At 32.5% G+C, this 60,948-nt stretch overlaps 3 protein-coding genes across 4 annotated transcripts; 2 read left to right on the forward strand and 1 right to left on the reverse strand.

Annotated features, from left to right (window-relative positions):
- The first annotated feature begins 490 nt into the window (after positions 1 to 490).
- Positions 491 to 6,806, forward strand: LOC108335923 (lysine-specific demethylase JMJ13). Of its 2 annotated transcripts, none has more exons than XM_017572140.2 (11): positions 491 to 934; positions 2,074 to 2,416; positions 3,039 to 3,195; positions 3,288 to 3,507; positions 3,623 to 3,676; positions 3,756 to 3,835; positions 3,946 to 4,223; positions 4,349 to 4,744; positions 5,017 to 5,429; positions 5,550 to 5,819; positions 5,928 to 6,055. In XM_017572140.2, the coding sequence occupies exons 1-11, from the start codon at positions 932 to 934 to the stop codon at positions 5,961 to 5,963; spliced, it is 2,250 nt and encodes a 749-aa protein (XP_017427629.1). In that variant the 5' UTR covers positions 491 to 931; the 3' UTR covers positions 5,964 to 6,055. The 2 variants fall into 2 exon arrangements, with proteins under 2 accessions (XP_017427629.1, XP_017427628.1); XM_017572139.2 differs by having other exon boundaries at positions 492 to 934; positions 5,975 to 6,806.
- A 23,973-nt stretch (positions 6,807 to 30,779) lies between these two features.
- Positions 30,780 to 32,172, reverse strand: LOC128194391 (uncharacterized). The gene is made up of 2 exons (XM_052869978.1): positions 31,020 to 32,172; positions 30,780 to 30,814 (listed from the first exon to the last, which is right to left on the reverse strand). Exons 1-2 carry the CDS (start codon positions 32,170 to 32,172, stop codon positions 30,780 to 30,782), a joined length of 1,188 nt encoding a protein of 395 aa, XP_052725938.1.
- Positions 32,173 to 55,084: 22,912 nt separating this feature from the next.
- Positions 55,085 to 60,368, forward strand: LOC108335955 (probable transcription factor KAN2). The gene is made up of 6 exons (XM_017572194.2): positions 55,085 to 56,129; positions 56,323 to 56,399; positions 57,416 to 57,461; positions 57,587 to 57,746; positions 58,853 to 58,913; positions 59,765 to 60,368. Exons 1-6 carry the CDS (start codon positions 55,478 to 55,480, stop codon positions 59,891 to 59,893), a joined length of 1,125 nt encoding a protein of 374 aa, XP_017427683.1. The 5' UTR covers positions 55,085 to 55,477; the 3' UTR covers positions 59,894 to 60,368.
- The last annotated feature ends 580 nt before the right edge of the window (positions 60,369 to 60,948 follow it).

A 60,948-nucleotide genomic window follows, 5' to 3' on the forward strand; every position in this document is an offset into this window, starting at 1 on the left:
TGCAAGGAAACGACGAAGAAAATCAACGGTTCGATGTCAAAGTTCGATATACAATTGACTTCAATCTTATCTCACGTGATCATTCCTTCTTCCTGCCTCTTTCTTTTTATCTGACCGCTGCAGGAACGAGACCTCATCGATAATACCGTCCTAACACAATTACCAAATTACCCTTCTCGACAGTGTAGTAATCACCGGCTCTTCAATTCTGTACCCGCCAATAAATAAATCCCACTTAACAGTAACGGCGATTCCGTCAATACACGGAACGGGAAACATTCAATCGCGTTTACACCGAAACGCGTCTTCGAATTTGGACGGCACGTTTTGTTTTCGTTGAACCACCTAATAACAACCACACCACCACTTCCCAAACTTTTTTTAATTTAATTATTATTTAATAATAAAATGAATAATTAAAGTATATTTTTTATGCGGTTTCCTGAACTAATAAAGAGATAATTGCTTTAGAGTATAAAACTATAAATTATCCCTTCCTTACCCTTTTTCGGTTTTCTAAGCATTCGCTCCCTCTCTTTCATCATCCACTATTTCTCTCCGTTTTCTGGTCCAGCCGGAAAACTTCTCCCGTTCGCCGGAAAACCGCTTTTGTTTTCGGCGTCCCTTTTTTGGCGTTTCCAGAGGAAGCTGATTTCGGTCTTCTTATTCTCGCGTCGGCATTCTCTCTCAATTTGCTTTTGTTGCTTCTACGAGGCGTTGGATCTCTCTGTCACGCGGTTTTAGCGTTCTATTCGACGTTCTTCGAGAATGTGGCGAGCCTGGTTGTTCTTCGAGGCTCGCGCTTAATCTGCATCATTCTGGATCGTTGTTTAGGGTTTAGATTCGGATTTTTATCGTGATTGCTTTTTCTGGCTGTTCTGTGCACAAGTTAACGAAGACGGAGGCCTACAGGGAGCGACTTCGTAATGAAATGGTAGGCTAATCGTGTTTTATTCAGAATTTTTTTTTGTATTGGCTTTTTATTTGGTTTTTGATTCGCTGATACTTGGAACTCTCCTGATAATGTATATTCTTCTGCTCTTCGTTCAGATCTCGGACATTGTTACGATATTTTACAATTTAGATGTGATTCCTTTTGTTTTGTTTGCTTGAATAATGAATTTTTCGAATCACGCCTTGTCATATTTTTATTTTCCCGTCGTTCTTGTTTTTCATGTTTAGGCTTCAGAGTGTGATATACAATTGATGTTCTTGAGGGATGCTTAAGGTGCATTTTGTAAGTGTGGGTGTTTTTTCTCTAATAAGTAAAACATGGTTCTTCTTTGAAGATCATTGGTAGAATAGAAAAAAGAGCATCACGGTTCTTCTCTTTTTCTTTGTTCACCAGTTTCTGGAATAGTATTTTAGAAGATTAAGTTTAACAGAGGAGATTAATAATTTTCTTGGCTTATATTTTTCTTTCCCTTTTCGTGTTGAAATTTATGTGATTAGAGCTACTTTTTTTTTTTAATTGGTTTATCCTAAGGTGGAAATAGTGATGTTGAGAGGAGTAAACTATTCAAATTTCAGCGCATGCATTTGTTGAAAATTTCTGTAAGAATGTTTTTGTTGACTCTTTGCTTTGCGTGGTTCTAAATTGGGATAAGGTATTTTTGCTCAAATTTTCCCTTCTTAGCGGATACTTTTCAGAATGAGGTGATTTATGTTTGACTCAGAATGACCCTGTTCGATAATGTTCCCGACTTTGGTTGCCTCATAACGAACGACCCCTCTTCTAGTTATTGAGTCCCTAATGGTAATATACCGTAGAAATTCGAAATAATTTCGGCCCTGGGATTGTTCTAGTTTGCTTGAGTTTAAACTTTAGTCGTTCACTCCTTCGTTTCAAGCTGGATTGACACTCTTTTGGTTCATTTGAAGATTTACGGGGCAATGCTTTGCATGACCTTTTGTCACTTTAGTTCAACGATCCAGTTATGCTTACATAACATATATTTCAGTCTGTTAATTTCTTATTACTATCCATCTATTTTCACATCATTGTGACTTAATTTTTGTTTTCATGTGTGCATTTTACTGTTAAAAACCTGAATGTGATTTGTTTTTATACAGGTGGAAAGAAGAGTGACTTTATCTAAGGAAGTTAGGAATGGGTTAGAATTTTTGAAGCGTAAAAGGCTTCAGCGTGCACAATCTGTCACTGCTACCCAAACAAATATTGCTAACATGATGAACAGAAGTGGAGGAGATGCTTTAAGAGACTCAGCATCATGTGGCATGAGATTGCATGGCAATGCTGATGTCTTTTCCAAACGAAAGGTGGATAAGTTTGATACAAATGACCTGGACTGGACTGAAACAATTCCAGAGTGTCCTGTGTATTCTCCAACAAAGGAGGAATTTGAGGATCCTTTGGTTTATTTGCAAAAGATAGCTCCAGAAGCTTCTAAATATGGTATTGAGTTTTCGTCTCTTGAATATTTTATTTCTTCTAGTGTGTATTGACTTTAGTATTTTGGATTAATATTATATATTAGTGAGCAGTATGTAGCTTTGACAAACTCACGACATGGCAGGGCTTTCCAGTGCTTGCCCTTTAAATCCTGCTTTTGTTTTTGTTGAGAGGGTATTGATCATTAGTGATGTAAAAGATAAATTCATTGAGTGAGGAGGATACAAAATGTAAGATTAACTGAAGGATGATCATTCTTTCTGTACCTCAAACTTTAAAAGGATTCTAAACAAAATGGAATGTAGAAGTCTGACTAAGGTCATGGTGTGGAGACATCAATTAAATGATTTTTCTCTCAATCTTTTGTCATCATATATCTAGCGTCATACTCACTAGTTTTATTCATTTCCTGAAGTATCCTATATTTGTATTTTTTTGAAACTTTTGGTTTAAATGAGAGGATTGTCATTGATTATTTCGAATTTGATTGTAAAAGTTATTGGTTCAGGATGATGAAATGAAGTAGCCTCCTATTATATTGTATATTGGGGAGGGGATAGATGAAACCAATTGAGTAGTAGAACTGACCTAGCTGTTTCTTTTTGAATCTTGTAACAAATTCCAGGTATATGCAAGATTATCTCTCCTTTGAGCGCTTCAGTACCTGCTGGGGTTGTATTAATGAAGGAGAAAGCAGGTTTCAAGTTTACAACTAGAGTGCAGCCTCTTCGCCTTGCTGAATGGGATTCTGAAGACAAAGTCACGTTTTTTATGAGTGGAAGGTCGGTTTCTCTACTTATTATGTTAATATTTGCATTATGTAATTTATAATTGCGTTATTGCCTTTTTGATTAATAAATTGTAATTTAAACAGAAATTATACATTTCGTGATTTTGAGAAAATGGCAAACAAAGTATTTGCTAGAAGATATTGCAGTGCTGGATGCCTTCCTGCCACATACTTGGAAAAAGAGTTTTGGAATGAAATTGGTTGTGGGAAGATGGAAAGTGTTGAATATGCATGTGATGTTGATGGCAGTGCCTTTTCATCTTCTCCCATTGACCAGCTTGGGAACAGCAAATGGAATTTGAAGGTGTTAATTTTATTGGTGTATCTCTATTTGTTTAGATATCCTTTTCTTTCTTTATAGGAGAGTAGAATATGTGACAAAGATAACTTATTCAACAATTCCTTCTGTATGATCTCAGAAACTATCAAGGTTGCCCAAATCAAGTTTACGGCTCTTGGAAACATTAATTCCGGTATGATAGTTTCGTTTAACGGTTTAGTCATCTTTGTAATATACATTTTACATGACTTCATATTGGATTTTCATTTCAGGGAGTAACCGAGCCCATGTTGTACATTGGAATGCTGTTCAGCATGTTTGCGTGGCATGTGGAAGATCATTATTTGTACAGGTAAATGTTGCTTATTTTCAGAATAAGTTCATAATAACATTATCACAACTGAAGGCTTTCTTCTTTAGTTGATTATTTAATGATATTAATATATTACATTGTTATGACAGCATTAATTATCATCACTGTGGCGCATCCAAAACATGGTACGGTATTCCAGGTCATGCAGCTTTGGAATTTGAAAGGGTGGTGAGAGAACATGTGTACACTAATGATATTTTGTCAAGTGATGGGGAAGATGGTGCATTTGATGTTCTTCTGGGGAAAACAACTCTATTTCCACCAAATATTTTGTTAGAGCATGAAGTTCCTGTCTACAAGGCCGTTCAAAAGCCTGGGGAGTTTATAATAACTTTCCCTAGAGCATATCATGCTGGCTTCAGTCATGGTTAGATTTGCTCATTTCTATTTTGTAGTTCCAGGAATTCTATCGCACCTTCTACTCCCACTATTCACTGCTTGTGAAATAAATAAATTAAAAACTGATCCGTGTAATATTGGTTACAATTGTAGGTTTCAATTGTGGAGAAGCAGTGAATTTTGCAATTGGTGATTGGTTTCCGTTAGGGGCTATTGCTAGCAGAAGATATGCACTTCTTAACAGGGTTCCTTTACTGCCCCATGAAGAACTTCTATGCAAAGAAGCAATGCTTCTCCGTACATGCTTGGAACTTGAAGATTCGGATTTTCCCTCTTCAGACTCTCTTTCTCATAATAGCATTAAGATTTCATTTGTTAACTTGATGCGATTCCAGCATTGCGCGCGATGGTTTCTAACGAAATCAAGGGCTTGTATAAGCGTCTCTTCTCATTCCCATGGCACAATTCTCTGTAGCCTTTGCAAACGTGACTGTTACGTAGCTTATGTTGATTGCAACTGTCATATGCATCCTGTATGCCTACGTCACGGTAAGCTTTGCTCATTATCATTTACTATGTTATGTATGTTTGGTTTATTGGATCCCATGCTTTGCTTAATATCATTTACCATATATGGTAATCTCATGGATTTCAAATTGTTTCTTTAATATCCTATGGGATTATAATAGGAAAAAAAAATATTATCTTGTTTCTGGACTAAAGAATAAATTATGGACACAATGAATTCTTTACTTGATTATTACATGCATTTTCTATGGTACAATATTCTCATTTTGTGTTTTTAATTTTTGAGAATTCAGATGTTGATTCTCTTGACTTCACCTGTGGGAGCAAACACACACTTTATTTGAGGGAGGATATTATGGATATGGAAGCCGCAGCCAAGATGTTTGAGCAGGAAGATGGGATATCACATGAGATAAGGAAGCAAACCAATAGTGGTCAAAACATGTATGCATATCCTTTGTCAAATATGTTTCAGAGAGCCGAGGCAAATGGATACATTCCTTATTGTGAGCTAAAACTTGATTCTGTTGTTGAATTTTATACAACTCCAGAGCACTCAACAAATAATCAAGAATACAGTACACAGAATCAATCTGTCTTTGTACATTGCTCTGAAAATCAAATACCATTGGTGTCTGACGTTTCCTTTTCTTCAGCCACATCCACTCTTTCTGAATCCCTTGAGAGCTTCTCTACTCCCAAAAATGTAAGTCATCTGAATATAGTTTTTGAATATTGACCTTGCATATTATTCCATTGAGATTATTGAATGGTTATTATTGATTCTGGAACTAAACTTTCCGTTAATTATTTATTCTGCTAACAGGCTGAAGGGCATACAAATATCAATTTAGGAGGAGGTATTGTTGATTTTGAGGATTTTGGTGAAAGAATACCCAACAGTGCATGTGAATCTTCGTTATCCCCTGCTGTGTGCCATGAAAGCTCGATTAAACCACAGAGTGTTGATACAAAGCCCATCGCGGACGAGAGTGATTCTGATTCAGAGATGTTTAGGGTAAAGCGCCCTTCTTCTCTGAAAGCAGAGAGGAGAAATATGAATGATGTCACGTCTTCAAAGCAGACTGAGCAGCAGGTATTTTTCAAATATTTAGTTTATTTATTCATTTATATCATTGCTATTTTATCACTCAGCGCTCAGCTTACGTTCCCAGTGTTTCATCTTTCCTAAATGGATTATCAGATTATGCTATATGAATGGACCATGATGATATTGTAATCTATGAGCAGGGACTAAAACGGCTGAAGAAAGTCCTTCCTGAAGGAAGGAGTGATCAACCAATGGATTTCAGAACTCAGGAGTTAAGTTACAAACATGTTAGCCATAAAAGTCGTGTTCAAGTCTCCTCCAGGGACAGATTTGCAAGGGGTAATGGCATTCCCATTTCGATAAGATATAAGAAGTTAGGGAACGAGGAAATAAGTATGCAACGAGATCACCACCAACACCGGAAAGATAGGTTCTTGCAGCAACAGACATTTAGGGAACCGCCTTCCATTGAGATTGAGCCAAAGCGCCTTAAAGTCCGAGGCCCTTCGTTTTTAGGCTTAGAGAGCAGATTGAATTGATGTTTCAAGTTGGCTCGAAAGGATTGTGAAACGCGATCTAGAGTCTGAATTTGCTAACTTCATTTAGCTTATGGGCTTTCTAACAATACACTAAATCCAAATGATTGATTAAGGGAGGAAGCAGCGGCAAGATATTAACGTATTAGGATATGAAATTACATTCTTTGTGCAGGCCAACATTTGGAATCTGCACGGGTGGTGATCCTTTGGGTTCTCACGCCGAGGTGTTTTTCCAACTTTGGTTGGTGAACCTGACTTGCAAAGTTAGGACTTAGAAATCGGGTTAGCGACATTTATTTCCATGTAAATTTGTATTTTTCTTCTCACCTGTTGTTTAGGTCTTGTTAGGAACGTGGTCTCCATTGTTTTCTCATTAAATTCTATCAGCTGCTTCTTCCCCTTCTGATGTTAATCCATTCTTTTTGTAGCAATAGGTCCTTTGTACCTAGAACTACTTGAATAAAGTTCAAGGAAATTTCTCATTTTCTCTCAATACTACCTTGCAAATTTGTTGTGCTGATCAAATTTGGTATCGTCTTTTGTAACTAATGATCACCTGAGAAAGAAATCATTTGATGTAATTTACCATTCTTTAGCACATTACTAATTATCAGGAAACATTTAGTGGATTATATAACTGCTAATTTTTCCTAGCCCAGTTGTCAAGATCAACCGCTGATGAAAAAGTTTCATATTGAATGATGATTGTACTTTTTGGTTTAATAACACGCCATTGGAGTAAGTTGTCGTGGGTAGGTAGCTCTATTATGGCAGAGGTCACATGTTTCTGAGACTATTCACATAAAATAAGATAACATTTTTATATGTAACATCTTTTTTTCTTTCTTTTGTTTAGTACTTTACATATTTAACCTTCGAACCTGTAACAATTGTTTAACCGGAAAATTTGTTTAATTGATCTATATAAACAGTGATAACTTCTTCCAAAAATACTAATTTTGTGAAAAATCAAACTTATTTTTGTGAGAAAACGATTACCATATTTTCTGAAAAGGGTATTTATTTTATTTGTATCCAGCTGTTCCATAGCCACCGGTGCACAACTGTAATAAAAATGTTTAAGTAATATATTTGTTTTAAGGCATTTGAATGTTTTCTTCGTTTTATTTTCGTATTTTGTTCGAGTAATGTTTATTCAAATGTGAACAATGTTATCTTGTTATCAAGGAATGTTTTAAGAAAAACTAAATCAAAGCATTAAGACAAATATGTATAAAACAAATAATAATTACTTTTAAGCTATTAAAATATTTAGCAAACTATGTTTTATATCCTTTAACTTTATGTTCTCAGATTACTATTTTGTAAGATCCAAAGATTTCCTTTAATTCGGTATATTGCTCAGCTGGTTTCATTTGATGATAAATCAGTAACTCTTAGGCATTTAATTTATTTTTGAATATACAAGTTTTATATACGCATAAATAATATCCAAACTTTAAATCATGATGTATTAAAAACCAAATCCAAATTCCAATATACTGCGACTCTTTTTAGTTCCATTATTTAAATCTCTTATATTTTGTATTTAGATGCCCTTTTAAGAATCTTCATGAGACAGGAGTATCCAAGAAGGTAATGGTTTGTATGAGATTTTTTTTTTTTTTGGAGAGAATTTGATTGAGAATTAGTTGCTACATTTCTTTCCATTTATTCATATAATTTGTATTAGCTTATCAGTTTTTTTTAACACATCAGGCTATAGTTATTAGTTAACATATGCAGCTGTATTTATTCGGTAAGAGTTTTTACTGCAGAAATAGAAACATTGATATCTAACGTAGCATGTACATTAACCACTTACTTTAGATATATAGTCCCAGTCCCTCGAACATTAACTTAATTTTTTCCTTTTTGCTTTTTATACATATATGTCCTAAATCTTTTAAAAGAAATAAATAAAATGTAAAATTTTCTTAGTCGATCTAAAGCTACTGATAACACAACATCATTTACTTGCTTATCAAATTCAGTGATAATAGTTATCACTTATAACTCCTCATTATAAGTTATTACAAATCATCACACAAAATTATTCTAGGTATCACTACAATCTACGTCAAAACTCTCTGGCAATCAAAGAAATTACCATAACCACAATTGTGACTCAAAGAAAATCTTATAGTATAAGAATTTTATATGGGAGAAAATAACGATAATATATTATAACTTAATACCTTTCGAAATTTTGGTATTAAGTACATATCCACTAAAAAGTAAAATTTAACTCATTCGAAGTGCTTTGAATACACCAATTGTAGTTTTATAAATGAAGATAGTTAATAAAGTCTATAAACATGAGGATGAGAACAGCCTAAAACTTAATGTCATGTTCACGTTCACACAACTATATCATACCAAATAAGTAATTTATATATACATTGAATGTTACGTTTGAACATAACTAGTTTGAACATAACCAGAACGACTACTTCCACGCTCAAGCGTTAAGTCTAAAAAAACATATAAACATAATAATAGCTAACAACCTATTTATGGATTCTAGTGCTTTTCATACTATTTCAATCATCACACTAACTCTAAATTAAATTTATTCAATTTGGTTCCTCAACACCAACCACAATCAAAATTATCAAAATTTTACATACTTGATAAAAACATATTATTAAACTCTAATACAAAATATCAATTAAATAAACAATTATAACTTTAAATCATCTACACAAATATTCAACTTTATAAATTAACTTCAAATAAGATAGTCTGTTAAGGAAGAAAAGTATTATAATATCTCTTGAACTCCTATACACAAGAATATTCCAGAGAACTTATAAAACGCAAACCTAAAAATTAAAACCTAATCATTAGTTTGAAAGAAAGTTTATAGTTCTCAACCGATCAAAGATATGAAGTACAAAAGTTCACACATGAAAAGGAAATAGATAAAAAAAGGATATAGAAATAGGATAATAAGGAAAATTCATCACAACGGGCACACTTTTCTTAGGGTAATTATATAACATCAATAGACACTTCATTAATATCTATATATCTTTTTTCACACCAAATTGTCTATTTATTTACATTTTTCTAGTTATGTTTAAATATAAACTAGCATGACTGTATTCACAGGTCATTTTATTTATTTTCCTCTCTCCATTTTTGTTGAATTCATAATTATTGGAATTATTTTGTTTAACTTTAAAGGAAAAATCAAGCAAGACAAAAATACCTTTTCATATTTTGTTTTTACATGGCCGGAAATTTTGACCAACTTTTTTCTTTTTTGTTCACACTAAATTTCAGATCCAAAAGAAAATAATACATGGACCCAGTTTAACTTTATTCAGCCGCTTCTTTCTGCACCACCATATATTTCTTCCTGCACCTTATATAAGAAATTTTCGATTTTACGCTTTATAAATTATGCAATCCAAAATAAAAAATGATTTTCAACTTGTATAATATAAAATTGAAAAATATTTCTGAATCATAAAATCAGAAAGCTGAACATGACTTCTAAATTATACCTAGAAGTTATTTTTTTCTTTAAAAATGAATTTTTAGATCGTATAATAAAAGAAGTTAAAATTTATTTGAGAAAAAAAGCTGAATTATATAATTTTAAAATAAAAAAATGACTTTCAAATTACGTAAGAGAAAATTCTACTTTTGTCTGGATTATGTAACTTGGAAGGTAAAAATGAATTTTAGATTATATAATTTAAAAGTTTTTATTTTATTTCCTAAAGTAACTTTCAAATTGTATAATCTGAAAATATAAAAATAAAATTTTATTTAAATGGAGGTATAGGAAAAAACTTATGGTGGTGCAAGAAGAAACTACAGTAGTTTACGTTCAACAGAAAAAAACCGGGCTTCTTGATAGACATGACACGAACTCGTGTTGGCCCAAAATAGAAGTACTCAGAAAACTTAACATTGTTTGTTCACACTTTATACTTCTTCTCTTTTTGTATGGATTCGATTTAATTTTGTTTATATTTTTTTTTCATTTATTCTCGCATTTAGCAATTTTTTATCAGGTTGAATTATAAAGGCAGGCAGAAAGCATCTTTTCGTCGTCAAAGATAAAGGAAAAAACATCTTTGAAAGATGTCCACTTTAGTGTGATAACTACTTTAAAATTTGTTCACATCAATTGAATATGTACATATAATATATATTGTCTTTTTACCATTTTATTTATAAAATTTATTTTCATAAAGTTATTGGTTTGTATGAACTAGATTTTGTACAGTGACTTTAAGAAGAAAAACTGTAAAAGATTAAATAAAATAAACTTATAAGTTGAAATAAAATGTAAAATAATCATATCATATAGTTTTTTTTTAAATTAGTTTACACATTACTTTGATAATTTTTATTTTTATTTTTTCACAAATCCTTATAAAAGAACTTGTATAAACAAACATATTGACATATCTTTTCCTTTTTCTATATTTAACACTTGAGTTCCATAATTACGCATAATTAGCCCTTCTAGGTATTTTTTACACCTTAATTAACTCTTCTCTCCAATCCAATAATTTTTAGAAGTTTTACTAAATGGATCTCACATTATAATATATTATATATGGAAGGCCCACAATCTATGTTTAGTTTATTATAATGAAACTAAAAAATTATCATTAAAATAAAAGGTAACAAATTAAAAATTATTGATATTTAAGTTGTTTTTTGAGTTTTTATAAAGTTAAGAGTTTCTTTTAATGAAATAAATTAGAGTGTAATAAAAATATAGCTTAAATGAGGTATTTTCGAGCCATATTCTCAAATAAAATAGAATTTATATTTAATCTTTTCTTTACTTAAAAGACGAATTGTTGCTTGAGGATAAAATTCATGACTTATATAAGTAGTTATTTGGTTGGAAACTTATATTCAACATTTATCTCACTTGAGTGAGTTATGCAAATGACAATAACTCTCAACATACCAAAATATTGTAAGCATTATTTTTTTCATATACACATAATTTACACTTGCTAAAGCGTGTTTCTTATCATCAAAGACAACATTTTTTTATACCAATAGCATCTTATTATACATGCATTTTCTTACTTTCCAAATCTCACTGAATTTACAACTCTAGTCTTAGATAATATGCTCACATTAAATGCATAATATTGCTATAATTCAAAATATTTATAATCTCAACTTCACATAAATATAAAAAATTCAATTCAAATATATTCCATTAGCAATACATCTGTAAAACCGTAAAGTGTTCAAAAAACCATAATATATAATCTAAACTCATCTATATGTATTGAAATCATGCTTGCTTTACTAACATCATCATCAGTTGCTTTACTAACATCATCCGTCTTGTACACTAAAGAACTAGAATTAAAAAGAAAATGGTGAAAACAAAATCTCATAAAATTTGGTTTGCCAATTTTTGTGAATTAATTTTAATCATGGGTAATTATTGATGAATATTGACAATCAGTTTTTATCCATCAAATAATAAATGTTATATAAATAGTTTCTTATATATTAAATGATAAATTTGTATTACAAGAAATTATTTATATGCTTATAATTTAGTTTCTATTTATTGATTTTGATTTTGAAAAATAGTGATGATTGATATTAATTGTACTATTAACAATTAAAAAATATTACATCAATCATTTTATCATCTTTCAAAATTACAATATCAAAACTATATCACAAGTGAAGAGTTTTTTTTGAAGATAGAAATCATAAATATGCTTTTATTTTCAAAATTACTAATTAAAAAAATATTTAAATTACATGTGTTATAAATAATGATAATTTAAAATTAATGTAAATTAGTTTTGGACAAGCGTTGCAAAAGACAAAAAAAAAAAAAAAACAAGGAAGAAGGAAAAGCTGAAATGTTAGCGAATTCGGATAGGCTTTAATATTTATATAACTAAAGGAAAAAAAATAAAATAAATATAAGTGGTAAACACAAATTTGAGCTTGTGCACAAATTATCTAAGGTAGTGTTTGGATCAACAAATTTACTATTAACAAGCAGATGATCCTCTCTTTGGATTAGCAGATTTGGTATGATTTGGGAGGGTGGAATTGCAAGCTCAGAAATGGGATTATGATTTCTCACATAATATGAAGATTTGCACATATATTTATTGTAGATGGCTACTGAAATGATAAATCTATTTTTTTTTTATCTATGTTACAAAGTTAGACATGCATATATGAATAATATTATTTTAATTGTACCATTAACAATTCAAATTCCCAGCATATATTAATAATATTATTACTTTTTTTTATAATTTAATATGTAATTAAATTTATTTGTAATAAATTACATTACTCTTTTTTTATTAATTTTAACTAAATACATTTTATTTTCTACTCATTTTGATTATAAGATTAAAGTGTAATCTTACATTTTAATATTAAAACTATTTTTTATTTATTACCGTCAAATAATTCACAATTTTTTATAAATTTTTTCTTTAAATCTATTTATTCCCTCTCCAAATCTTTTCTTCAATCCAAAAACACTCTTTCTTAGAATCTCACATAAAATTTGTCTGCCAACAAATTTCTGTTAATTAATTTTAATTAATTATTGATAAATATTAACAAAGTAATTACCGATTGAATTTTTGATAAAACTTATCGATGAGTATTTCATCCATAAAATTTTAGTCATTGACATTTATCAACAAATTTTTTAAGTTTATCAAACAATTTTGTCCGTCAGTAAATACTTTTGCATAAAATTAGACCCAAACTTTTATGTATTTGATAGTATAAGGAATCTATAATATATAAACCGGTTAAAAGAGTGTAAGTAAGATAATAATTCATTTGTGTTTCGGTAGGAATTCGTGTGGGACTGAGAGCTTAACTTTTCTGACGTGGTTTTGCTGTTTTTCAATGCTTGAGTTGCGTGTGTCGTTCGATTGGATTCTGGATGTCGTTCGGTTGGACTCTAGATGTCGTTCGGTTGTACTTTTGATGGGGAAGATACTTGCAAAAGGCACTCTGACGCTTAAGGTAGGAGCATTTTTATGAACTGTTTATCACAGTTTAATATTTAAGTCCTGATCGGACGTAAGTAGAACGTAGTGAAGTCTTAGTTGAACGTACCTGGCCTTTGACCCGGTCAGTGTATTTATAAGTGTTTCATAGATCAAATAAAAACAACCTTACTTGGAGATCCGGTTAGTTACTCATAAACGACCTTATCAATATCTTAACTGCTTATCAACATCTTCAGATCTTCAATCAAATATTCTTGATTATTTTATTCTCCTTTGATTATTTTATCTTCTGCTGGAATACTAGCCCAATAGTATCTTAAGTGTTGGCCCAATTATGGTCCAACACTATTTAACACGGTTGACTTTAGTTGATGCGGTTGATGATGGTCTAGTTGACCATTGTTGTGGTGGTGACCGAACGACTTGTGATGTTAACCGTTCGGTATACACTATATCTGATACATGCCCCCCAAGTCCGAGTTAAGCGTTCGACTTTAGCCATGATTAACTATAGGACTTATGAGTTTGAGGGAAGCTGTTTTTAGTCGTTGCTTGTTGTTGCCGAAACGGTGGACTTTATAACTTTCCTTTTGAACTTTTCAATAGGTCGAGCGACCTATGATGAGAGTTCTTTTTAGAACTTTTTCCCATGTTGACTAGCGACTTTGATATTATCTTGTTTTTCTTTTTTGAAGAAAAATAACGATCGAATTTGAAGTGTTGAAAGAATGTAAATAATTAGACTAACCCATTTTATAAGGTTGAATGGCCAAGCAGGTGAGAGTGCTTTATTGAAAACGCTCAGTTGAGAATGATTGTTCCTCAGCTCTTGGTGTTCGACCTAAGAGTTCCTGGAAAACTTCCTAGTGAGAAGGCTTTACTTCTTGGCTTTGACCTAGGAGTTCACTAGGGAACTTCTTAGGGGGAGGGCTTTACCTTCCTGTCTTTTGTGACTTTGACCTAGGAGTTCTTCCTAGGGAACGAGCTTTACCGTTCGACTTTGCACTAAGAGTTCCTGGAGAACTTCCTAGTGTGAGGGCTTTACCTCTCGGCTTTGTGATTTTGACCTAGGAGTTCTTCCTAAGGAAAGGGCTTTACCGTTCGGCTTTGCACTAGGAGTTCCTGGAGAACTTCCTAGTGAGAGGGCTTTACCTCTCGGCTTTAGACTAGGAGTTTTTCGGATAATGTCCCTGGGTTTTGTTTACGAGAGTGACAGTTCGTTGAGAACTTTTATCACCACTCGGTTTGGACCAGGAGTTTTTCGGATAACGTCCCTGGGTTTTTGTTTACGAGAGTGATAGTTTGTTTATAACTTTTATCACCGCTCGGTTTAGACCAGGAGTTTTTCGGATAACGTCCCTGGGTTTGTTTACGAGACTTACTGCTCGGTTTTAGACCAGAAGTTTTTCGGATAACGTCCCTGGGTTTTGTTTACGAGAGTGACAGTTCGTTGAAAACTTTTATCACCGCTCGGTTTGGACCAGGAGTTTTTCGGATAACGTCCCTAGGTTTTGTTGACGAGACTTTACTGCTCGGTTTTAGACCAGGAGTTTTTCGGGTAACGTTCCTGAGTTTTGTTGACAAGACTTTATTGCTCGATTTTAGACTAAGTGTTTTTCTGATAACGTTCCTGGGTTTTGTATCTACGGTCATTGCTCTAGTAAATTGGACGATGATTCAAGGCCTCCTGTTGCCTCTGGGCATTTCACGGAAGAAGCAACTTTCTATCCGCCACTCACTTTTGCTGGAATTAAAATATACCATGACCTGTAATAGAATAATGAAGGTGGCTTTCGACAACAAATAAGTAAGAGCCAAGTGTTGGAGTTAATAAACATTAACCAATAGTGTTAGAAGACATTAGTCTAGGTCTTAGACTTTAAATAGAATAATAATAACGTCATATATTTTTATCTTGTCACAAAGTGGTTCCACAAAATAAAGATGTTGTTTGCCACTGTTCAATTATTGGCTTACGTAAAAATAATTTCTTGTAACCAATGTTTTTATTAGGGAGAGCAGTATATATTATATTATTAATCATATATATATATATATATATATAATATCTATATAAAATAATTATTATAATATCTACTATCAATTAGATATTTGGATTTTACCGTGGTTTATCATAAAACTCAAACACTGCTGTAAAATAATATAAGGGCAAATTTTTTATTATTTTATTTTCATATTCATATTTTAAAAATACTTGTCTTGTTGATGAAGTTTCACGTAGAGATGCCATGTAGTGTAGCTTTTGCTTTGCTGAAAGTTCCTGATGTCGATTTGAAGTAGCAATGTCGAGACCGAGCGCTCGTCTGGATTCTTGATAACAGTTGAAAAACTATTACTTTTATACTTAAAATTGACTTCAATTACAACCTTTATGACTTAGAAATTAGCTTGAACTCATGATTTTGTTGAATTATTGAAAATAACAGAGTTGGGCAGGTTTTATGCTTGATTTCCTTGTTTTTGCAGGTTTTGAGATGAATTTGATGAAATAAGTGAAATAGGAAAGAGATGGAGACAGAAAAGGACACAAAAAGTGCAAAAGAAGAGAATCAACAAGTATCGCTCAACGTCAATTACTGCCGAGCGACACTTTTCAGTACCCGTTAGCACCGTTGAGGGGAAAACTGGCGCTGAGGGGAAGAAGTGAAATGCGCTACTACCGCTGAACGACACTTTTCTAGGCTTGGGCCTACTTTTCTGTATTTTTTAGAATAATATATAAGCTTTAGGACGTCCTAGGGTTTGTATCTTTGGCTGGAACGAAGCAAAAACACACTCTTTCACCCCTTGGAGGAGGATTTTGTATGCTAAGGCTCCTTTCTCAACTTTCTAGGGTTCTATCCTTCACTTTTCCATTGTATTTCATCTAGTTTCACCATGAATATGGTGAACTAAACTTATTTTGTTGTTGGGAAATCAATGTAAATCCTTAGAAACTCTCTTGTATGGAATTTGTTCTTCAAGATTCTTTTTATGATACATGTTTTCTTTTCATTAATAGTTAGGGTTTTTCCTCTGTGCTCAAAGCATGCATTGTTTAACTCATTCGATGTCATGATAATTGGTTTTGTCGATATGGACATATACGGGGAAATCTAGATCTGGGGAATCTCTCCCATCAGTATATTACCAAGCTAGACATATGAGTATGATAGTTGGTTGCCTTTAAGCTTCTGTTCACTATAATGCATGATTAATTGCTAGAGAGACAATACATTGTAAACTAATGATTATGATTAAGCTTTCTTCGCCGAGAATTGGTATGAATTTGGATGTTCAAAGCATGATTCTTTACGGATTTTGATTTCTATGCGTGATTTGATGAATTAATTGATATTTGAACCGATTAAAATGCTTGATTTTGGTTTGGAAGTATGAAAATTGCTTGTGGGTGGAGTTAGGAAGTGTTAAAAATCAATTTTTCAAAATCTGCAAAATCGCCGCTCAGCGGAAATTTCCCATGAGTGCGACTCTGCCAGACTTGGTTTTTGGCTTCTTTTCCTTGTTGGCTTGGTGCACTGGTTGCGCTCAGGGGTTTTTGTGACCCTCAGCGGTGGTTTAGCATGGATTTGGGTTGTTGTTTATGGTTTACTAATGATTAACAACATGTTTTGTGATTTTGTAATTTATGTTTGATGTAAGGATGCCATCCTCTTCAGGCAAAAGGTTGAAGACCACAACCTCCAAGAGGAAAGACAAGGAACCTAAATAACCTCATTCTAGTAGGTTCCTCTCTCGTAAACATGAGAAGCATTTTAAGATTGTTCAAGATAGGAGACTCCTGATGGAGAGGAAAGCTGGAATGGTACCTAACTTTGCTCCTCAGTTTGGAGAACAACTGATGGGAAGAAACTGGAGGAGATTGGCCACATACCCTACACCAGTCAACATAGCAGTGGTAAAGGAATTTTACACCAACGCAAGAAAGTTGGGTGATTATTCGGTTGAGGAGTACCTAAGCTATGTTAGAGGCCACACTATTAAGTATGATCCTAACTCTATCAACAGCTTTTTGGGTACTGAATGGGTTGGAGAGCAGTGCCAGTTTGCTCTTTGTATGGAGGAAGACACTGATTTTAATGATGTAGAGAGTGTTCTATGTGTACCTGGAGGACACTTCCAAAGGAACATAAATGGTGTAGTGGTGAATATCAGGAGGACTGATTTGACTCCTCTTGCTAAGTATTGGATGACATTCTCCCATGCCAACATTCAGCCGTGTTCGCATGTTTCAGACATCACTCTCAGCAGGGCACTTCTCCTATACTGTGTGCTTAGAAATATGAGCATTAACATTGGCCAAGTGATTGCCAATGAAATATAAATGTGTGCCAACACAATGAACAACAAGGCACCTTTAGGGCATCCTTCCTTGATTACACACCTGTGCAAGATAGCTGGGGTGGATACTTCTGCTCCACCATTAGAGAGGCCGAGGAAATACATTGATAAGGCCTATTATAGGCAGTATTGTGGAGGAAAGGAGGCAGCTCAGACAGTTCCACCACAACGTTCTCGTAGAGAAAGAAGACCAGCACAAAGTCAGGCATCTGTAGAGACTTATGAGGTAGAGCCATTCCAGATGAGAGGCGTATACATGTCTCTCATAGGTGCACAGATGCAGTCCATCCATAGAGGATAGGTGGCGACTGCTGACATGATTATTGGCTATATGATACACCTCCAGCACACAGGTGGACTATGGATGAATTCCATAGTGTGGTAGATTGGCCAAAGGAGCAGACCCAGGGCAACAGAGCTGGAGCAGCTGAAGCTTCAGCTATGGAGGAAGATGAAGATGATGATGACGCATTTGAGGATGCTGAAGATAATGAAGAGGAGGTAGATACAGATGACAGCACAAGCTGATGAGGAGCTGAGATAACATCTACTGATGGATGCTATCAGTACTAGAGCAGGATTTTTCTATCTTTGGTTTTGTAATATTGAACTTATTTGCTTATGTTTTTAGAATAGGGTTGATGTACTCAATTTGAAACTTGTCTGTTATGATGGTTTGCTTGTGACTATTGCATGATGAGTATTGCTTGATGATGTTTGGATCTTGATTGATGTTGAGAATGTGCACATTATATGCTTATATAGGTGGTTCACAAGCTTTGTGAACAAATGCATGATGTTGTAATTGTGATTATGATGCTAAGCAGGATGTGTATGTGGAATGTGAATGAGCTTATATGTGAGATTTTGAGCTCCAGAGTTGTTGTGATTGAATACTATTACTTTGAAAGCATGAATGACTTTTCCCAGGTTTGCTATGATTAAATCATTTGCTTGTTTGCATCATATGATCAAGGTCATTTATTGGGAACCCTTTTTGTTAGCCAAATGCATGAATTTAGCCCACTAAAAGAGAGCACTATGTGTTCTATCCTTTGAACCCTTAGCCTTGAACATGATTTGAAAATCCTCTTTGAAAAGCTTTACCTTGAGTTAAGATGAAAATATTATGTGGTATAGATAAATGTTCAAGTTCGGGGTTGTTGGAAAATAGAAAAGGAAAATAAAAAGCATTGAGCTAAAAGTTAAGCATGTGAAAAGAAAAAGAAAAAGGAAAGAAAAGAAGAAAAATAAAAGCTCAATGCAAAAGAAAGTTGGGATTAATCAAGAATGGTTGTGTTTAGATGATTCTCTTAACTCAAGGGTTTTGTGATCCAGAAAAACCAATTGTTATTGTTAGCCCAGCCACATTATAAGCCATTGAAAAGTCCTTGTGATGATGTTTGCTTGTAAGTGTTTTTTATTATGGTTCAATGAAAGGAAAAGTTGATTCATGTGACATTGTAATAGTAGAGTGAATGAGTGAATCTATACACTTGTGTGTTTGAGTGAAACACTTTATCTAGTGAGGATAGATTCCATAAACACATAAGAACATCTTTGCTTAGTCGATTGATCATTCATGATAATAGCATTTGTTGGATATTATGTGATTGACTGAACACTAAAAGCATGTGCACATCTTGATTGAAGTCTTGGGTGATGAGCTAAATTGAGTATTTACTTGTCTTGAAAAAGGATTTTTGAATGTAGTGAACCATTGTATGGATTGGTGGAAGATTGAGTTACATTTTATTTGCTTGAGGACAAACAAAGTTCTAAGTTTGGGGTTGTGATAACAGTTGAAAAACTGTTATTTTTATACTTAAAATTGACTTCAATTACAACCATTATGACTTAGAAATTAGCTTGAACTCATGATTTTGTTGAATTATTGAAAATAACAGAGTTGGACAAGTTTTATGCTTGATTTCCTTGTTTTTGCAGGTTTTGAGATGAATTTGATGAAATAAGTGAAGTAGGAAAGAGATGGAAACAGAGAAGGACACAAAAAGTGCAAAAGAAGAGAATTAACAAGTACTGCTCAGCGTCAATTATCGTTGAGCGACACTTTTCAGTACCCGTTGGCACCGCTGAGGGGAAAACTGGCGCTGAGGGAAGAAGTGAAATGCGCTACTACTGCTGAGCGGCACTTTTATGGGCTTGGGCCTATTTTTTTGTATTTTTTAGAATAATATATAAGCTTTAGGACGTCCTAGGGTTTGTATCTTTGGCTGGAACAAAGCAAAAACACACTCTTTCATCCCTTGGAGGAGGATTTTGGATGCTAAGGCTCCTTTCTCAACTTTCTAGGGTTCTATCCTTCACTTTTCCATTATATTTCATCTAGTTTCACCATGAATATGGTGAACTAAACTTATTTTGTTGTTGGGGAATCAATGTAAATCCTTAGAAACACTCTTGTATGGAATTTGTTCTTCAAGATCATTTTTATGATACATGCTTTCTTTCATTAATAGTTAGGGTTTTTCCTCTGTGCCTAAAGCATGCATTGTTTAACTCATTCGATGTCATGATCATTGATTTTGTCGATATGGACACATACGGGGAAATCTAGATCTGGGGAAGCTCTCCCATCAGTATATTACCAACCTAGACATAGGAGTATGATAGTTGGTTGCCTTTAAGCTTCTGTTCACTATAATGCATGATTAATTGCTAAAGAGACAAGACATTGTAAACTAGTGATTATGATTAGGCTTTCTTCGCCGAGACATCGGGTTTTTAGTAATTTAGAAAGTGACATTAACATTAATGAAAAGAATGATGAATTCGTAAATACAAGAGAGTGGATAGGATGAAATTGATAAACCCCAACAACATATTCATCCATATATTTCAATTCACGTGTTTGTTTCTTCTTTCCCATTGATCATCTGCATTTGAAACTTACAACAATTTGATCACAAGTGTTAATTCATCAATAAATCACATAACTGTCTAGGCTGTGAGTCCTTTGGGAGAACGATACTTGGTCTTACCAGGTTTATTACTTGATACGATTCGGTTACACTTGCCGAGGGTTAACAAGTTCTTGACTCCGTTTTCGGGGATCTAAGATTTGTTCATCAGTTCCTTGCGGTTTCAGCGGGATGCCGCTCGGCCCCATGGTGGGCGCCAAAATGTTCCGATAGGAATTTGTGTAGAACCGAGAGACTAACCTTTCTGACGTGACTTTGCTGCTTTTCAATGCTTGAGTTGTGTGTGCTGCTCGGTTGGACTCTGGATACCGTTCGATTGGACTCTAGATGTCGTTCAGTTGAACTCTTGATGGGGGCATGTACCTGCAAAAGGCACTTCGACGCTCAAGTTAGGAGCGGTTTTATGAACTGTTTATCACAGTTTAATATTTAAGTTCTGATCGGACGTAAGTAGCCTTTGGCCTTGTCAGTATATTTATTAGTGTTTCATAGATCAAATAAAAACAACCTTATCTGGAGATCCGGTTAGTTACTCATAAACGGCCTTATCAATATCTTAACCGCTTATCAACATCTTCAGATCTTCAATCAGATATTCTTGATTATTTTATTGTCCTTTGATTATTTTATCTTCTGCTGGACTATTGACCTAATACTAGCCCAATAATACCTTAAGTGTTGGCCCAATAATACCTTAAGTATTTCACTGATTGATTGACTAAATTGAATGAAAATTTCAAAAAACAACTAATTTAATTTTTACTAAAAAAAATGAAGAGATAAATAATATATTTAACTCTAAAAAAATGAATTCTATTTAATTTTATTTTAACATTTACATGTTTAAGTTCTTAAAAAAATTATGCAGCAGGAAGAGTTTTTGGGAAAGTAATTCATTCTTCTACTATTATCATCCAAACATTTAATTATTAAGTTAGATTCATATGTTTAATTTAGTATTCAAATCTCCGCACGAGCATAATAATACGTTAAAAATGTGTTTGATGTGTTTTTTTTGTTATGTCTTTAATATATATATATATATATATATATATATATATATATATATATATATATATATATATATATATACTGATTTTAATATATTAATTTATTTTAAAATATAAAAACTAATCTATTTTAAAAATATGACAAAGGGACAACACCAAAAATCTTAAGAAAAATACCTTTTTTTTAAATGAAGCTAAAAGAGAATGGGGCTCTTTCATTTCTTGTAAACGCATAAATATATGCTTGAAGATATTGTTGTGGAATCTCGTATAATATATTGTTTCAGTATTCAATAAATTATGTTCACCTCATACTTTACTTTTGAATATTCTGATACCACACACACGCCAATGTAATGGATGCCAGTAATTAACCATCTCCATTTTTTAATATCATCGACCAGTTCTATCACTCATGGAACATGTCAAAGATTTTCAGATTCAGTGTAAGGTCAAAAACAACATTTTCATTTTAGATACACCTAATAGAAAATCTGGACCGTCAATAAGTTTCTGACATTGCACATCTTTTATAGAATTCTTACAAAGATAAAGGATCATACTAACGCAAACATGATTTAGTGTGTCACAGTCAAAACACAAGGAAGAAGTTGATGAAGAAGCTCGTTTTGGTTCCAGTTTTTTAGATGCTCTCGTTTAAAAATGAGTGATATGATTAATACCACTTCCAGTCATTGATTTTGTTGATATCATTGAAATACTCAATTATTTCTGTTTCTGATTAGCAATCATGCATTATTTTGCACTAAATTTTATGCACGTCAATTACTTTAAAGTTTTTTATTCAAGAAAACATAAAGAACATCTCCGATTTGATGACCTCTTTTTTTGGAATAATTATAGCTAGTGATTTTCCTTTAACATTTCTCTAATCACCACTTATAATTTTTTTTCTCACTGATAAGGTAAAAAAGAAGACACTGACAAGGTAAAAAAGAAGAAGCACCATGGTCGTCAAACATGATTTGCAAAACACCTCACTCAACAATCTGAATAATTCTCTGCTAATAATTTTCAATTATTACACTATCGATGTGGTCTTTTGAGTCTCTCTCATGTCATACTATATACAGGTCAATTTTGGCTGTGCAGAAAACACTAATTACTCCATCTGAAAACCTATTCTTCTAATGAAAACACAAAATTTACTCATAAATTTCTTGTATTTTTTGTAAAAGACTTTTTATTTTCTCCATGAGAAATTGTGAGACCTGCATCAGTAAAGTTATCCAACCAACAAGAACTGTTGTTAAAAGGGTTTCTTTCTGAGAAATAGAACGTATATAAAGAGGAATGATTTTTCATCATTTTATTCTGGACCTGTATTAGTATGATCCATCTCAATCACACTTTTAGTTTGATTATTTCTTGAGATTCCTTTTACACAATACACCATACACGAAAAAGGTTTCACTCAACCTATGATATCATGTACTCTACCCTTTTTATTCCTTTTCCTTCCTTGCACCCTTCTTTCCACTTGCTTTCTTCTACCCTTTTGCTACATTTTTTCTTTCCCTTAAAAAAAATAACCAAACTAAATTATAATACATAGTAATAATAATAAGTGTGAGTTAAGTGATGTATAATATAGAAGTTTATGTTAGAAATACCAACATGATATATGTAAAAGTAAGATTGAGTGATGTATAAGAAAAAAAAAATTTATATAATTGTAAGAAGAGTTAGTCTAATAAATTTGTGAATTTTGAATAAAATAGTAAGAAAATTGGTACTGACATGTTGTGGGAGTTCTAGGTATCTGGCCTCCCCAAGTTGGTAACTGAGGGAAGGATGTGTATAATATTATTATTATCTGTGCATGGAAAGAAACAAATAAGGAGTCGAATCAAGAGGGAAGTTTGATGGGTGTGTAAACTTGCATGAGAAATGGACGAATTTTCCAGTTTGATTGAATAGGTAAAGGAAGTTGGTAGGGCCATCCATCTAGCTCCCACAATTATGTATAACTTTTCCAAAAGAGAATAAATGTGTGAATTTATAGAAAGTGAAGTGAAGCAAGAAAAATGTAAGATTGAGACAGGGAACAAAGCCAAAATTTATGTTAATGGGTTCTTGTCAAAATCTCGCATATTATCTTTCAGTCTCTAGTCTAACTACATATGTGGGGAACCTTATCATCCATTGCTCCTCTTTGTCAGAAAACATGCATTCAAAATGTTCCATCTTTTACTTTTCTTTATTTTTTTTCTCGTGGAAGAGTATTAGGAAAGAAACTCGGATATATCCTATATGCCTATGTGCTTATAGCTACGACGCAAATGGAAAAACAACCCTTTACTGCTTTTCAACTCTTTAATGTGTGGGGTTCAACTCAAGAAAAATTCTAATTCATGGGTTCTGCTATGTTTCCAACGCATAAATCATTTCATCACACTTTCCACAGAATATTATTCAACTCATCCATTACATCTACCATACAATATTATATCCTTATATTACTTTATCTAAAACAAAAAACACACACATTTATATATATGATGCAGATTTTATCCCAAGTGTTGCCCAATCAAAAAATCTTGTGTGTTTTCTGCGTCAAAGAAACATACGAATGCTGGGTTATCAATATATTCTCAACAATATATACTACCTGCATCTTTAACCTTTTTCTTTTCTCAGTCACCAATCACTAAACAAAACAAAAATGCATCTCCACTTCATATATTTTTCTACAATAAATGGTCGTTTAATTTCTGACAAATATTCCAGTGATTAATTAAGTGCAAGGAATGAAGATATAAAAGGAAAAAAGCAGAGATATGGGTGAGACAATTTTTCTGCCTGTAATATCCTAAGTTCCTTAAAGATTCCTTTATCACCTGTAATGAGAATCACAACTGTTACAATCGTGTCGACTAAAAATCGACACACGAAACGCGTAGGGTCATTTCTCAACAAATCATTTCTTGTCATTATATTTTCTTTTTCTTTTTCATTTCCATAATTTCAACCTTTAATGCTTTAACGCAACAAAGTGAAATTTTTACGATGCTCATTAATTAGTTGCTAGACACCAAAAGTATAACCAAACTTGCTTTAAGCAATGTTCCAAATTTTCAATCTTTTTAACCATGCTTTGCGCCATGCACAAAATCGATGCTTTTCTTTTTAGGGAAATTACGTCGATTATGTGTACCCTGCTGCAAAACGACCCCTACCTGTTATCGCAGTTCCTTTTATTCCTTCATGCTCTTTGTTTCACATCAGTCAAATTTTCTTTTTCATTCACTGTACACCACTTACATGATTTTCCCCTCTTCATCCAGAACAATATTTAAGGGAAACAAAAGTTATTTAATCACCTAGCTTATCTTACAAAAAATTCAAAACAAAATGTTTTACTTATTTTCATATTATATACATTTATTTAAAAATGTAACCTTAAATGGATCGAGTCAATCTTTGTCTTGAGCAATAAAATTTCTAGTCTCATTGATGGAAAATGGATCGATTACTTAACATGAGTTATGTTTGGATACAAAATATTAGATATTAAAAAAGTGTGGTAAAAATTTTGTAATTAAAACTATTATTTTATGTTTAACCTTTTTTTCACCTTATTTATTTTTATTTTTTCTTTCCTGAAACTTACTTGTGTAGTTTTTGAATGTGATAGAGACTCTATCGATGAATAAAATATTTTTTTTTCTTTTGTGGATGTTTTCTCATGAGAAACGATTTTGTACTAGTGGTTAGTTGTTTATACTTTTACTTTGTTCGTATTAAAATCGTAATTGTTTTTAGAGAATTTAATAATTCTCTCTTTGTTGCTAATGAGGTTTTATGATGGTCGTGGGTATTTTGTGATGATTGTTCTGATCACATTAATATTTTTGTGAATCAAGTGCGTCATTTAAATATATGTTATATATCTTAATAGTCATTTTTGGAATGTTATTCTGGAAATGTATAATTTCACATTCTTCTTTAAACCAAAATTGATTATTTTAAAATCCAAAAAATTGAATTAAATATTATAAAATTCAACTTAAATTAACATGAGAAAACAAATATCATAGATAAAAAGTCTTTTATGTGATAGTGTCTTAATACTATTTGACTTGATACTTTTCAGTTTATTTATAAAATTAATATAAATTGATAATATAAATAAAAGACCTATAGAAAGATTTATAATTTATAAATAATGTAGACATTTTTATTATATGATCCATTGGATATAGATGCAACTGATCCGACCATTAGTTGCAATACAAAAATAAAATATTGATATTAGAATTTGTTGTTGGTTATTATTTTTTGCCATTAAACATGCATAACAGTGTATGGGAGGGGGATTTGCAGTAAAATTATGAGAGACAGTGCCCATGCCCATGCTAATTGATTGACATTGACATCCTCAGTTGAGTTTGTAAAGTTTTGTGTGGTTCAAACATTGCTACGCAGTGTGTTTGACTTTTGTGACCCAATTTGCATATAGAGCAAAACATTTCTCGTTTCCATCAAAATGTGACCCATATAATAATCTCTCATGTCGGTAACACCAATAAGGAAAACCCAAATAATCAACCACAGATTTCAGTGTTTTCTAACCACCAACTCTCACATTCTTTACTCATTCTCAATAATTTTCAGCATCCATTCAATTATCACCAACTCTCACATTCTTTACTCATTCTTTTCTTTTTTCAAGTTAAATTAAAAAAAAAAAAAAACTTGTTCTTTTCATGTTTTACTGTTCCTTCAATGTTTGGCTCTGTTTGAAATTACTGATTGCATTTCTTGTCTCCGAATTATGGCATTCTGGTTTTGTTGGTGAAAGGCAAAGCACAGTGAGATGGTAGAAAGAAACAATGAGATGAATGTGACATGGCTTTAGTCTAATAGGTATATAGAGTAGAATATATAACCATGAGTAATTGATTGAGCACAATAGTTGCTAGCTGTCAAAGGAACACGATGATGCATGTTTCCTTTCTACTCTAACTCACTCAGATTTTAACGTCACTGTTGATTATGATTCACTGAAAAGGAATTCTTCACTGTAACCATTTCAAAACCTTCGACATCGATTAATTAACGCTAACATGTTTTCCGTGATTCACTCACATCACAACAACCTTCTTGCCAACTCATAAAAACTACTGTGGTTAATACGCAAACACTCTGTTCCAACTAACAATTTCAATATTACTCTGTTTTTCTGCATTACTGGGAAATTTCTGATCGTTAAGCTAAAGCTTTAGGCTTCAGTTATCTGCATATTTTTGGTGTAAACCTTGGTTGAGATTTCGTCTAGTTTTTTAATTCTTCTTTTTTGCCGGTGGTTTTATGTTCGATTTTGTTTGTTTTCATGACTAGATGTTGGATTAGTAACATATCATTGACAAATAATTAGTTAAATTTATAATCTTCAACTTTTTAAATTGAATATGATATTAAATTTATTTGAATATAATCGACTCAAGTCTATCTAGTTCAACTTTGAGGGGATAGTTATAGGTGGGTCAAACTAGGCACAATTTCTCAGCGATTGTAGACTTGTTTGTCAAATTTTGACTCATTGACTATCGTTAAATTGGTTCTTCTTTTCAAGATCTAAATTTATACAAATTTTACAAATAATAAATAAGACTTGATCAAATAGTTCTTAATGTTTTAGGTCATACATTTTCATTCATCACAAATTGAATGATTTTTTATGTCTAAAATTCAAGAATCCAATCAACTTCATTAACGCGCTAATTGAACTAATCCATTAAAATTAATTCAATTAATCATCGCCTCTTCTTTTTGCATTAAAAATCACCTCTTCTATTTTGGTATCACTTAGATTAATTGAAAACTTATGATAAAGTTATTTTCATTTAAGACTATTTTTTATTCAAAATTATTCATAAAAAGCATAAATATTTTTCGTACAAAAATACTTTCACACCAGTATTATTGAATAAGAAGAAACAGTGATTTTTCAGAACCTTAAACAGAAAAACTTTTAACCAACATACCTTAGTTCTTTATGCGTAGACTTTTCAATAGTGTAATTAGGAATGACAAAAAAAATTTCGCTCGCAGATATTGTTATGAGAAAAGAAAGGATAGGAATTGTATTTCTTATTCCATAAGAAGAGAGTACAATTTTACATGTATATAATTGTTTGAAACAATATATAAACGGAATATAAATATAAAAATAGAATATAAATATATGAAGATAAATGCACAGATATGAACGGAAAATAAATTAAATCCAATATCCCCTCAAGCTGCAGCATATATATCCTTAATGCTCAGCTTGGACAACAAAGATTGAAATTGTGCTGGATGCAAAGCTTTAGTATGAATGTCTGCAAGTTGTGCTGAAGTAGGAATGGACAGGAGCTTAATTACACCAGCTTGAACTTTATCTCTTATGAGATGACAATCAATTTCAATATGCTTTGTTCTTTCATGCATGGCTGGATTTTGTGCAATTTGTATAGCAGATTGATTGTCACAAAACAGAGAAACTGGTTGTGGTAGAGGTTGTTTCAAATCATGGAGCAAATACAGAAGCCATTGAATTTCACATGTTGTGGAAGCTAAAGCTCTATATTCTGCTTCGGTTGATGATCTAGATATAGTACCTTGCTTCTTGGATTTCCAGCTAATTAATGATGCACCATAGAACACATTAAAACCAGTCACAGACCTTCTAGTGTCAGGGCAAGCAGCCCAATCAGAATCACTAAAAGCCTTGAGAGCATGTTCTGTGTTGGAGGGAAAGAATAATCCTTGTCCTGGATTGTTCTTGATATATCTCAGGATTCTTATTGCTGCTGCATAGTGATCTTCCAAAGGATTGGAAAGAAATTGACTGAGAGTACTAACAGCGAAACATAAATCTGGTCTTGTGTTGGTTAGATATAGTAACCTGCCAAGAAGTCTTCTATAGGCCTGCACATCTGAATAGGGTTTCCCTTCTGTCTTGGAAAATTTTGTGCCTGGCTGTATAGGAGTAGAAACAGGTTGACACCCCAACAATCCTGCATCTTCTAGTAACTCTAGAGCATACTTCCTTTGTGACAAATTAATGCCCTGTTGAGATCTTGCAATTTCTAAGTCCAGAAAATACTTGAGTTGGCCTAAGTCTTTAATCTTGAACTTTGCATTCAATAGAGCCTTCACAGTTTGGATTTCCTGGATGTCATCACCTGCCAAAACTATATCATCTACATAAACAAGTAAGATGGTAATATGAGCAGAATCACTTTTGACAAAAAGTGAATAATCTGATTTTGATTGTGTGTAGCCCAAAGAAAGTAAAGTAGTTGTCAACTTGTAATTCCATTGTCTAGAGGCTTGTTTGAGTCCATATAAAGACTTCAACAACTTGCAAACTTGTCCTAGTTTTTCAGATTTATAACCAAGAGGAAGAGACATGTATACTTCTTCATCTAGATCCCCATGTAAAAAGGCATTAGTTACATCTAGTTGATGTAAATACCAATGTTTGGAAGCTGCTAAAGCTAGAACCAATCTTACTGTTGTGAGTTTGACAACAGGTGAAAAAGTCTCAAAGTAATCTAAACCTTGTTGTTGTGTGTAGCCTTTGGCTACAAGCCTTGCCTTGTATCGTTCAATACTCCCATCAGCATGCCTCTTTATTTTGTATACCCATTTACATCCGATAGGTTGCTTTCCATTAGGTAGATCAGTCAAAACCCAAGTTTTGGTATTTTCTAAAGCTGCAATTTCTTGATCCATGGCATTTCTCCAACAATCATGTTTGATGGCTTGGTTACAGGTTTTAGGTTCACTAACTTGGGAAAGATTAAGGACATATGATTTATGAAGAGATGATAATGCATCATATGATAGATATGAAGAGATAGGATATAAGGTACCAGTGGATGACTGAGTGGCGGAAGAAGTAGATGACATGTTGCAATGATAGTCCTGCAGGTAAGATGGTGTATGTTTTGGCCTAATTGATTTCCTTTGTGGAGTAGCAGTGACAGGTTCAACAGAAACAAGCTGAGAAGAGAAAATAACAGGGTCGGAAACAATAGAAGGAGGAGATGTAAGTGGTAAAGAGGGTTGATCAGTAACTTCTGAGAAAAGAGGTGATGGAGGTGAAATAATTTTGGTGACAAAATCCAAGGAATTTTGTGTATTAATAGGTGAGTGCTTGTCACTAGTAAGAAAAGGAAATATATTTTCATAAAATACTACATTCCTTGATAGAAAAATTTCCCTAGAATTGAAATCTAACAAAAGGTAGCCTTTCACTCCTGTTTTAAAACCCAGTAAAACACATTGTCTTACACGAGGTTGAAATTTTGTTCTATGAGTTTGAAGAGTTGAAGCATAGCAAAGTGAGCCAAAAACTCGTAAGTAAGTAATGTCAGGTTTAACATTGTGTAACAGCTGAGATGGAGAAAAATATGTCAAAACTTTGGAAGGTAAAATATTAATGAGTTGCACAACATAACGAACAGCAAAAGACCAGAAAATTATGGGCAAATGGGATTGAAACATTAAAGATCTAGCAACATTGAGAATGTGTTGATGTTTTCTCTCAACGACTCCATTTTGTTGAGGTGTTTCAACACATGATAATTGATGTTGTATCCCTTTTTGTCTATAAAAATATGTCATTGCAAACTCATTACCATTATCTGATCTAACAGCTTTTACATCAATGCCAAATTGTGTTTTTATATAAGAAACAAAGCCAATAAGTTGTGATCTTGTATCTGATTTACTTGTCATTAATTTAATCCATGTGTATCTAGACATATCATCCACTATAGTTAAGAAATATTTGAAACCATCAACAGAAGAAGTACTATAGGGCCCCCAAATATCAACATGAATTAAATCAAAAGGAGCTTTTGAAACAGTAGTACTTAATTGAAAAGGTAATTTTCTTTCCTTAGAATAATGACAAGCATCACAATGCGTGTATTTTGTATTGGGTAAAGTGACATACATGTTGCGTAATTTGGTATAACAAGAAAAAGAAGGATGCCCTAGTCTATAGTGCCAAATATCTATAGAGTTATGTCTTATTGTAGAACAAGCAATAGAATTCTCAGAAGTAATAGCAGCTGGTGAACCAAGGGGTGTGGGTGCAGGAACTATCATGACATACAAGCCATCTCTTTCTTCAGCTTTGCCAATCATCTGCAGGGTTGACTTGTCCTGTATTTCACAGGAAAATTCAGAAATGTTAAGTTTACAAGATAGAGATTTAGTTAACTTTGTGACCGAAATAAGGTGTGGGCTAAGTGAAACAGTGCCAGAAAAATAAGCAAATGAAGAGTTCTTGTTGGGTAGTGATACTGTAATTGGTGAGATATATGATCAGTAGCACCTGTGTCTAGAATCCATTTGGAATAGATATTACCTTGAGCCTGGGAAGAAGTGGAAGCATTATGAGAGCTCACTAGATTAGTAGAATGTGGGATTGTGGGATTAGATTGAGGAAGAAGTGCCAATAAACCATGAATTTGCTCTTGAGAAAGTCCCAAAATTGCGGAATGTGATTGTGCCGGAGAATTATTATAAGAAGGAACTACTGTAGAAGAATCTGTTGTAACATTGTGGACTCTTTTGGATTTGAGATCAGGTGGTAATCCATGTATTAGAAAGCAAGTATCAATGGTGTGGTTTGTCCTGCCACAGTGAGTGCATTGTCGAGGTGCACCAAACCTTCCCCCTGAGGAACGAGCCTGAGAACCTTGATATGAAGATCTTCCCCGGCCATAATCATTGGCAGGAGAGGGTTTACCTCTGCCATTGAAGGTAGAAAAAGAAGGTTTAGATTGAGAAACTTGTGACGCCATGACTGGAGGTTGAGAAAGAATTCCTGATTGTAATTGTCGCTCATGTTGAATTATCATCGAAAAAATTTTGGGTAAAGAAGGCAAGGGATCCATGAGAAGGATCTGAGAGCGAACAACAGAGTAATTATCATTCAAGCCTCTAAGAAAACATAGAACACAATCATTTTCACGATATTCCTTCATTGTCTTAGAAACAACACAACAAGAAGCAGAAGATTGGCATTCAGGAATAGGGCGAAAATTGCAAAGTTCATCCCAGAGAATCTTCATTTTAGTGTAATATGCAGTAACACTTAGATCAGATTGATGCATTGAATAAAGATCTTGATGCAATTGTGAAATTCGAACAGAATCACCTTGGGAGAAACGATCTTTGAGATCCTTCCATGCCGTAGCAGCAGAGTCAATCCAAATAATACTTGTAGCAATCTCATGAGAAACAAAATGATTGATCCAAGATAAAACTAGATTATTGCAACGCTTCCATGCTTGAACCATTGGATCTGTACCAGCTGGACAAGGAATGGAACCATCAACAAAGCCAAATTTATTCTTCATTTGTAGTGCCATAGACATCGAGCGAGCCCATCCATGATAATTGTGACCTTTAAGAATCGGGGAAACAAGCACCAATGAAGGATTCTCATTAGGATGAATGTAATAGTCATGTGTTGTATCTTGCAACGATGCGAGAGTAACAGAGGGAGTAGCCATAAAAGGAGAAGAAAAAGGCAGAAAAGCCAAGAACGAAAGGTAGAAAATGAAGATCTGGACAGGAAAAGAATTGGTTGCGGAAGAACGTGATAAAAAATTAATTTTCTTCTGATACCATGTTATGAGAAAAGAAAGGATAGGAATTGTATTTCTTATTCCATAAGAAGAGAGTACAATTTTACATGTATATAATTGTTTGAAACAATATATAAACGGAATATAAATATAAAAATAGAATATAAATATATGAAGATAAATGCACAGATATGAACGGAAAATAAATTAAATCCAATAGATATCTTTAGCTAAAATTCGCGACGAATAGTTATTATCTGCAGATATTTATTATCTGTGGGTAACGGATAGCGGTTATTTTAATACCCACTTTTAAACGGGTCGGATGCAGGTATTATACTATCTAACCCGTAGATACCCGTTACCTAAAAAAAATAATAAAAATTTAATTAATATTTTTTAAAATTAAATTTTTTTATTACTCTTAAAAAAAGAAATTTTAATAACAATAACTTATGATTCCTTTCAATTACCTTTTTTTAAAAAAAAAAAGAAAAAAAAAGGTTACATTACTTTTGACCCAACCCTAATAGAGATATCAGACATATACATAGAATCCCATTAGAAAATTCTCTCTTAACGGATGACTCTTTTCTTCTTCCTTCCGGTTCAGCTCGCGCAAGGACTAGGCTCCATTCCCTCTTCTTCTCTCTCTCTCTCTCTCTCGGTTCTGATTGGGGTTTTGTTCCGATTTGAGATTTGAAATTAGGGTTTTATTTGTTCTCTGATTTTGGGGGTTTCTTTGGTACGTTTTGATTTGCGTTTTGGGAGTTTGTTTCTTGATTTCTTCCTTGTTGATTGGTGACGCGATTTTGAGTGTTTTGAGTTTTTTTGGATTTTAGTTCATTGATGCAGATTGGATTTTTGAAGACCCTGGTGGTTATCGCGGTTTTGAGATTTCTGTGATTGCGTTCGTTTTTGGAATTTGGGTTTAGGGTTCCTGTTTGCGTTCTCTTGAAAATTCTTTATCTCTATATTTCATACATTAATAGGTATTTGTGGGTTAATCCTGTGACTAAATTGAGACTTCAATTACTGGGTGTTTCTTCCTCATATCTTTTATTTTTTTTTCAAAAGTTGTTCAATATTTGTTTTGTTTAACTTGTTTAAAAATTACATTGAGTCTTTTTAATATGTAGCAAATATATTAAATTGTGCTCTTTAACTTGCAATTTAATTTAAACCTTATTTAAAAATTCACAAAATATATTTTCTAAATATTTGTGAGTTGAAAACGGGTATCCGCGGGTTGAAAAAAATCCACGGATTTTTTTTATAAGGATATCCAGCGGGTAGCGGGTCGGGTTGCGGGTACAGGTTTTTGCATGCGGGTCGGGTTGCGGGTAGGCACTATCCGTGCCCGACCCGACTCAGCTAGTTCCATTCCAACTAGGCAATGAAAGCGAATACAGTGACATGAGAATTAGGCAATGACCTAGGTTCGGTTTTGGGTTGAAATGCTATAAGACATCCAAAAGACACAAGCTTTCTTTACGGGGAAACTAGCAAAGGGAGAAGGTGCTATTATGCTACCCAAAGACACGAGAAAAACTGCACCAAAACACAACGAAAACTCATTTTAATCGGTTCAAATGGAAGATAATCCATCAAAGACTAATTTAATCGGAGTAAACGTAAGTTTAAACTGTTCAAAAGAGACAAAACGCACCTGGAAATGCAATGCGGCGGAGAGAAAAGGCGAGAAGGAAGACGATGAAGTGCGCGTAACCGCGAGTTCGATTTCTGATTTAACATGAAACCAGACGTCGGGCACAGGGGGGCATCGACGTCTATTCTCGACTAGATGTCGGGGACCTCACTAATATGACGTCCATTCGATTTAAAAATTAATATGTGTGTTGCATATAGACGTCGGCCTTAAGGGGAGCCGACGTCCAAAACAACTCTACACCTACCCTATCAAGCCATTTAGACGTCGGATGGCGGAATCAGACGTCCATATGTCGGAAAAGACAACTTTTCACCTACCTGTCAGGCATATAGACGTCGGGGATGGTGGGATCAGACGTCTATATGGCGGAAAAAAAGAACTTTTCATCTACCTGTCAAACATATAAACGTCTGTTAGGAGGGGCACTGACGTCTCTAATATTATAGACGTCGGGGACCCCCTAACCAACGTCTATATGCCCAACTTATTTATGAAAATGCCACCGGTCAATAATTTACGTTGGTTATTTTGGGGTCTAACGTCTACGGGATGACATTAAAGGCCAATTCTGCATTAGTGTTACGAGTTCATGACTCTAGTTCTCTTAACTAATTAATCCATGTTAGGGAATGACATGTTACTAAAGATTGAGAGATTTTCAATAAAATTGCGTTATCTCTTATACTAGTACCTTGTGTATGAATAATATATATTAAGAGATTATTTATTCTTTTAAAGAATTAAAACTGGTTTATGATAAAATATAATGTTTGGATAAGAAATTTTAAAAGAAATTGAAATTCTAAAATTCTATTAGAGTAATTGATTATTAAAATTAAAGAATTATAAATTTCACTTAAAAAATCAGAATTTGAAATTTTTCTTATTCTCAAATTCATATTTTAATTTTTGTGGTTTGGGTTAAGCTAGTCTGGTCGACTTAGTTTAAATTGATTCAGCTCTGAGCTTGAGTAGACACAACTAAATTTGACTTAAGATCAATGCAGCTTAGTCTAACAAGTTTCTAACTTGATGTTTTGATCTAAGTCGACTTGACTAAATTTGACTAGATTTTTCTGAGTCCTACTTGGGCCCAACTCAATTTAGACTAGGTCCAAGCTACACTTGATCGAACTTGACTAAACATGAACTTAGCCAAACTTGACTAAGCGTGATCCCATTCTAACTTGACTTGGACCCGAGTCGATTTGACTTTACTTGAGTCTGAATCAACTCAGCTCAATCTAAACTTAGGTCAACTCCACTGAAACGCCTAGGCCGACTTAGCTAGACTCGCTCTGAACCTTAGCTAACTTGCCTTAACCTAAGATGTGGTAGACTTAGCTCAAATTAGGTCAAGATGATTCAATTTGACCTAGCAATGACATCACTTGGTTTTGATTGGACTAAGACTCATTTTAACCTTACCCAACTCAGCTTAACTTAGGTCGAGGCTACTCAACTAGACTTAGGCTCAAGCTGACTCAAATCAACTTGATTACGTCAAGGCTAACTTAGCTCAACCTAGGCCCAAACAAACGTAACTTAACTGAGCTTTCCTTTATCTTGATCAGGTTAGGACCTACCTAGTCCTAAGTGGTCCAAGATTGATCTAGGTTGAACCCAACTCCACTTAACATTAATCCCGATTTAAATGAACGTAAACTCATCCCGAATCGACTGAAGGTGGACATGCCCTAACTCAGCTCAACTTCATCCTTGGTTAACTCAACTTAACCTTAACCTAGGCCAACAAGATGACTCGATTCAACTCGACTAGGGATCATCCAGACTCAAAACGACCCATATTGATCTAGTCTTGGTCAATCTAGGCCAGACTTGGTTCTAATCAGACTAATATCAACCTAGGCCTAGCCAAACTTAGTTGAACGTGGGTCGATCCAAACTTAGATAAATGTGGACTCACCTAACTCGATGTGTTTTGCTTGAATTTGCTCAACACACGCTCAAACTGACTTCGCTCAACATGGGCCCGGAAGGAATCGACTCGACCATGGTCCAACCCAACTTTACTCAGCAAGGGTCCTGCCCAACTCGACTCAACCTGGGATCAGCCAACTTGGCTCGACCAAGCTTTGGGTCTACTTGACTCATGTTGAGCCTAGACCAACTTGACTCTAACTGGACTCGATTCGACTTTGCTTGATTTTAACCTAAGAAGACTCAAACACTTTGGATGTTAAAAATACTCATGTTTGTGGATATCTGTGGATAAAATTTGTTAAAGGTAGTTAGTGGTTACTTCAAATGAGTACCTGTGTGTAGTGGTTAAAAAATAATTTAATATCTGCTTATAAATGGATCGAGATCGAGTATTATACTATATGTACCATCAAGTATCCATTATTCGTAAAAAGTTAAAATTTAATTTATATTTAATTTAATTTACATTATATTTTATATATTTTAATTTTATATAGATTTCATTTTAAAATTTTACAAATTATAACTTTTAAATTTTCTTGCAGGTATCCGGACACCCATAAATTTTAAGAAACTTGTGGATACTTTTTAAACGACTATCTCCGACAAATAAAGGAACGAATAATAGGTAGAATTTTCTCACTACAAAAATTCTTGAAATTATCCACGAAATTTTATCTGAGAATAAATTCGTTTGTAAACATAGATTACTGATGGAATTTTAAAAATTTAATTATCGACGAATTTTATTGACAAATTTATTATCGACAAATTTTTTCGTCGTAAATCTACTGGTAATACAAATTTCATTTACCGATGAATTTTTTTTGTCGATAAACACCTTTAGTAATGACAAATTTGAATAGTTGTTTGTAACATCTGTTGATAATTTAAAATGTTTATTACCGGCAAATATGTTCGACAATAAATCTGTCAATAGAAAGAGCGACAAATTTTATGCCCACTTCATTTCATCTTCTTCACCACCAGTGCATAGGACTCATTCCTCACCTCTTTCACATTTGCGAGCCCCCTGTCCTAGACCAAGGCATCACTGCTCGCATCATCGTTGCTGCAATGCTTGCAATCGTAGCCTTTGTCGATGGCACCGACAAACCTCTCTCTCTATGTAGGGTATTGTTCTTCTTCCAATGGCGTCATCTTCACCAAGCTCCGATTGTGGCTATCGCTTGTCATGCCTAGGAGCTCACACTACACTTTTGCAGCTTTCGCCCTTTTCTCCTTTCGATTTCCTTCTTCTGTGTGTGAGGGCTTCTTTCAAGCCTTTCAACGCTTGCTAGCCACGTCCTCTAGCCATCAGGGGCGCTGCCGTTTAGAAGCAGGTCTCATTACATGCTACAATTGATAATCGAAACCTTCAATGCAGTTGGTGTTGACAGTGACTTCTTTCTTCTAGACTTAACTACGCCAACAACCATCAAATTTTTGTGCTATATTGGGGACCGAATAAAGGTGTGATGATATGTTGATGAAGGTAATGATTATGGGAAATTGAGATAAAGTAATAAAGTGTGTGAAAAATCTATGAGTGAAACATTGAAAGATTGGAAGATCATAATGTGAGAAGATGAACCAAATCATGATATTTACTAACAGAATTTATTGACATATTTTTCTTTTAATTAACCACGAATTTTTCCTTTAGTAATTATTGGCAAATGTAATTTTTTGTCGATAAATGTTATCGACTGCACTATTACAGACAGATTTTAATCTGTGGAAAAAAAAATTACTAACAGATTTTTTATGTTTTTAACAAATTTTGGCTGTTGATAATATATGTTTTTCTTATAGTGACTCTTGCAAGTCAGATAGCCATAGGGCATTAAGGTATTTATAAGTTTTTTTTTATGACAAATTTCAATTTCAATCTAGGAGGGGTGATACCTCTAAAGATGACAATCTACTATTCATTTTAGTATTTAAAAGTTATAAACAGTACGGTAATAAATGTACAATAATAAATATTTTGGGTAATTATCTATCTATACTATTTCTAATTAAAGTTTACCATTATGTATCTTGAAATTGAGCCATATCATTCTTAATATTGATTTAATTGTTGTTTGTGGATACTGACTGCTTTTTAATATTTATTGTTGTTTAATTACTTATGTAAACATGGCATGTGATTGTGCCTAAACATTCCCCATCTTGCCCAATATTTATTGTCCTTACTATAATACTTTTTAGTCTTTTCCATATTTCTCAATTTTATTTGATACTTCTCAACCAAACTTAGTTAGTAATTAGTTTAACATTCTATTTCAAACTTCTCGATTTATGAACATAATAATACATTATCCTCATCCCAAATGTATTATAATGAGTCTTGAAAAAAAAATTATTTGCCAAATATAATTTAGAAATTCCATTCTATCTTATAATTAGTATCTTACAAATATATAAAAGTGAGGGAAAAAAAAATAAAAACCTGACATCTGACAGATAAAATTTCTTGTTCACCATGATTTTACTAAAAAAATAATAATACTATGATATATTTTTTACATTTATTTGATACATAGTGATAAAATGGACAAAAATATAAAATTTTATATTTAAAAAAAAAGAAAATAATAAGTAAAGAAAAATAATATAAAATAAATATAAAAAATTTGAGTGTGTCAAAAAAATATTTTTTTTACAAATTACAAAATGTAATGAACAAACTCCTGTCAAAATATCCTACCACCAATACAGTACACCACACCAAAAATGACACAAGTAAAATCAAAATATCCTTTATACATAAATCACATTAATAAAAATATGTGAAAAAATATCAAAATGAGAAAAAAAATGTTTGGATACTGGTGAAAAGTAATGTTATAGAGATGGTAATTTTGACAGATATATGAGTGACAATTAAATTTACCTAAAATGGACCGTTAAAAAACATTATACATATGGTATTTATATTATTATATTGTATTATAATAAACACGTCATATTTGTATTCTTTTATCTGAATTTTTTCATTGTGGTTACGTCTTCCTTTTATCATTATTTTTTATTGTTGTTGTTGGTAATTTTTTTTATGATTAATTGTATAGCTAATTGTTATTTTTTAAATAAGAATATTAAAACGGTTTCAAACTTGTAAGTTAATCTTATTTATCATAGGTCCCAGTTGACTTGATTTAGAAAAAAATACTATTATTTTAAAATATAAATTAAATTGAACTTAATTACTTAGTATATAGTAAATGACTTTAAAATGGATTAAAAACTAGATTGATTTAATCTGTGATTAAATAAGTTTGAGATGTGTTAAAAGTAGGTTAGCCCTTTAATCCACTAACAAAAAGTTTTTATAAATTTTTCATCATTTTTAACTATAATTACTTATTTTTAATTATTTAGATTAATATAATGTTTTTTTTAGGACTATGATGTTTAATAATATTTGAATGTTTGAATATTGAATTTATTTGTTTTTCCTAAGATTAAAACCTTGATTTTTATTTAATATATTTTCCATAATACATCTAATTATGATTAATAATTAGAAAATAAGTAAACACTTGTACTATATTATAAAGAGTGAGTAGAGTTAATTTGTTTTAATTGTATTACAATAAATATAAATATATAAAACAAATTTGAAGAATAAAATATGCTTAAATAATTAAAGAAATGAGTTGGATTGAATTTATTAATTTTCAATTCAACTCGTGATGAGTTAACTTCTATGAGTTATGTTGACTTACTTTAACACCACCGCTTCCAAAGTTTTAATTTCATCACTTGTTACTTTTCATTGATTTGTACCTGTTGGAGTGATGAAAATAATACGTCTTGGAAAGTCCTCATTTAGTATTGAATAGGAAGTGAGTTTGGTGTCTATATAATGAACTCTAAGTCCATGCTATTTTTTATCTTAAGTCAAAGACACTTTAAATTTGTATTTGACTTTTTTAATTGTAGAGTGTTGTGAGGTTTGATCTAAATTCTTTCTTTGGAGAATGAGAGTGTACTTTGAGTTAAAGGGAATGAGAGAGTGATCTATGTGTTGTAGAAATTATCATATAATGTTATTTTTTGGCTATTATTAGACAATAGTTGTGGTTTTTGTCTAAATTTGGAGCTTTCATGTATATTCTTTGGTATGCTTGTGTTATTTTTATTTTTTGTTAGTAGAGTGATTTTCGGAGATAAAAACGATAATATTCTTCATTGATGATGTGTTTTTCCCAACAATACAATGATGCTTTTATTGGATTGTCTTCATCTTAGTAGGTTCTTTTGTGACCTCATAATTTTTTTTAATAATTTTTAAGGTTTAGTTAGGCATCGTGAAGTATTTTGTTTTATTTGATTACTTTAATCCATTAAAGATTTGTTTATATTTATTAGTTTTTTTGTATGTGATTGTTTAAACATTAATTATTGGTAAGAAAAAACTTATGTTACTATATTTGACTTACTATACTTATATTATTATATTTGACTTGTGTATACATATAATTAAACTTCATCTTATTAATGAAGTTGTTGTTTATATGTAACAAAAATATTTTAAAAAGAGAATCAACTTATGTTTATCAATAATCTTATGATCACATTAGTAGAAATTACTATGTTTATATATATGTATCTTAACTAATGATATTGTATGGTTATACTCAATGCCCAATAAGTCTTTTACAAATTCAAACAAATAAGAGATTGATAATGAACATCAATTTATGTGCATTGTATTAATTAGATTTATACAATGCTTTTTTAGCTAGTGCTTTTATTAGTATATACTTCATATATAACATGATATAAGATTATTTCTTGATCCAATACAAAAAGAACTTGAGGAAAAATAATTGTAATTTAAAGCATCTATGAAAAGTTAAAGAGAAAAAACTTAGAAGAAAAATCTCTTAGAGGCTCATGATGCTCCATGAAGCTGAAAACTCAAAAGAAATGAAAATCATGGCTTGGATCACACTTTGAGAATAATTTGACGCTTAAAAAGTGTTTATTTTGTTCTTTTATTTCGCAAGCTTGTGGAGGGACTTGGTTCGTTGGATGAGAATTTGTTTCATGTTTACAAACTGCGTTTTAGAGTTGTCTTGCAACCTAGTGTCTTTTAGCGTTCTTTTGTGTTTATACATACTTGCTCCAAAAACGTATGTAGTCATTTTTGATAGTCAATATATGAATTAAATTTATTGAAGAGAGAATTATCTTGGTTTTTGTCTCAAAACATTGGTTCTTATAAAAATTTGAAATCGTTGTGATTAATCTTCATAACTGATCAATATGCTAGATTGTGACATCTTTATTTTTATCTTTTTTTTCGTGTTCTTCTCTAAGTGTCTTGTTTATGCTAGAGGAGAAATTAAATTTAGAAAAACGATCACACTCTTTCTTGGATAGGATAACAAGACAATTAATTTCATTGAAAAAATGTTTGTTTTTCCTATATCAATTAAATTTGTTATTTAGGTTTATATTAGTAAATAAAGTAGGGATCATTAACAAAGGTATTATGAAATGCAATGAATGACTATTATGCTATAAATTAATATTGAAAGAGGTTGATACTCACAAGTAAAAATATAGATATAACAATGTCCTTTTAGGTTGATTGCAATAAATATCCATGTAGACAAAAACACAATGTCATGTTCGTGAATTTTGAACCAATATTACATTGGTTGTAAATATGAACCGATGTAATATCCTTCACTTAAAAGAAAAAGAAACTAGATTGGTTTTAAAGTGGAATTGATGTAGTAGGTAAACACTAGCGAAATTAGACTTGTCAAGCTTAAAGTAGAAAACCTTGTTTCACATGAGTAAGGCAGTCATCTTCTTCTATTCTTCTCCTAAATGAGATACCTAGGAACAACATCCCAACCCAAACACCAAGTGTCCTATATCTGATTGATATCGCCAGTAGTAGAGTCAGACATCATTAGAAACTTCACTAGTAATATTTTGTCTACTTTTTTTCTTAACTGCAACGCTCATGCGAGAAGAGAGACTTTGTATCTCAGCTTGCATAAACATGATTTAAGTTAATTAATCAATATATCACACCAACACATGAGTCAAGTTAAATCATAAAATAAACCAACTTAGGTTAATCAACCCATAATTCCTTATATATTTTCCCACTAGTGTAGAAAAGGCCTTTAACGGCACCCTTTAGACGTCCGACCCTCGAATGTCCAATGTAAAAAATGACCGATGGCATTTTCCATAAATAAAACAACCATATAGACGTCTGTTCTGGAGGGAACAGACGTCTAAAGCCATATAAACGTCTGATGTGGGGGAACAGACTTCTATATACTCATTTTTGAAATCTAAAAAGTCACTTTTTGACTCCATTTAGACGTCAGATCCTGCCAATCCGACTTTTATAGCCATATAGACGTCCGATGTAGGGAAAATCGACTTCTATATACTCATTTTTTAAATTTAAAAAGTCACTTTTTAACTCCATTTAGACGTCCGATCCCGCCAATCCGACTTCTACAGCCATATAGACGTTCGATGTGGGAGGGGGGGGGGGGGGGGGGGGGGGGAACCGACGTCTATATACTCATTTTTGAAATCTAAAAAGTCACTTTTTAACTCCATTTAGACGTCCAATTTCGCCAATCCGACTTTTACAGCCATATAGACGTCTGATGTGGGGGGAACCGACTTCTATATGGCTGCATTAAAACACCGCGAACGCGAGGTAGCAGTTACGCACACTTAATGTTCATCATCTTCCTCGCGTTTTCTCTCTACGGGTTACGCTTTTCAGGTTCGTTTTCTCACTTTTGCACCGTTTTAAATTAATTTTACTCCTATTACATCACTCTTTGATGCATTATCTTTTATTTGAACCGATTAAAATACGTTTTCGTTGGGTTTTGGTGCAGTTTTGCTCGTGTCCTTGGTCGACGTTCTTGGGCGGCGATTTCTTGCGTTTTGGACTCCTCCAATTCTCTCCACTACGTTTTTAAAACCATCCAATACAAAAAAACGTACAATATATTCTCTTCAACTAAAATATAAAGTTGTAAACTCGAATCAGCATGAGCCAGGAGCAACCCGAGAAGCCTCAAGCGGAAAAAGATGTAATCAAATACGGCAACGTTTTAGATGTCTAATCTATAGTGTCAGATGTTTATATAGACGCTTGACCTGTATGGATCAGACGTCTATATAGACGTCTGACCTATTGGGTCCAACGTCTCATTAACGTCACCCATATAGACGTCGGACAGAGATCAAACGTTAAAAACCCAAAATAACAGACGTCTAAATCTCTTTCTGCACTAGTGTTCATTTTAATATTCGGTTTTACACTAATAAAGAAAGAGAAGTTTAATTTGCACAATATTTTTTAGTGTAACTATAAATAGGTTCCCAAGAATCCATTACTACTATAAAGCCTGCTTATTAATAATTTTAGTAATATGTTTTAATAAAATATGACAAACCACAACTTTAAGTTACACTCTTTAAAATGTATAACTTAAACATAAGGAGATATAATATTTGTTTAGGGCTCTGTGTACATAATTCTTCTTTTACTTTTTTTTTTCAATTTTTTATATATTGCACTTTGTACGCAGTGGTGGTTAGAAAAATTAGAAAAAGAAGAAGCTTCTTTACGATAGCCTACCAGATAAAAGCTAGTTCATAGTATTCTTTAATTTTGGGTCCTATAGCGTCATTATATAGCTTTAGATTCTTTTATATTACTGAGTGTGGTTAATGTCTTATAAAAAAATTGAGAATCTTTTATTATAGTCGGTGACTATCAAATTCGATCATTCAAAAGGAATATTTGATTTAATTTATTTTCTGAAAAATGCACATTAATTGAGATATCTTTAGGTTTCCATAGCTTAATAATTTTATATGAAATACAAAGTTAATTGATTAATTAAAACATTAAGTTATTTAATATTTTCATCCAATTATATATATAATTTACATATTAGATATTCTTTTATTTTATCCACAATGAAATAGATATTTATATTTGTTAAAAAATTATATGAAATAAACCAATGCAATGGTGTTCTAATTGGTTTTTTCTTTGTATGATATAACTTTTATAATCACTTTTGTTCCAATGGTTAAATCGATGAATTTCATATTTCAAAGAAAGTTATTAAACAACGTAAGTGCAAAATTATAAAAAATATAAAATTAATCAATTTAATAATTAATTTATCTAATAGTATCTATATGACAATTTATATCAAATTACGTGGACAGGGAATGTTCATATGTTTTTAAGAGTAAACTTATATTTTAAATATTACAATATTAATATACTATGTCTAAATAAAGAAGTGCAATGAAATAGTAATTAGTTTTGATTCGAATAAGAATTTATAAACTCTGTCTACTTTGAAAGATATTTATTTCTATGTTTAGTCTGAATTATTATTAAATAGACTCTTATAAAAATAAGTATAGGGAATTTTGACCTTTTCAATTAATTTTTATATTTAACGCATTGATTAACTCCAAAAAAAAAACACAATCTTATTGAACCCCATCTATAAGAAATCATTAATAATAATAAATAGTAATAATTAAATTTGTCTAAAATATAAATAAAACAAGTAGAAGAATTAAGATTGCATGTTACAATAGAAAAACTTAAAAGGGTGATTTTTTTAAAGAATCATAGTATTTTTCATCTTTTAAGTCATCTGATTCAATTATTTACTTTAGGTAAATATTAATCACTGTCTAAAAAAGATTATTAAGATATTAAATTAATTTTTATTCTCATGCATTAAAAAAAATACATTCTTTTATAATTTTAAATATGGTCTTATATGACTTTTAATAAATTTTTTATTTCCTAATCAATAATATGTTTTAAGATACTAATTAAAACGCTCTTTTACTTTCAAAGAACATATATAATATAATACTAATATGTGGAGTGACCTAGAATCTCCTTTTCTTCATAAACTATATGAATATTGTGACTTCGAGTATCTGATAAAGAAATATTACAAGTAATTTTACCATTATATTCTCCATTAGATAATTTGTTTTTCAGAAATCTTGTTTTAATACATCGAAAAGTTTCACAAGTTAAAATATATATATATATATATATATATATATATATATATATATTCATCTCTTAAATCAATAAGACATATTTTTCAAGATAAAACTTTGTTAAAGTTTCAGTTTCTAAAATGAAAAATAGTTTATCCAAATAGTATTATTTTTGTTGAAAATTTAAACATGAGTTTAAATTTCACATTGAATAAAAATAAAAAAATTGAATATCTATAATAAAAAATACACTGATACCAATTAGTGCATATTGAGAGTATGTTATAAGATAAAACTTATAACTTTTAATCAGAATATAGTTTTTTTTTATTTAAAAACGTAAACGATTTAATTATTATTCGATTCACTTGATCTTTTTGATCTTCATCAAAGAAACAATTGATGTTAGCTGCAATAGTTTTATCATACATGATTTTGCAACACTACTAAAGTATTAAAATACCTCAATTAGGTAAGAACCCAGAAAATAAACTGTTAAGAGTAGATAGATGTATTAAAATAATGAGAATGAGAAATTAGTGTTAAATAAGCTAACAGTATAAATAGCAGTTTTAAAACACTCAGCTCGATGTATTAGTACGTTCTATCTCTCTAAAAACTTTATTCTCTACCTTTTCTCCTACTTCTCTCTAAATTTTCTCAGCAGTGGTTTGTCTGATCGGCGATCAAGAGCTTCCTAGGCGATCCTGAGATCAAGGGTTTCCTTTTCCACCGATCAATTTCGTGGTTAGAGTAGGTAAGTTTCGTTTCTCAAATTCTCGTGAATTTCTGCATTTTCTGGTACATGCAAACACTATTCGGTTTGCATGTGTTCATCAGCTCTTCATCTGGGTTCTGATTCTGTTTCTGGTTCGGTGGTTGGTTTCCTTTCACCGATTCAAAGTCTGTAGGCTGTCTTAGGATCACTTGTGGTTTAACAAAACTGTGGAGAAGTTTAAATCTGTCAAGTTGCTTTGAGGTAAGGGAAGCTAGTTAATTTAATTGGTTGATGTGTTGTTGAATTGTACTGTTATGTAATGTTGTTTGGAAGTTTGCATGGGTATGGAATTGAGTGATCGTGTGAATTGTATAGTTGTATGAGATGATATAACATGTGACCATGTTAAACTATTCTGCTTTTAGTGGCTGGTGTTGTTCTTGAGTGTGTTTGAGGAAGTGGAGTAGCAAAAGTGGGGAATTGGGGTTAGGTGTTAAATTTTTCACTGGGGAGAACTTAGATGAGTTGTTTAGGACTTGTTAGAATCCCTAAGACACTCAAACTGTGCCAAAAACTAGTAGAATTGAATGTGAGTCCTTAGGTTGATGATTATGCAGTTTTGGATCGTGAATCTGGTAGTAGACCCTTTTGAAAATGTTTATAAAAGTTTAGACACCCTTGGAATAATGTAAATTGGTATATGATTCAGGTATGGGGAATTAGAAGTTGGGAAAAATATTCAGTTTTGGTAAATTTAGGAGTTGTTCATAATTTTGCAGAATTATGCAGAATGTGGAACATGCGCTGTTGACCATTCGGCCATGCGCTGTTGACCGATCAGTCGTGTTCAGGTACTCGGTCATTAACTAGGTTCAGCCTCTTTAGAGTCTTACCAGTTCATGACCATTCCGTATTAGGTGTGGGTGGTCTTTCTCTTGTGTTCGGTCTTAACTGAGTTCTGTTTCTGTGGAGTTTTCAGTTAATGACCGAACGATCTTGCACTAGTACTCGGTTCGTATTGATGTTCGGTCATAACTGCGTTCGACCTCATAGGGGCCTTACCTGTTAATGACCGTTCGATCATGCTTTAGTGTTCGGTCCTAACAGAGTTTTTTGTCTAAGTCTAGAGTGTTCGGCTTTAGGTGGGCACTTTGTCTTGGTAGTGCTCAGACTTGTATTAGTGTTTGGTCCTTAATAGTGTTTGACCATTTCCTCAGCCTTACTTAGTATGGACCGTTCGGTCCTATTCTGTGGATAGTGAAAGACCGTTAGGTCTTACACTAGGTGTTCGGTGTAAGTTCTTAGTATTCGGTCTAAGCTCTAAGTGTTCGGTTGTTCTAGTGTTTGACCCTCAAACTGTATTTGGCTCATGTTTGAGCCTTACTCTTCAAATTGACCGTTCGGTCATATTTATGAGTGGTAGTCGTTACCGTTCGGTTATGTACTGGGGTGGTATTTGGTTTTACTGTTCGGTTTGATTTTACTTAAATGTGTTATGGATGTGGAAGTATGATGGTATTGAAGTATGTTATGATATGTGTAATATGGATATGAAAGAGTATTCCAAGGAGGAATATCTCGTGGATGGTTATTGAATTGTAAAGTATGAATATGGATATGCTAAGCTGGCGTTCATCCTGAAATTCTATGAGTATCATTCTCACATAGAGAGAGATATTTCATTTGTGAGAATAGCATGAGGTCCTACCACCTCAGGGTGCCGAGATAGGTATTATGGGATTAAACTTGGGTAGGAGCTTGATTGGTGTCAGTTGTTACACTACCACAAGTGCAAGGACGACTGTAGCTACATATTCATACAATCCGGATAGTCAAGTCATAGTGTTCGGTCTATATATGTATTATGATGTTCATTTTGTATATGATTGCTTGTATTTGGTGTTGGCATGAAGTAGCGTTCAGTATTGTATTGTTTGAACTTGTATGAAATATTTAAATGTGTTTTATAATTAAATTACACTAGCTTACCCTTATTTCCTATCTTGTCATGTGGTCCGTTCGGTATTCTTTCTTGCGATGATCACCCTGTGGGTGTGAACAGATGGAGAGGAGTTTTCACTGGAGAAATTGCTGAAAACAGAGGATCCACCTAAGTAGGTATAAGACCGTTCGGTCTTATACATAGGTTCGTACCAGCATAGGAATTTTGTAAAGCTTTAAATTTCCTGGTGATTTTAGGATAATTGTAAGATAATTTTCCTACAATGACTGTTCTATCTTGTTATTATGTGATGTCTCATTAATGTAGTTTCGTACTATAATTTTTGGGATGTTACAAAAAAGTATAAATGTACATACTCGTAATATTGTTCAAAAGATAGCAACATATTGATAAATCCTATTGAAGAAAAGCGTATTTATATACGGAAATTCTGAACTGTTAACAATTAATGAGGTAAGAGCTAGAATTACAAGAAAGAATATATAATTAAGATTCCTCCTTGAGCACGGGACATGGACGACCAAGATTAGTTTATAATGTAAAATACACATTTGAAAAGAGACAAAGTTTAGATGCTTCTAAGGCACAAATCTCTAGCAAAATAATTAACATACAACCACAGCACATTTATGTTCTAAACTCTTACATTTTTCTTAAAACATTGTGCTATACAAAAAACTATAGTTTGTCTCCAATCTTCACAAACTCCGCACCCTAATTTTTATTTTCTAGGAATATGGTTGACAAATGGGGACATATAATAATCCATGTCCTTAATCAAACAACCAATTTGATAACTTGAGAAAACGAAATGTCAGGGCTGTATTCCCGGACCATCGCCGTTACCATTTTTGTATTAAAAAAATGACCATAAGAATTCGGATATCACAACTTCCAAATAATTACTATATTACTATGTTTATATATACATCTGTTTGTGTTACAGTGTTTCCAATGCTGTCGGGAACCCTAGGAAGTCGATTTTATCGTATATTAATACTTACTCAACTATCACACTAAGCTAATTATTCAATTATTATATATATTTGCATGCTCCATGGTTAATAGGAAAATGTGAAATTTTGGATTCACCTTGTTTGACTTGAAAATTTGAAGTATTGGACTCCCTCAAGTCTCGTAGAACCTGTTAATCAACACTGTGATTTGGTCCCTTTTTTTTATCTTGTTTGAAGAAAAGATTAGATGTCATTTTCCCATGGGAAATTGATTGATTAGTTTTGAATATTTTGTTGGTCTCAATGTAGGATATTGTGTTGATGACAAAAATGAGATGGATATTTAATTAGAGTAGTATAGTCAAAATTAACTCACAAATGAATAATTAAACAGAAACACGAGGATCAAAGGTCAGTGATTACTGTGTGTGTTAGACTTTTATAATATGTAGAATATATTATAGGTAGGGACCCTATATTCCTTCATATAGGTGCTTCCTTTCCCATGGTAATAAAGGACGTGTTGCATTGCTCACCATAATGTTCATTCTCAAGGAAAATTGTCTTTTCAGACCTTCAATATTATTCCTATGTTTCTGTGTGTTTTTTTCTCTCTTAAATTCTCTGTGAATAAAACTCACTTTAAATGCTAATCAATATAAGGGTAATTAAATAGATTTACGTAAAAAAGCCAGAATTTTTTTTTCAGATGCAACACTTTCAATAGGAAGTTAAACTCTTGACTAATTAAACTAACAAGAATTGATTGAATAAATTAACTATTCACCATTTCACCAGTACCTTTTGTTATTTAGCTAATAATGAGGTTTCTTTTTATTGAAAAAAGTCCATTTAAAAAAAATAATGAATGGTAATTAGTAATTGTTTGCTTCAGTTTTTACCGCTCATTTATGTTGAAGTTATTCATAATATTCAAACAATTATCTATCTTTTTCGTTTATTATTAAACATTTTCATAACCAGTTACTGTTTATTTTATTTTATTTTATTTTTATAATAAGGATATATTAAGAAAATAATAATCAATACCATCTTGAAAATTTAAAATGACCATAAATAGAATTCTTAATTATATTTTCCCTTTATTTCTAATCTTGTGTTATTTTAGTTTTCGGATTGTTTTAATGTTACATCTATATTTTTCATCAACCCATCCACTTTGGTCGCCTTACAAAATTTTCTCAACTTCAAAATATTTAAAATTACCATTTTCTACTGAAAATATTTATATTAAGTCAACGATTTTTTATTTTAAAAACTCACCAACCAAAATATCAATTTTCTCCTCCGAAGTGATGAATATAACAAATCCTCCTCACTTCAAACTTGATTTTCAAATCCTACAAAAAAAAATTAAATTATTTGTACTAATTTTTTTAGTAAATTTCTGTTCTCAAAACTTTTAAAAGGATATCACATCCCACTTTCAGTGAAAAATCTAAAAATATTAAAGTAGAAAAAAAATGTTAAATTTGAATAATAAAAGGCCTGAAGACCTGAATTAATATTCAGTTGAAATTAGATGGATGAAAAGGGTAATTAATTAGTGTAACTAAAAATGCATTAAGAAAAAGAAGAAAGAAATTGGTATTTAAGCAAAGATAGATGTGGAAGTGTATGAGAGAAAGTAGGAAGTGCAAATGATAATATAAAGACGAAAGAAGAAAAATTTAGGGTTATTAAAGCGAAATATGCAGATGCGTGAGGAGATTCACGTGTGTAGAAGGATTTTTGGTTACTTTTTACCGTTAGGCGTGTTAAATAAAGTTAAGTCGCAGCTTACCCAAAACCTTGTTAGCCCTACAAATATAGCCCATGCCATGCCCCATTTGGGCTTCAACGCTACGTACTCAAACATCCTTTTGTTTTTACCCTAAATTACGTTTTCAAAATTACCCTACCACCAACCTAACTATCCAACAATAATACTAAATACTACAACAAATTTATCACCATCATACTTGCACAGAAAAACATACCAAAACAAAGACAACTTTCTAAGATTACTTTCGTTAATCGAGACACCAAAACCAAGAACTCCCATTCTTTAAACTAAATAAAAACACTATTTCTTTGGACTGTTCAAGGTGCAATAATAGTACCAAGAACTCCCATTATATTATTATCATAACTGTTGTCGTTATTAACTAAGAAAATTAACTTATATGTTAATTTAATTTTAATGAAAAATACATAAAACAATTGTGTGCTCTTGCATAACTAATATTAATCATTTATAGGTTAAAATAACTTTTGTTTTGTCTAAACATATGGATTATGGTGAATAGTCAAATTACATGCTCTTGTGAATGGTGAAATTACATGCTCTTGTAAATACTGAAGCTAGGGTTTGAATATTGATTGGGTTAATGAATAAAAAGTTTTTAGTATAGCACTATGAAATTTAGGTTTAGAAATAAGAATTTTTAAGAAATGTAAAAGGTGGAAAGGTGGGGGGGCCTATGGAGGCTTTATCCAAAAAAGAAGGTGATCATGCAAAGATATTAGTTGGGTGTTGAGTAATGACTTAAGGAAGGGATATCAAAAGCAAAGTTACGTAGCAAAGGGTAACGCATACCAATGCTTTTGCATCATCTTTCTATTTGCCCAACACACTCTTAGTGATTCTACTTTTCTCATCAAAAGGGGAAAGAAAAGAAGAAAATTTTACTTTGTTTTCTCACAACCTAATATATATAACCAAATCTACACATCTTTGTCACCATTTCATTTCTTTTCTCAAACAATACCTCTTTTTATTTCTAGGACAAATTCTTAGAATAAATACCCCTTCTCCTTAATTGCATCAAAATTATAAAATAAGCATTAAACCCTACAGCTCTAGATAAACTTCTACCTTCTCATTATTATGTGGGCATGCTTACCGAATAATTTCTCAAACTATCTCGTGTTTGAGTTTTATGGAGGAGGATATCCTTTTACATAGGTTGAAGTTGAACTTCAATCTAATCTTACCCTTTTATTAAATTTGGAGGTTAATTAACTCGATTGAAAGTGATTTGAAAGACAGATTACCGATTAATTAAATTCAATAAGTATTAATTGTATTATATTAGGGTCAAAAGGAGAGTTTAGCTTTAACCTAATTGAGAAAGCATGTTGGTCATTGAAGCAATTAGGAAAGAATGGTAGCAGACCAAAACATGATTTAGCAATTATTTACCCAACATAAAGTAGTCAAGCCTATATATAGGAACTGCTGTAGGTTCGTCCCTCCATCAAAATCCAATGATCATACGACCTAATGTTGTTTCAATTTTGTTATTCAAATTGTTTTAGTTATTGACCAATCATTACTTTGCTTACATAATCAATGATTCAACATCTTACCAGTTCTTTGATCCAAATTTAAGGATTCAATTATCTTCATATTAAAGTTAACTATTTATTTCCTTATATAATTAATGCTCATTAACTATCGTGTCAATGAAAACCCCTCGAGGCCAAGAAAACCGAATGAAATAGATATTGAACTCAAAAATATTCATAGACAATTAGTAATATATATATATATATATATATATATATATATATATATATATATATATATATATATAGGATATCAGTTTGGTAAAACTTAAAGTAAGTTTTATTAAAATAATTTTAGGAAAATAACTTATTTAATAAGTAAATAGAACTTTATTATTAAAGTAGTCTAATTTTGTAAATAATAAAATTAAACAAAAAAACCAAAATCTGCTTATTTTGAAAAAGGAATTGCAAGAAATTCAACCTATTGTTCATTAAAATTAGAAAAATTTGGATAATGATTATACAGGTATAAATATATTTATTTATCTAAGGCTTTGGTATTAATACTAACCACTTCAGGTTAAACTGATAGATAAACTTTAACTAAAACTGGTTAAATTTACGTAATGATTTAACAAGCAGAGACTCCAAAGTAAATTTACCAAAATATTACATCAATAAAAAGAGAAATAATTATTTCTTGGGATTTGATTTTTCTATTTAGAAAATAAAGTGCGGGTTCATTAATTTTATCAAAAAAAAAAAAATCAACGATTAAGAGTATTATGATAACTTTAGTATCTACAAAATTGGCATTATACATGACCAAACTTGATAAAATTTTCTTCAAATAAATTTTACTTCTACATCCTTTACTGATATATTTTTTTATTAAAAAAAATTCAACATTATATTTTTTATCTTAAATCTAGAAATCAGTTTTCGATACTTACTTACTTAAATCATTTCACTTAAAATATATATATATATATATATATATATATATATATATATATATATATATATATATATATATATATTACGAAATTATTTCATGAACTAACTAGCTTTAAAATTAGAAGAAAACAACTAATCCAGCAGTTTGATTGATGAAGTTTAATCTTTCATACAGAGTTAATGCGAGATGAATGACCTAATATCTTTGCTGACTTTCCTTTTATTTTATTTTTACTTTTATTGTTATATCTAAAATAGAAGTGTACAAATTTAACCATAGCAAAAATATTGCTAAACATGAACCAGCCTAAAAATTAAAGAACCTTTTTGACCTTTTACCTAAGCCTAAGTGCACATAGAACAAATCCTTAAAACGACATGTTATCTGTAGGAAACACACAACTTTGAAAAACATTAAAATAAAAAAGTGTTTTATGATAAAATTAACCTATTTATGTTTTGTATGCGTTGGTCTTTGATAAAAGGAAGTGATGGTAATCCATAAAATGAATTATATGAAGTATTTAGTTAAAAGAAAGTGGTAGATGTTATGTTGCAACATATCCATTATAGTTTGAATAGTTAACTAAATAACAAAAAATATATATATATATATATATATATATATATATATATATATATATATATATATATATATATATATATATATGTTATGAAGAGACGAAAAGAGATTGTTATATAAACTAAGTAGAGAAGCAGGGTAAGTGAGACAAGAAGAGTAAACGAATTGTTTTGATGAGCAGTTTGCATATCGAAAGCTGATTAACAGCATTGGGTGATTGAAACATCTGCAACCCTATTCCTAGCACAAATAGAAAACCATGTCATGTTTTACATTATTGGACCCAAAACGAGCCAACCCTAACACCTTCCTCTACGAAGCAAATATAAAATGATTAAAAAACTTAATTCCAATTAAGAGTGATCGGTCACCTTTGACTAGTTGATTTTGCTATTTATATGCTTATAATTCACCACAGTTTAATATGATGAAGCTATAGGACACACATAATGTTGTGTAAACATGACAGTGACTCACATTGATTGGTAGACAGAGATTATTCATACGTCGTTTATCTCTAGAGTGTATCATAGGACCATCTTATTTTCTTATGGACTCTTATTAGGACCATCCATTTCAATCCCAAAACTCGTAACCATAAAATTTAATTTTGATAGACTCGCATGACCCACCATATATATCTGTAATTTCCCAAGCTTTAGATTAATAATATTCTTTCTCATGCAAAATTTAAGTCAACCGGACTAACATTTCTCAAGGACCAGGAATAATGGATTATTCCAGGAATTTAATTAATTTCTTAGCATTTTCCTGATACGAGTTTCACGACAATTTTATTTTTTTCGTATTATAAGTTTTTTTATTGATTTAGTGCTTTTTGTAGGTCTAGGGTATGTGTCTCGGAGAGTGAGTGGAGTGTATATAATTCAGTAGTACGTTCCGATGTCTATTTGATGACTTAAGGAGGGCGTGATGCTTAAAAGACAAATTTACCCACATTAGAAAGGTCCTTACGGAAATAAAATATAGGGTAAATCTGACTTTCCAATTTGTCCTGATTTTGGATACAACCCACAAATATACCTTTGATTTTCTTGGTTGATTATAAAAAGAATATGACAAGAATAGGATGGATGGGTCCAAATTTATGCTAAGAAGAATGCATGATGTGATTTGCGGAGAATTAGGGTTCATCATGACCTCAATGAGTGGTTTATAATTGGGCTGTTAACAAAACAAAACAAATCCCCAAGATGTTGAAATTTGCGTGCAATCATGTGACTGTAAATTTCAGGATTTTAATTTTTTTAAGGATTAGATGAAAAGAACAAGCAAGCCCTAGGTTTCAGTCAAGTGAAAGGGGGGTTCTGTGTAGTGTACGTGTGTGTGGGTGTGCTTGTTAGAAAGTTGGATTTGTAGATGAAAACAATGAGCACACACACGTTAAAGGTGTTTGAGAAAATGTCTTGCTTTTCCATTTTTAATCCGAAGAAAAATAAAAGATAGAGTATATTTGTAAAAAGGAATAAAAGTTACGAGTTAATTACCTTTTTCTTTTCTTTTTTCCCTCTCTTATCTTAATTTTTTTTTCATTCTTTTTTTCCCCTTTCTCACTCTCACTCCAGTACCCTACCCCCCACGTCCACAAAAGAAACAATCTTCTCTCTCTCTCTCTCTCTTGCCCACCACCCCCCTATGGTATAGTCCCTTAAGTGTCATTTTCTCACATATACTTTACACAAAAGAAACAGCCATTCACTTCACATACCTTGTCATTTCTTCCCCCCCTCTCTCTCTCTCTCTCTCTTTCTCTCACTCTCTCTCTCTATTTCTCCATGCCCTCTTCTCTCAATCTCAAATCTCTGCTCTGCAACTACTCCAAATTGATTCAATGCTCCAAACTCCATCCGCACACCTTCACAAAATCCTATTAATTACCCTCACCTAGCTCCCTTTTAGCTCCTCCTTCCCCTCACCACACTCTTCAATCCTTCTAACTTTTCTTACTATATAAACATATATAGTATTGCACGACATAAGGAAACTCAGCAAGGGGAAGAGAAGTCTACAAAACTAAACACAGGTGAGAAGAAGCCAAAGCAGCAACACATAAAGGCTTGTTTGGATGGAACTTTTCCCAGCTCAACCAGACTTGTCCTTACAAATCAGCCCTCCAAACGCCAAACCAACATCAACTTGGAGGAGAAGCACAGAAGAAGACATGGATTTGGGGTTCTGGAAGAGAGCCTTGGACTCAAGAAACTCCATATCATCAATGGCCAAACAAGACTCTTGCGTCGCCCTCTCCCTCTCCAATCCAAAAGCCTCGTCCGATAACTCCAACTCCTCTAACCTCATTCACCGCTTCCAACACGGTGCCAATAATGCCACCACCAACCCCTTCCAACCCTTTCAGCAGAACCATTACTTCCACCAGCCACTGTTCCAGCCTCAGCACCAAAGCCTCAGCCAAGACCTCGGCTTTCTCAGACCCATTAGAGGAATCCCAGTGTACCAAAACCCTCCTCCTATACCATTCACTCAGCATCACCACCACCACCACCATCTCCCTCTGGAGCCTTCAACCACCGCCCCTTCTTCTATTATTTCCAGCACCAACACTGCTTCTACCCCTTTCCACTCTCAGGCCCTTATGAGATCAAGGTTCTTGTCACGCTTCCCTGCTAAGCGTAGCATGAGGGCTCCCAGGATGCGTTGGACTTCTACCCTCCATGCTCGCTTTGTCCATGCCGTTGAACTCTTAGGTGGCCACGAAAGTATGCTTCGTTTTTTTTTCTTTTCCTTCTCTTCTTTTTGCTTAATTTTCTTCTTACACCCTTGCTTTCACTTCTCCAAGTTAATTCAACAAGACCAAGAAGAAAAATGAAAGTGAATTTTTTATTTTATTTTATTTTAATGGAACAGACTTGGTTCTCCGAATTAATCATTCTTTTTACTGTTTTTCATTAGGGGCTACACCCAAATCAGTTCTTGAGCTAATGGATGTGAAGGATCTCACTTTAGCACATGTGAAGTCTCATTTACAGGTAATCTATTAAGGCCGTTAATTGATTGCACCTGTTTATAATAGCTTAATGAGTGTATAGCGATTAACAAAATAATTATATTAAAAACACTGAAGGTCAGTGTTTTTATTAATTATTTGTTATGGAGTTCTTGAGTCAGCTTGAAGGTGGTACGGTTCTGATTGGGGTTTTAATGGTGCTTTGTAAGACGTACTATGCATATATGTGTTTAAAATCCACAGCCTACATTTACATTACAGGAAGCAGTTAAGTCATGAATATATATTTCAAATTCCAATGGTTTCCTTACAAAGGGTCTCACAAATTCTTAGCGCTTCTTTTTCTATTAGATCTGCTGCCTCTCTGCTTCTGCTTCTGCAACCTAATAAACAGCTTTTTGCTTTGGAAGAATGAACCAGCCGAGTTAAAGGGGAAAAAGCGAAAATAAAATAAGAGAGAGAAAGTGTGAGGTACTTATCGATTTCTGAAACAAGTAGGACAAAGCCTCTATGAATCCAAAATGAGTCGCAGCCAAGCCGAGATCAGACAAGCTCATAGTTCAGTCCATGCCATTAAAGAAATAATGTGTATAAATTTCATTTAAAAAGGAATAAATCAATAAATAAATGATAAGCAAGTACGTATATACCCAACACCATCATTTCTCAATGATCCGTTCCTCAGATGTGGGTTTTTTTACCATGCCAGCTTTAACCCTGGTTAGTCACATGTTTCCATGCATATATGCATATATATTGCCTTAACCATAAATGCTTCTGTGTTACAACTTGTACTCTTCTTCCTATTAATTTAATACTATCAACTTGCAACTTCTTAAGTTTCTTAGGCAAACTTCTTGGGTTTCCGCTAATCTTCCTCTCATTTTGCTGTGTTACACACTAGTAAATAATAATAATAATAAGTATTTTATTACTAATATTATGATTTTTATCAACAGGGTTTTTGTCGTGTTTTTCTAAGTCACTTTGTATTAATACTACACTATCTAATGTTTATGATGCAAAATTTAAATCCAGATGTACCGGACGGTGAAAACTACAGATAGAGCTGCGGCTTCATCAGGTTGGTGTCTATTTTTGTTTCATCAAATATTGTACGAAGATTAAGGCGTGAAAGTTAGCATTTTTCTCATCCACTTGTCGGTTTATCTGACTTGGTTATCGTTTCCCTCTTTGATCATGAACTAGGGCAATCGGATGTGTATGATAATGGGTCGTCGGGAGATACTTCTGATGACTTAATGTTTGATATAAAATCTTCTCGAAGGTCTGATGTATCCATTAAACAGGGAAGATCAAGTGTTAATCAAGATAAGGATTGTCATGGTCTTTGGGGTAACTCTTCCAGGTAAAAACACCTGTCCAAATTTTATTTTTTCTGTGTAGATATTCAAGTTTTAATTCTATATATGCAGATATATACATTCCCTTAAAAGGTTTCTTTTCCTTAGTTTTTTGGTTTTATTAATATATGTATAACGCAGAATTATCTTTGTCGAAATGCTTGAAAGCTATTGAGCGAAATTTCAGTTTTAACGAGGTCTCAATGCATAACTAATGTTTTAAGTAACATGTTGTTTCGAGTGATGCTGGCAACATAGTTATTTTCCTGTTACCGAGTGAATTTTATAAAACTATGATCAAGTTGAAACCAATGTTTTTTCGTTTTTCACTTTCTTGCATAATTTGTATTATTCCATTCTATGTTTCTCCGGCAGTCATGCTGCAAAAATACTAATAAAAACCCGAGCAATAGATGCATGTCTTATTCATATTAGCATTTCTCTCTCTTTGTTCTTTTCATTCTCTCTCTCTCTCTCCCACTCTCTCTCTCTCTCTCTCTCTCAACCTCACATGCAAACATGGTTAGGCGCAAAAAATCACAAAAAGAATAAATCATTTCAGTTTGCTTTGTTCTGTCTGTCCACAAACCATGAGCATCCAATCTCCATGATGGGGTAATAATATACTCTCTTCTAGTGGGTGAAAAGGGAGTAAAAAAGGAACCCACACACACTCCTACATAGGATTCAAAGAGACAGGAGTTTCATATTTGCCAAAATCCACCTTAAAAATAGAGATATCTCTTTCCTTAGGATTTTGTGGGGTTCAGACATTAGGCTATTATATGGGCCCTACAATTGGGAAACTTAGTGTCAAAGCTAAGCCTTTGGTAGACCCATAATTAGAAATCTGGTGCCAAAGCAATATATGCTCTTTGAAACTTCCTTGAATGGTCCAATATATACATATACACACACATATATAATATATAAACAATGGACAATGGGGTTTGAATTGGGTGGTTTCAACTTTATTTCAATCAGCAAAATATGTAAAAGGGTGTATGCATAATTAAGGCAGTAAAAGATGGGTTTCTTTTTCTCCCTTTTTTGTTTTACAACATGGCTTTCAGTAATGGGATATATTCTTTCGATGTTTTTGTTGTTACAGGGAAGCTTGGTTGCATGGGAAGACAAAGACTGATTCTGTTGGAAACGTGCCATCTCTTGAGGTATATATTTACTTAACCCCCCTTTATTGCCTCTGGTTGGCCTTTTGTTTCAAAAGTTTTATTTATACACAAATACCAAGCTGCGTTTGGAATGGCATGAAAGGGAGTTGAGAGTGAAAGGAAATACGTTTGATCTTTTTCATCTTGCCATGCACATTATAAAGATGAGAAAAGGAAAAGACTTTCCATAAAGCTGCTTTGTCCTTCACAAATTCAAATGGGTAGACCAGTCCTTTTCGCATTTACACTAATTACAACGCTTTAAAAACAATTTTTCAAGTAAAAGACGTCCCTTTAAGATTTATTAATGATAATATAGAAAAGGGCCATCTATATAACCCTAAACCTACCCCCTTTGACTCGTTTATCAACGGTCTAAACTATGAAATTGTAGGTCACTCACATACACTCGTAAGAATTAGTAAATCTTAATGCCACACACAAAAAAGAAAATTCAAAGCTAGGACATGAAAATGCAAATTCTAGCACTTAGCAGGCTTTTAGGTGTACCTCTCTGAAGTTTCTTTATTTTTTCCTTGATTGATATAAATATTCTGTAATTATTCTCCGAGTGAAATGTTCTTTGATTCCCGAAACCTGTTCACACACACAACTTCTTCTGTATATCTTTCTCGGTAATTTGTTTCCCATTCTCATCATTACATTAGAACTATATATATTATATTTGCTAATCCAGCTGGGTCAATCAGGTAGTTGGTTTAGATAGTACGCACAGTATTCTAAGCATAAATTTTGTTACCGATGTTATTATATATAAAAAATATAGATTTAGTTTGATAGTTTTGGGTCTTAATATTGATTAAGTGATATATTTGTATTTGGTTTTTCAGAAGGAAATGGATCCGAAGTGTGTGAGTTATGAGAGAATATCAGATGGAAGCTCATCTTCAAATGTGTCAGGATCAAGCCCGAAGAAGGCTAATTTGGATTTGGAATTCAGCTTGGGGCAGCCACTTTAACAAGGATCCGATCCCTCTGAATACGTATTATTGATTAACTAGTAAGAAACTGAAAGAGGTAGAGAGCTGGAACGAGAACGAGGAAGCCGCTGAGAAAACGAGAGAAAGAGAAAGCTAAAAGAAAATAAAAGAGAAAAAAAAAAGAAAAGTAAAAGGAGCTAAAGAACACAAGGAGACAAGAAAGACAGAAAGCAACAAAAGAAAGGGCTGAGGGAAAAAAGCATGGCCTTCCTATCAGAGCTCTTGTGAGATCCAAATCAACATATTATATTTTCTTGGTAAATATATGAAATCTAATTGATTTGTATGTTTTTGCAATCTGAGAGAAAGAAAGAGACATGAGAGAGTGAGAGAGAGTGAGAGAGTGAGAGAGAGAGAGAGAGAGAGAGAGAGTTATCTTAAAAGTATGAAGTGATCCTTGGTAATTGTAATGGAGCACTTTACATTTATGAAATATTTAGATATTTCCACCAAAGAAGTTGGGTTCCTAATCCTATATTCAATTCTACACCTAGGCACATGCTTTACACTTTAGGAACAAAAGAGAGAATTGAGAATATGGACTTAGGAAAAGACTGAAAAATTTGAATAAAGTGTCAAAAAGAATACCAACATAGTCAAGCTTAAGATACATATAAAGTGGCAATGAACTCACCAAAAAATTTAAATAAAGTGGCAATCATAACACTTCATATCTTTATGAAAACGAAACCTAAAGAAGAAAATAATATACATTCCTTTCTTTTATGCCTAAATAATTTCCTTTTCCCAGGAAATTGCTAACTCAAACCAAACAATGTACACTTCTTTCTTTTTCCTGTTTAAAATTCATGTGATTTTGTCGTTAACATTTTCAATATATTAAACGAAAACGAGAGATGAATTCTTTTAATTTTGCTACATATATCTAATAGATGAAAAGAACTTTGAGGTGACATCATTTAATTAGCATTTTCGTAAAAAAGGATAAACATTTCTTTAAATCCTGTACCTACTCAAATGCTTATTCCTGTAGGTTGAGTAGGTACTAGAAGTTTGATTAATTTGTTATATCA

The sequence above is a fragment of the Vigna angularis genome, chromosome 10 (assembly GCF_016808095.1).
Source record: "Vigna angularis cultivar LongXiaoDou No.4 chromosome 10, ASM1680809v1, whole genome shotgun sequence".
In the NCBI taxonomy this organism is placed as follows: domain Eukaryota; kingdom Viridiplantae; phylum Streptophyta; class Magnoliopsida; order Fabales; family Fabaceae; genus Vigna; species Vigna angularis.

Excerpts from the sequence above, each read along its gene's own strand:
- LOC108335923 (XM_017572139.2), top strand. Across the intron at positions 4,224-4,348 it reads TCATGCTGGCTTCAGTCATG|GTTTCAATTGTGGAGAAGCA; the intron begins GTTAGATTTGCT and ends TTACAATTGTAG. Across the intron at positions 5,430-5,549 it reads GCTTCTCTACTCCCAAAAAT|GCTGAAGGGCATACAAATAT; the intron begins GTAAGTCATCTG and ends TTCTGCTAACAG.
- LOC128194391 (XM_052869978.1), bottom strand. The coding sequence starts at position 32,172 with ATGGCTACTCCCTCTGTTACTCTCGCATCGTTGCAAGATACAACACAT. Across the intron at positions 30,815-31,019 it reads CACTTCTTCCCAGGCTCAAG|GACAAGTCAACCCTGCAGAT; the intron begins GTAATATCTATT and ends TGTGAAATACAG.
- LOC108335955 (XM_017572194.2), top strand. The coding sequence starts at position 55,478 with ATGGAACTTTTCCCAGCTCAACCAGACTTGTCCTTACAAATCAGCCCT. Across the intron at positions 57,462-57,586 it reads TAGAGCTGCGGCTTCATCAG|GGCAATCGGATGTGTATGAT; the intron begins GTTGGTGTCTAT and ends ATCATGAACTAG. Across the intron at positions 58,914-59,764 it reads GAAACGTGCCATCTCTTGAG|AAGGAAATGGATCCGAAGTG; the intron begins GTATATATTTAC and ends TTGGTTTTTCAG.